The sequence below is a fragment of the Helianthus annuus genome, chromosome 13, assembly GCF_002127325.2.
Source record: "Helianthus annuus cultivar XRQ/B chromosome 13, HanXRQr2.0-SUNRISE, whole genome shotgun sequence".
NCBI lineage: Eukaryota > Viridiplantae > Streptophyta > Magnoliopsida > Asterales > Asteraceae > Helianthus > Helianthus annuus.
The window spans coordinates 162,796,096-162,868,184 of record NC_035445.2 but is presented as its reverse complement, the minus strand read 5'-3'; the positions used below and the strand labels follow the sequence as shown (position 1 = coordinate 162,868,184).

At 34.3% G+C, this 72,089-nt stretch overlaps 3 protein-coding genes and 1 long non-coding RNA gene across 4 annotated transcripts; 1 reads left to right on the top strand and 3 right to left on the bottom strand.

Moving 5' to 3' along the window:
* Positions 1 to 30,074: 30,074 nt before the first annotated feature.
* LOC110902210 (ATP-dependent DNA helicase PIF1-like) lies at positions 30,075 to 31,133 on the bottom strand. The gene has a single exon (XM_022148923.1). It carries the CDS (start codon positions 31,131 to 31,133, stop codon positions 30,075 to 30,077), a length of 1,059 nt encoding a protein of 352 aa, XP_022004615.1.
* A 72-nt stretch (positions 31,134 to 31,205) lies between these two features.
* Positions 31,206 to 32,042, bottom strand: LOC110902209. Its single transcript, XM_022148922.1, has one exon. The coding sequence runs from the start codon at positions 32,040 to 32,042 to the stop codon at positions 31,206 to 31,208; it is 837 nt and encodes a 278-aa protein (XP_022004614.1).
* A 12,924-nt stretch (positions 32,043 to 44,966) lies between these two features.
* LOC110900123 lies at positions 44,967 to 47,582 on the top strand. The gene is made up of 3 exons (XR_002570785.2): positions 44,967 to 45,300; positions 46,164 to 46,249; positions 47,299 to 47,582. It is a non-coding gene; the product is annotated as an uncharacterized LOC110900123 (long non-coding RNA).
* A 1,285-nt stretch (positions 47,583 to 48,867) lies between these two features.
* LOC110902208 (leucine-rich repeat receptor-like protein kinase PXL1) lies at positions 48,868 to 63,464 on the bottom strand. The gene is made up of 4 exons (XM_022148921.2): positions 63,226 to 63,464; positions 63,068 to 63,131; positions 49,941 to 50,729; positions 48,868 to 48,882 (listed from the first exon to the last, which is right to left on the bottom strand). The coding sequence occupies exons 1-4, from the start codon at positions 63,462 to 63,464 to the stop codon at positions 48,868 to 48,870; spliced, it is 1,107 nt and encodes a 368-aa protein (XP_022004613.2).
* Positions 63,465 to 72,089: the final 8,625 nt, after the last annotated feature.

Genomic DNA, 72,089 nt, shown 5'->3' with positions numbered 1-72,089 from the left:
GTAAAGCTTGTGTCTGGACCTGTACCCGCCACTACATCCTCAAATACCTGTGACTGGTATATGATGTTAAGGTCGTTGAGCGAACCAGGTAGACCAAAAAAAGCATGCCAGATCCAGAGATCTTGTGACGCAACAACCTCTAGAATAATAGTCGGATGTCCATGATCTCCCCTAGTATATTGACCTTGCCAGGCAACTGGGCAGGTCTGCCACGGCCAGTGCATGCAATCAATGCTCCCGAGCATTCCTGGGAAACCATGTCTCTGTTCGTGTGCTTGATATAACTTTTGAACGTCGTTTGCGTTTGGCTTCCGCAGGTATCGCTTGCTATACAATTTGACAATCCATTCACAAAACTTGTGCAAACATAGACGTGCGGTTCTTTCAGACATCCTTATATACTCGTCTAATGCATCGGGTGCGAAACCGTATGCCAGTTGGCGAATGGCCGACGTACATTTTTGTAAATTACTGAAACCCCTTTGCCCCCTAACGTCGTTTCGCAGTGTAAAAAATGGATCAGACTGGGCTATGTCGCCTGCAATACTTAAAAACAGTGGACGACTCATGCGGAACCGACGTCGAAAAATCTCGGCTGGGTACACGGGTTCGTCGGCAAAATAATCAGCTACTAGTTTAACGTGGGCGGCTATAAATTTAAAACGAAACATAAATGAAATTAATTATAAAATACATTTTAAAATCTATATAAAACATAACGAAAAAAAATACTAAAATACCTTCTTGGTCTCGGTTTAATTTTGCTCGTCTAATTAGCCTTTGGGACGACGCTTCATCACCCGCCATGATGACCTGAGTCGCGTTCATAACCATGTTATGCATAATAGCATCCTCTTCCGAAGTTGAAGAATACCATGTAGATGAAGATGATGAAGAAATAGAAGAAATTGAAGAAATGGAAGAAGGTGAAGCCATGATAATTTTTTAGAGGTAGATGGGGTGGTAGCGGGTAAAAAATGGTGTAAAAATAGATGAGTTTTTATAAAAAGGGAAGAGGGGTTATAAAATGTGAGAGAAATATGAGATTGTAGTGGGTGAAAAATTGTGAAAAAATGTGTAAAAGAGGTGAGTATTTATAAAAGTGGGAGTGAATTGGGTGTTTTTTTGCAATTACCGTTTGAAAAAATAAATTAAATTAGAAATTAATTTTTTTTAAAATAACGGCTACTTTTGGTCTTGGGCCCCACAAAATGTTCCGTCGCCAACGTCTAAGAATCGATGGAAAGGACGGGGGCCGGGGGGGGGGGCGGCGGTTTGGTGTTGCTGGCCTCGCCGGGTGAGAACGGGAGGGGTGACGGACCCATACCACATAGCCTAGGTTTGACCAGTCTCCTCGTAATTAATATTTTGTCGTGTATTTCACAAACAATTATCTTTTTACATATCACAAATCTTTGAACGGAATTATTTTTTTTCCATATCAAATGCCATCTCCTTTTCTATATATGCCCACAATGAGAGTACGTTTACATATCAGCTTTAACTATGAGTCTTTTACTAAAACTTAATTTTTGTGTTTTCTTTGTGTTTCATGTTTTTGGTATTTTGAACGCCCACACCACCCCACCTTCGAGCAAATGGCTTGAACCATATAGAATTACAATTACTAATAGAGAAGTTCCACAAGTTGTGGTGGGATGTGACGATCGTGGAGCTGAGGTGATTCACCCTGGGGAGTCTGTTTCTTGGAAATTCCGTATGGACTTCTACGGAGCAAACAAATATAATTGTCGTTTCTATTGGTTTGAAGGTAACAACAGCGTTACTCCTCGTGAAGAAACCACGTTTCCAGTTTTCGACGATGAAATCAGTAAATTATGTGGTAGGAGTTTGTTTAGCATGAATAGATGCTATTGGAGCATCACCAGGATTGGTTTTTATTTTTCCAAAATCGATGCCGGTTGGCCCAATGATGCTTGGCGTATTATGCATACATGGAGGTTTGGATGATAGTTTAGCTATTATCCTCCATTTTTCATTGTATTAGAAATTCATCAAGCATACATGGAGGTTTGGATGATAGTTTAACTATTATCCTCCATTTTTCATTGTATTAGAAATTCATCAATCAATTTTGTTCTGATTATTAGCATCTACTATCAAAAGTTCCCTTATAATAATTGTTATAGTTGTCAAAGTATGAGAATTATTGTTATCCGTATTATTCCGTTGAGTTATAAATTCCTTAGGCTTAGACGAATCACATCCCACCTTCTACATACTCTTCATCTCTACTTTTTAGAGAAGAATATTTCTAACATCACTAGTTCTCATTCTCTGTAATAGAGAACAAATTAGAGAAAACAAAAGCGAACCTCTATACTTAGAGGCTCAAATCCAAGCATCTATAATTTATTGTGAGTCTATGAAAAAGAGAAACAAATAATAAAATAAGTGTTTGTGAGTAAGATAAAAATATTTATAAAGAACGAGAAATTTGATTTTTATTTTAAAAAAATAAACAAATTTTAGAGAAAAGTCATCATCATCATCATACTCAGTAAATCCCACCAATAGCAAAGCTAATCTAGTGTCTGAGGAGGGTAAGATGTATACAATCTTACTTTTACCCCACAGGATTAGAAAGGCTGCTAGTGAGACTCCCGTCTCCAAAATTTTAGAGAAAAATATGTTTTGTAAGAAACAAGAAACATGGAAGCTTTCAATGAAAACAATGCTGAAAGAGGGAAAAATCAAATGATAATCCAAGTTTTTTAGTTTATATATATATATATATATATATATATATATATATATATATATATATATATATATATATATATATATTTTAATAGCCAACGGAACCTTCATTAATAGAAATACGAAAACAAAAGCAAAACATAGTTCCCAGCCAGGAGCTGGACATTAAACAGTAGAAAACAACTCGAAAAAGGAAAACGAAAAACAAACAAACCAAACCCGTACTACAAATTTACATTAAAATCCCACCATCCCCGCCTCGATATCATACAATATTTTGATCTCTGCTTCATTCCCCGAAAAGAGGCCTCCTTTATGTCTTCCACTACCGTTTGGACCACACCTTGCCTTCCTTTGAAAACCCGTTCATTTCTTGTCTTCCACAATATCCACATCGTTTGAATTGCTACAGCATGTATCGCTTTCCTTACATTCCGACTTCTTTGTGTCTCGGACATCTCCATCAACAGCTCCGCAATGTTCCACTCCGTGCTGACCATCGGGATTTTTAACCATGTAGTAATCGCCTCCCAGACTCTTTTAGCGAAACTACAACCGACGAGTATGTGACCTTCAGTTTCATCCGCTGCCCCACATGTTTTACAGGTTACGTCAGGCAGGTTCATGCCTCTTCCTCTTAGTGCCACTGCCGAAGGGACTTACCAAAAGAAAACTTACCAAAAAACTTAGCGAACCGTTGCAATGAAAGCATGATGTAACCAAGCTTCAGGTGATTTGAAGCCCTAGAAAACAAACTAATAACATTCTTACCTTATTACACAAAGTTCATAATAATAAGAATATATAAGCAAACCCTAGAAAAAAATGAGCCGGTCGTCGTGGTCGTACAACTTTTCGATGTCTTTGGAGTCGTCGGAAGCATTGAGGTTGTTACGCCAGTAGGTGGTGGCGTCGCTGGGTACGGTGGTGTCATCATGGCAGTGGCATGTCATTCAAACCCACCGCCAAACAAAGTGGTTGCTCCTCTCACTGAAACCCTAGTCTCGATACGAATCGTACTTCAACATATCGCATTAACACTACTAGAGGTCACCATGATTCCATCTATTTGCGTTAAACTCCGACGCCAATATGCAGTGTGGCAAAAACAAAAAGGGGAAGCACTGGCCAAGGTCTTGACTACGATGCGCCGCCGTCATGGTCACCTGTTTTATCTCTCAGCCGCCGCTCTCTATCTATCTATATGTGTGTGTATGTGTTTGGGGTCAAATGAGGGGGTGGTGTCGCGTTGTAAAAAAAGAGTCATACCAGATTCAAACCGGAGCCAGATAGGAGAAAACGCAACAGATTTACCACTACACCAGAGCGACAATCATGTTAGGACTCCAATCCAAAACCTATATATGCAATACCATAATGATATGTATGGGAGCCAGTGGTGTTCTGTTCTGACATTTGGCCAAAACACTTAATATAAAATATGTAGGGCTGCAAACGAACCGAACGAACACGAACAAGACTATGTTCATGTTCGTTTGTTAAGAAATATATGTGTTCGCGAACCGTTCACGAACACTTATCGAACGAGATTTCATGTTCGTGTTCGTTTGTTAAGGAAATGAACTTGTTTGTGTTTGTTTGTTAATTTTAGGCAGCGAACGTTGACGAACACAAAGGAGCACAAACTAATGTTCATGAACACAAATGGAAACAAACAGACACAAACAATCGTTCATGAATAGAATATATAATACATCTGACACTTATTATATATTTAATTTGACAGAATTTTGAAGTACTTAAATAAATATAAAAACTAAAAACACCAATGACCTATCGAACACAAACGAACACATACCGCTGTTCATGTTTGTTCATTTAACTAAACAAACGGAATTTCTTGTTCGTGTCTGTTTGTTTTATAAACGAACGAACACAAACGAACTTCCCGCAGAACGGCTCACGAATTGTTCACCGAACGTTAGATTCGTTTACAGCCCTAAAAATATGTATATTATTATAATATTCATTGGATTCTATTATTAATGTATATATAATATGTAGATAGAGATGAAGAATGAGATGTGAAAGCACTCATAGTAGGAGAACTATATCTTTCTCCGTCTCTAAAATTGAAGGCAACTGCTAAAACCCTTCTTTTCAACCCACATTAGCCTCCCTGTTTACTTTCTTTATCCCTCAAATTATTATTATTATTATTATTATTATTATTATTATTATTATTATTATTGTTGTTATTATTTTTATTATTATTATTATTATTATTATTATTATTATTATTATTATTATTGAAGAAGTTGTTAGCTGATGTGAAAATTATATTGATATATAGGTGATTCATAAACATAATCTTATCCAACCATGTGAAATGTGATGTCATCTCAGTAATTAATACATATTTTAGATGAAAAATCTAAATTAATTGTAATCGTCATGACTTCTATATTTATTTAATTAATTATATTTTTTGAGGTTACTTCCTTATTTTATAATTAAAATTAAATTAAATTGAATAATAAATAGAATTAATTTTTATGAAGTCATACGAGTTTAATATTTTTGTTCTGTGTAAATTTACTAGAAGTCTATAATTAATTGAGTTCGATTTGAAACAGTTCATGAGATCCAATCATGATTAATAAATACAAAATTGCGGTAAGATGTGGATTTAACCGCATTAATACACCATGAGTTCCAATTACAATTGATTTCTCAAACAACTTTGGAAGTGTCTAAAGGGTTGAAAATATGATCGCTTATTATTTTCTCTTCAAAGACAATTGAAAAAAAAATATATATATTCGTACGCTCAAATCTCCTTAAAAAAACTCTCCCCATCCCTCTGCAACTTGGAGAATCAGTTCTAGTTTAAAAAAAAATCGTAACATGAGCCCCTAAATTTTGGGCTCCACAATTCATTCTTAAAGTTATATTTTGTTATTGTTTTAGTTTAAAATATTATATAGGATATCACTCAAGTTCTTATAAATTATATATATATATATATATATATATATATATATATATATATATATATATATATATATATATATATATATATATATATGGAGCCGCTAAAATGAAAACTACCTCCAGTTGTAAGAACCATGAGAACCAGTCTCAACCAATCAGATTTTGCCAACAATAAGGGTATATTGGTCATTTACCCCATATGTCAAATCTATCCTCTCTCTCCACATTTATTATAACATGTCAGATTCCCTTTTTTATTTCTTTCATTTTATCTCTCCCCATCCCAATTTTAAACACATCTTCTCCACTGAGATGACAATTATAATATGATTTCATCCATTGATATGTTTCGAAAATATAAAAGGGATTTCTCACTGATGTTGGTGGCAATTATAAAAGCTTTCCTCCATTGATATGTATCGAAAATAAAAAGTGATTTGCCACGTCTTCCGATCTCCGATGCCTCCTCCGCCACCGCCACCGCCTCCGCCACTGATACATCGTCTCCATTCCAGATCTGTTAGTGGATCTGTCCAGTTAGCATATCTCTACTCGTCTCCATTCCAGATCTGTTAGTGGATCACATAGTTTTTCTTTAAATCTTCCTTTTCTTTTTGTTTTTCCGATGATTAATGGGGTCGAAGACGATGATGTTAATGAAGATGGCAACCGGCGCCGGAGTTACCAGTGACAGCCGTGGTGGTTGTCTTGTTCACGGCGGTGCGTGGTGGCGCGTGGTTTGAGTTTGAGCAGTGACAGCCGTGGTGGTTGTCTTGTTCACGACGGCGGTAACAGGCAGTGGAAGGTGGTTCAAGCTTCAGTTTGGTACATGTTCAGGCTCGGGATTATGTTTGGCTCAACCGGATCAAGTTCTGTAGACTATGTGGGTTTGATGGTTTGATTTTTTGGTTGGGTTTCTTTGATTTTTTTGCCCGTGTTCTTGTTTTTCTGGAAATTTTGATCAGTGGACTTTTGTGGGTTTGATATGTTGGATGTGGGCGGCGATGATGAAAAAAAACGCCGATTTTCATGACGATGGCGCGGCAAGGACGGCGGAGGGTAGGTTTTTTAAACCTACAACCCCTCTTTTGCAGCCTTTTTTGATTTATCCGTTAATCTGAGCCAAACCCCGTTTTTTTTTCGAGATAGACTTTTGTTTCGATGTACTTGGTTTTTAATTCCCCCCCCCCCTAGTCGATGATGATAACGATATATCTGAGACATCTCCCTAGTTTGCGATTTCTGGGTGCGTTCGTTTTTGCGTAAAAAAAATTTTGTAAAAAAAAAAATTAAACCGTAAACTTTTTTAACCTAAAACGTAAAAACGTGAAGTGTAAAACATAAAAAGTTTTACGTAAAATGTAAAACGTAAAAAGTTTAACGTAAACTTTTAAACGTAAAATGTAAACTTTTTAACGTTAAAAGGTTTACGCAACACGTAAAAAGTTTTTTGGCGATCGTAAAACGTAAAAAAGGTTTACCTAAAACATAAAACGCAAAAAGTTTACATAAAACGTATAAACTGTTACGTAAAAAAACGAGTAAAACACGGCGTTAAAAAACGTAAATTACGTTAACGTAAAAACGGCGCGTTGAAAAAACGGCGTTAATAAACGGCGCGTAAAAAACGGCGTTAAAAAATTGGCGCGTAAAAATCGGCGTTAGAAAACGGCGCATAAAAAACGGGGTTAAAAATTGACACGTAAAAAACGGCGTTAAAAAATTGGCGCGTAAAAAACGGAGTTAAAAAGTTTGCGCGTAAAAAACGGGGCGTTGAAAAAACGGCATTAAAAACGGCGCGTAAAACACCGGCGTTAAAAAAATGGCGCGTAAAAAACAACGACGCTTGAAAAACCCCGGCGTGTCAAAAAACGTAAAACTTAAAAAGTTTAACGTAAAACTTGAATTGTAAAAAGTATAAAAAAACCTTATAAAGTTGTAATCAAATGTTTAAGCGTCGTTAAAAAAACGGCGTTAAAAAAACGGGCAACAAAAAATGGGCGTTAAAAACGGCGCGTGGTAAAAAACAGTGCGTGGAAAAAAACGGCATTTAAAAAAAACGGGCAAAAAATGGTGCGTTAAAAAAACGACGTTAACAAAACGGGCAAAAAGTTTTACGTAAAACGTAAAAAGTTTTACGTAAAACGTAAAAAGTTTAACATAAAACGTAAAAAGATTAAATTTTTAACGCAAAACGTAAAAAGTGTACAAAAAAGGGCGCGTTATAAAAAGTGAAAAAAACGGCGCGTTTAAAACGGCGCGTTAAAAACGTGGAGAAACGGCGCGTTTTAAAAAAACGACGCTTGAAAAAACGGCGCGTAAAAACGCGTAAAAAACGGCGCGATAAAAAACTTCGGAAAAACGGCGCGTTAAAAAACTTCAAAAAAACGGCGCATTAAAAAACTTCGGAAAAACGGCGCGTTAAAACGGCGTGTAAAAAGCGTGTAAAAAATTTGGCACATTAAAAAACGTGAAAAAACGGCGCGTTTAAAAAAACGACGCTTGAAAAAAACGGCGCGTAAAAACGCGTAAAAAACGGCGCGTTTAAAAACTTCGGAAAAACGGCGCGTAAAAAATGTGTGAAAAACGGTACGTTAAAAAAACGCCGATTGAGAAAAACGACGCCTTAAAAAAATGGCGCGTAAAAACGGCGGGTAAAAAACGGCGCGTAAAAAACGGCGTTAAAAAACGGCGCATTAAAAAAACGCCGATTGAGAAAAACGACACCTTAAAAAACGGCGCGTTAAAAAAACGCCGATTGAGAAAAACGACGCCTTAAAAAAACGGGGCGTTAAAACGGCGCGTAAAAAACGGCGCGTGAAAAACGGCGCGTAAAAAACGGCGCGTAAAAAACGGAGCGTTAAAAAACGACGTTAAAAAACAGCGTTAAAACGGCGCGTTACGCTTGAAAAACGGCGCGTTAAAAAACGGCGTTAAAAACGGCGCGCCAAATAAACGTAAAAAGTTCAACACAAAACTTAAATTGTAAAAAGTATAAAAATCTTTTAAAAAAAATCTGAATTTAAAAATGTTTTTAATAAAAAAATTATGTTTAAAAAATAAAAGTAATAAAAAGTAATTAATGAATAGGAAAAAAAGTAATTTAAAATTAATATATATAAAAAGACAAAATAGAGTTATTTTACTTAAATACTCTTTTGGATTATAATATTAAAGAGATAAAAGACAAAAAGCTTTTAATATTAATATTAACTACTTTTAATCACATCCATCCATCTAGTTGATCTAAGGGCCATAAAGTGGTTCTCACGGTTTTACAAATAGAGTTGGTTTTCATTTTAGCGATCCCCTGTATATATATATATATATATATATATATATATATATATATATATATATATATATATATATATATATATATATATATATAGTGGAGGGTTCAAATGAGAAAAATTCTTTGTAAGAATAAAAAAGAAGAAATTTCAACCAATAGAAATGCTTCATTAGATTTCATTTAATATTTGTACTTCATGTAACTATAAGGGTATATTAGTAAATTTAGATACATCATTAATTGGTAGTTTCATCTTTAATATCTAAATATATTAAATTTGTAACTTATTTTTAAGATATATATTTTTCACAAAAAATAAAAATAAAAATTCATTTATAGTGTAGGATAAATACGAGGCGTGTAGGATAAATTACGAGTTGTGTAGGATAAATTTCAGTATGTGTATGATAAATTTCGAAATGTGTATGATAACTTTTTATGTGTGTAGGCAAAAATGTTTAGTGTGGAGGATTATAGTCTTAATGACTAATTAATTAGTCAAACATAATAATAAGTGAGATAAGAAAAAAACTATTTAATGTTTTACAATTGTACCCTTTTATTCTTTTTCTTCTCAATAAATTTTTCTTCTCAAATGAACCTTCCCATATATATCTATATATATATATATATATATATATATATAATAGTTAATCTTGTTATTGAAAGAAAACGAAAAAAATAATAAAAACCGAATATAGAGATATGAATGGAGAACGAGATGTAGGAGATTTTTTGAAAGTGAATTATATTTAAAAAAAATATATAATTTTTAGTTAAATTGCAGGGTCGGAGATAGTCCCCTACTGTTAATGCTCTGGGTGTTCTTATGGATTGATAAAAAGCTTAAATGGTAGCACCTTGGGTTTTAGTGGAGGTCCGATTTAGTTTTCTTATTACAGTTCCGCTGCGTTTAGGATTCATAAAATATTTAAACATATTGAAGCTCTGTGAATTATATTTAAACATCTTTGTACCGGGTATAATAACATATCTAGTTGCAACAAGTGGATATAGGATTCATAACGAATCCAAACCACAAAAAAAAATGTTTTGTTCTTCTTGTTTTTATTTTTGGTTCTTTCTGTTTTATTCGTTTCGGCTTTGTGTGCAGGTTCCGCTACGTTGAAACTTAACATATTGAAGCTTGTAAAAAAGATTAAGGATTATAAAATAGAGAAGACAAAATCGATTTGGTGCGATAGATGGACAAATTTCACTTTCTTTCTATATATACTAGTGATATTTTCTCCGCGCCGCCAGTCGGAAATTCGATCGGTTTCTATTTGATTCGTTACGGTATTGGCACTCGCTATAGTTATCGAAAAAACATATAGCGATTGAAAAAAATAAAAACAAATATTGGTACCGATGTTTTTCAATTGATATCGGTTTAGTTGATTGGCGTTCTATGCTTATTTTTTAAACATTGTCGTACCAAATTCACACCGACTGAGTTGTTCGGTATCGTTATTTATTTTTATATTTTATATTTTATTTTGCTTTCGATAAGCTAACATATCACCGCTACCATAACGTACCAAACCGAACAACATCGGTACATAACCAAACGAACATCATCGATTCGGTACCGATATTTATTTTTACTGACTTTTACGAACTTTTATTTCGATAAATTGACATCACATAGCTTGCGTACCGGACATAAAAATATTTGTACTGATACCTGTATACATTTTATGGTTTTCCCTTTCAATTTTTTCATTTATACAACTCTGTCTATAATGATAAGTAAACATTGGTACCAGTACCGTGACAATTTAAAAAGAACGATACCGTTCGAACAATATCGGGAACAGTATCGGTGTCAATACCTGTATTTGTTTTTATCATTTTCGGTCGATGTAAAACATGTATTGACTTCTATACCGAGTGCATGAATCGTACCAGTACTGTAATGAACAAAACCAATACCAAATTGATTGCTAAATAAAATCCTACCAATACCATAAAGAATTATTAGTTACTTTTTGATTCCTTACGGTATAGGCACTCACTATAGTTATCCAAAGAAAAAACATATAACGATTGAAAAAAAAAATAAAAACGGATATCGGTACCGATGTTTTTCAATTGATATCGGTTTAGTTGGTTGGCGTTCTATACTTATTTTTTAAACATTGTCGTACGAAATTGACACCGACTGATTTGTTCGGTACCGTTATTTATTTTTATATTTTATTTTGCTTTCGATAAGCTAACATCACATCGCTACCATACCGTACCAAACCGAACAACATCGGTACATAACCAAACGAACAACATCGATTCGGTACCGATATTTATTTTTACTGACTTTTATTTTGATAAACTGACATCACACAGCTTGCGTACCGTACATAAAATCATTTGTACTAATACCTGTATACATTTTATGGTTTTCCCTTTCAATTTTTTCATTTATACAACTCTGTCTATAATGATAAATAACCATTGGTACCAGTACCGTGACAATTTAAACAGAACGATACCGTTCGAACAATATCGGCGTCGGTACCTGTATTTGTTTTTATCATTTTCGGTCGATGTAAAACATGTATTGACTTCTATACCGAGTGCATGAATCGTACCAGTACTGTAATGAACAAAACCAATACCAAATTGATTGCTAAATAAAATCTTACCAATATCATAAAGAATTATTAGTTACTTTTTGATTCGTTACGGTATCGGCACTCGCTATAGTTATCCAAAGAAAACACATATAGCGATTGAAAAAAATAAAAAATGAATATCGGTACCGATGTTTTTCAATTGATATCGGTTTAGTTGGTTGGCGTTCTATGCTTATTTTTTAAACATTGTCGTACCAAATTGACACCGACTGAGTTGTTCGGTACCGTTATTTATTTTTATATTTTATTTTGCTTTCGATAAGCTAACATCACATCGCTACCATACCGTACCAAACCGAATAACATCGGTACATAACCAAACGAACAACATCAATTTGGTACCGATATTTATTTTTACTATTGACATCATATAGCTTGCGTACCATACATAAAAATACCTGTATACATTTTATGGTTTTCCCTTTTAATTTTTTCATTTATACAACTTTGTCTATAATGATAAATAAACATTGGTACCAGTATCGTATCATGACAATTTAAACAGAACGATACCGTTCGAACAATATCGGTGTCTTACCTGTATTTGTTTTATCATTTTCGGTCGATGTAAAACATGTATTGACTTCTATACCGAGTGCATGAATCGTACCACTAATGTAATGAACAAAACCAATACCAAATTGATTGCTAAATAAAATCCTACCAATACCACAAAAAGTTCTTAGTTACTTACTAAAAAATCAAACAAAAACAAATAAAATATTAAAAAATGAAAATACTTGAAATATTACAATTACTCTTCATCATAATTATGTATAATGTCAAGAAGAAAAAGTTTAAATACAAATACTTATTCAACTTTTAATAAAAACCTATAAAAATAAAAGTTGATAAAAATACAACTATTTAATAGTATTAATAAAATAATATCAATAATTAATTTAATATAATATACTAAACATTTATCCTTATTATTGATAGTAACTATCAAATGTTCATCACCTAATATAAGAAAAAAAATCAAAATACCATTAAATATACATCCCTTAATACGATAATAAAAAAATTTCAAAATACTATTCATGAGAAGTTTATGTTAATATATATAATATAATACTTTAGACAGTAAAAAGTTTTATTAACATGGTTATATTTTATCCATTGGGAATAGCTCAATGGTGTTGATGAGTTAAATAAGGTGTAGAATAGGTGGAGGTCATGGGTTCAATCCCCATGACATACAAGTTTAGCCATTCAAAAAAAAAAAAATGGTTATATTTTTAATATTATTTTTGTGTTTCTGTAAGCAGTTTATTCTTTCAAGATATTTATTTAATCAATGCATTTATAATTTCTTCAATGTTGTAATCTTCAAATCTCTTAACTTTTAATAAATAATTTCAATTAATGTCATGTAGCATAATCTCTTTGGAACTCATAATTTTACTTATATTTTATTTTCATATACTTTTCTAATAATAAATAATAAATCTTTTTTTGGTTTTTACTAGTGTTTAAAAATAAAAATAAAAATAAAAAGTTATATTTGTAGAATTTATGTCATTAAATATTATATTCATTAAATATCATGTAACTAAATATTATGTTTGTTAAATATTTAATTAATATTACACAACGGATAAAATGGTAAATGAAAATTTGTTTAGGCATCAAAACTTGTAGCAAATGCATTATATTTTTTTTTTAATGTCGTAGGATTGAAGTTAAATTACATGGCTACTCATAAGAGTTCTTTTTATATAGTGCTATAAATACAGATAAACCCTAACATAATTATAATAGATAGAACTTAAGCTAATATTATAGTTATAGGAAGGAAACATTTTTTTTTATGAAACAATTACGAAAATAGTAAATAAGATTCTTTATGCAATAACGCTATTAGCACAATAATTTAAATAATTAATTTTAGCATGTGTCATATTTTCATTAGACAAAACGTACAAATAAGAACATTCATTTTCATCAATTTCATATCACTTACTTCTATTTTTGCAACCTCATAGTAGATTTATTTTAACATGCATGCATTGGAGCCTTATGTTCCAATAACTCTCCTTTTAATTAATACTTTGTCGTGTATTTAACAAACAATTATCTTTTAACGTATCAAAAATCCTTTGAACGGAATTAATTTTTTCTATATCGAATGCCATCTCCTTTCCTATTTATACCCACAATGAGAAAACGTTTACATATCAACTTTAACTATGAGTCTTTTACTAAAACTTAGGGGCTGTTTGGTATCCTCTTAATGACCATTCAGATGTTATCTCTTAATGGTTTAAAACCTCTGAATAAATAAGAGGTAACATCAAGTCTGAATGGTTAAGAGATAACATCTGAATGGTAAATCATCACATGTCACATTCTTCTACCTTCTCATTAGTAAAATTCTTAATTGTTCTATTAAAAGGTAACCTCTAAATGACCATTCAGAGGCTACCAAACCGCCCCTTAATTTTTGTGTTTTCTTTGTGTTCCATGTTTTTGGTATTTTGAACCCCCACACCACCCCACATTCGAGCAAATGGCTTGAACCATATAGAATTACAATTACTAATAGTGAAGTTGCAGAAGTTGTGGTGGGATGTGACGATCGTGGAGCTGAGGTGATTCACCCTGGGGATTCAGTTTCTTGGAAATTCCGTATGGACTTCTTTGGAGCAAACAAATATAATAGTTGTTTCTATTGGTTTGAAGGTAACAACAGCGTTACTCCTCGTGAAGAAACCACGCTTCCAGTTTTCGACGATGAAATCATTAAATTATGTGGTAATAGTTTGTTTAGCATGAATAGATGCTATTGGAGCATCACTAGGATTGGTTTTTATTTTTCTAAAATCAATGCCGGTTGGCCCAATTATGCTTGGCGTATTATGCATACATGGAGATTTGAAGGATAGTTTAGCTATTGCCCTTCATTTTTCATTGTATTGCCCTTCGTTTTTCATTGTATTAGAAATTCATCAAGCATATATGGAGCCTCCATGTATGCTTGATGAATTTCTAATACAATGAAAAACGAAGGGTAATAACTAAACTATCATCCAAACCTCCATCTACATGATGGAGGTTTGGATGATAGTTTAGCTATTATTCTCCATCTTCCTTCTCATGGAGGTTTGGATGATAGTTTAGCTATTATTCTCTATTTTTCATTGTATTAGAAATTCATCAATCAATTTTGTTTAGATTATTAGCATCTACTATCAATTCTGTTGTGTTATTTAGGCTTAGAGGATTCACATCTCACCTTCTACATACTCTTCCTCTCTACTTTTTAGAGAATATTTCTAACACCACTAGTTCTCATTCTCTATAGTAGAGAACAAAGTAGAGAAAAGAAAAGCAAATCTCTATACTTAGAGGCTCAAATCCAAGCATCTATAATTTATTGTGAGTCTATAAGAAAGAGAAACAAATAATAAAATAAGTATTTGTGAGTAAGATAAAAATATATATAAAGAATGAGAAATTTAAGGTTTTAAAAAAAAAATAAACAAATTTGAGAGATAAGTATGTTTTCTAATTAAATTATGTAGATAGAGATGAAAAATAGGATGTGAAAGCACTCATTGGAGAAGAGCTATATCTTTCTCCATTTTTAAAATTGAAGGCAACCACTAAAAACCCTTATTTTCAATCCACATGAGCCTCTCTGTCTACTTTCTTTATCCCTCAAATTATGATTATTATTACTATATATAATTGAAGAAGTTGTTAGCTACGGTGAAAATTATATTGACATGTAAGTGACTCATAAACATAATCTTATCCAACCATGTGATGTCATCTCATTAAAGAATACATATTTTACATGAAAAATCTAAATTAATATTGTTGTAATCTTCATGACTTCTATATTTATTTAATTAATTATATTTTTTAAGGTTACATCCTTATTTAATAATTAAAATTAATTAAATTAAATTGAATAATAAATAGAATTAACTTTTATAAAGTCATATGAGTTTAGTATTTGTGTCGTGTGTATATTTACTAGAAGTCTATAATTAATTGAGTTCGATTTGAAACAGTCCATGAGATCCAATCACGATTAATAAATACAAAATTGCGATAAGATGCGGGTTTAACCGCATTAATACACCAAGAGTTCCGACTACAATTGATTTCTCAAAAAACTTTGTAAGAATCTATAGGGTGTAAAATATGATAGCTCATTATTTTCTCTTCAAAGACAATTGCAAAAAGAATATATATTCGTATGCTCAAATCACATTAAAAAAACACCCCCTGGTCCCTCCACTGTCACACCCCAACCTACAGCAGAATGGTAGAGGGCATGATAATTGCTCAAAGCTTATAACAACTATTTAAAAGTTGAAGTATTTAAACCATCAATATTAAATTGTCACACATCACATAACATAAAATTCAAATATTAATACCAAGTTACAAATTCAAAATAAATTAAAGCAACATATCATAGCCGGTTTATTACTATGACAGTCCTACATGTCTTCAACTCAAAATTCGCCACCCTTGTGTACTTGTATCACTAGTAAAAAAATTTGGGCCAACAAACATGTTGGTGAATAGATCCGGTTTTTATTTAAAAACTTTTTCGTTTTATTATTTTTAGAAAACCTTATTTTATAACATGCATTATTAAATGTGAAACTAGGTCTTTCAATATAACAAGAATTCAACACATATCTCGTAAGCAACACAAACATAACAATATAAGTAACCATAAACACATAGAGATTCAAACCCCAAATGGCGATTCTGCGAAACAATGATGGCGATACCGAGTTCGACCCATGGCCGTGGGGAACCAGTCAGGCAGGTGGATCCACGCGAATCCTGTGACACAAAGCGTGTAACACATAGATGCACGTATAGAAAAACAATAGAAATTAGCAACAAGGGACACAGAGAAACACATCGAATGGCATGTTATCAATCAAAATAATAAATTTGAAATCAAGCACGAGATAAACCCCAAAAAGACTTAATGGCAAAAGGGGGAAAAAAGTCGAATCTACTCACTAGTTGCGTTCCTGCTTAGTCTTGTGAAACACCGCACGATTTGGGAAATCTCGAACGACGAATAGTAACCCTATATATATATATATATATATATATATATATATATATATATATATATATAGGGGACCGCTAGAATGAGAACCACCTCGAGTTGTAAGAACCGCGAGAACCACACCGTACGGGGCGAGGTGGACCAAATTTTTTTTTCAAAAACGTAGATGCATGTATTATAAACACATTCGTAAAAAAAAATTTAAAAAAATGTCGTGCGTGTAGTTTTTTACACCACAAGTTTGTGGTTTACGAGTCCGTTTTGAAAAAAAAAAATTTGTCCACCTCGCCCTGGATCAAGTAGTTCTCGCGGTTCTTACAACTCGAGGTGGTTCTTATTCTAGCAGCCCCCCTATATATATATATATATATATATATATATATATATATATATATATATATATATATATATATATATATATATATATATATAGGAGATCGCTAAAATGAAAACCACATCTAGTTGTAAGAACCATGGGAACCACTTTCTAGCCCTTTGATCAAGTAGATGGATAGATAATATTAAAAGTAGTTAATATTAATATTAAAAGCTTTTTGTCTTATTATGTTTTTAATATTTTATTGTTAAAGGGTATTTAGATAAAATTGCTTTTTTTGTCTTTTTATATATATTATTTTTAAATGTCTTTTTTGTCCCATTCATTTATTACTTTTTATTAAAAAACAGATTTTTATATTAAAACAATATTTTAATTCAGATTTTAATGATAATTTTTTTAATGATTAAAAAACAGATTTTTATATTACGTTTTTTACGCCCCTTTTTTTACGAGTGTTATTTTACGGAACGTTTTACGCCTTGTTTTTTTACGCCCCGTTTTTTTACGAGCGTTTTTTTACGGAACGTAAAAAGTTTTTACGTTAATGTTTTTTACGTTTTACGCGCCGGTTTTTTTACGTTTTACGTCCCGTTTTTTTACGTGCCCTTTTACCGTCCCGTTTACGCGCCGTTTTTACGCCCCATTTTTTACGTCCCGTTTTTTACGCGCCGTTTTTACGCCCCATTTTTACGCCCCCGTTTTTTTCACGCCGTTTTGCGACCGTTTTTGCCCCGTTTTTACGTCCCGTTTTTTACGCGCCATTTTTTCGAAGTTTTTTTACACGCCGTTTTAACGCGCCGTTTTTTTCACTTTTTTAACGCGCCCTTTTTGTACACTTTTTTCGTTTTACATTAAAAATTTTAAACTTTTTACGTTTTAAGTTTTACGTTAAACTTTTTACGTTTTACGTAAAAGTTTTTACGTTTTACGTTAAAATTTTTACGTTTTACGTAAAACTTTTTACGTTTTACGTTTTACGTAAAAAAATTTACGTTTTACGTTTTTACGTTAAAAAGTTTACGGTTTACGTTAAAAAGTTTACGGTTTAACTTTTTTTTTAACAAAAACTTTTTTACGCAAAACGAACACGCCCAGAAATCGCATACTCGGGTAGGTGTCTCAGATATATCGTTATCATCATCGACTAGAGGGGAAAAAATACAAAAACATCAAAACAAAAGTGTATCTCGAAAATAAAACGGGGTTTGGCTCAGATTAACGGATAATCAAAAGGCTGCAAAAGAGGGGTTGCAGGTTTAAAAAACCTACCCTCCGTCGTCCTTGCCGCGCCATCGTCCGTTTTTTTTATCATCACCGCCGATTCAAAAAGGAACCAGTAACAACAAAATGACAGTAACAACAAACCCAAAAATGGCAGTAGCAACAAAATGACAGTAACAACAAACCCAAAATGGCATTAGCAACAAAATGACAGTAACAACAAACCCAAAAAGAACATCATTCAAACACAGATCTAACACCCACATAGTTCACCGGTTCAAACACAGATCTAACACCCACATAGTTAACAAACCCAAAAATGGCAGTAGCAACAAAACCAGAGACACAAGATCCGAACCCAAAAGGGTGTGGTGTTTGGGGGTAGCCGACAACCGAGACGGCCTAATTTACAAGACCAGAACCATAAATTTACAGTTCAACAAAAACCCCTAAACAAAATGAATGTTCTAGGGCCGTTAGAACATACCGTTAAAACCCGTTTTCCAGATCGACAAAGAACATCATCAGTGAAACCGCCTCCCCTTTTCTGCCAAGATCCTCCACAAACGTGAAACCACCTCCAACACTAGCACCGCCGACCAAACACCTCCTACCACCGTCTTCCGCCGTCGACCAACCACCTCCTCTCCACCGATCAAACATCTTTTGGGTTCCTGGGAGGAGATTAGAGATGGGTTGCAGGTCTGAGGGGTCGCCGGAGAAATGAGCGGTCACAGTAACATCATCACCCACCGCTGCTCACACATGAGTGAAACCCCCATGTGCGGCGGCGGCACCCACCGAAGACGGAGAAGGAGGGGGGTACAACGGGGAGTAGGTGCGGCTGCAGTTTTAGGTCGGAGGGGTGGATCGGAGTCGATGAGGGTGGGTGACCGGAGGCGATGGAGGGTCAGGGGGGAGATCCGGCGGGGGGGAGGTTCCCCTTCTCTCTCAAGAAGATGAAGCTGGTGAGTTTGAGGCAAATGAAGAAAAAATGGATTTTAAAAAAGGAAGAGAGAGACTCTGATAGTTAAATAAAGAGAGAGAAAGAATTAAATAAAGAGAGAAAAAGATGTGATTTAAATGAAGAGAGAGGGTGAGATTAGACATTTGGGGTAAATGACCAAACTACCCTTTTCGTTGGCGAAATATGATTGGTGGAGAGTGGTTCTCATGGTTTTTACAACTGGAGGTGGTTTTCATTTTAGCGGCTCCCTATATATATACTAAATATCACCATAGAATAATGACTTAGGTAACGTGTAGCATAATGTATTGTTATTTACAGATTACTATGTTCTTATACTATTTCAACATCTTAAAATTCAACAATTTTGTCTTACTAACATTTGTGATATATAAAATGAAGATACAAATAAATTCCTAAGTCTATAACCAATTTTTATACCGTGATAAAACTAACCTAAACAGGACAATTTACCCAATAACAATCACATGAGTTTATATCAAATGAGAACCAAATATTAAGTTTTAAGATGTGATGGTAAAAATTGTGTATATATATTTTTTTGTAAGTTAGGTAATATCAATTTTATATAAAACAATCCATCATAAAAAAGATAGTTTAGTCAAAAGTTATATTTTTAATATAAGCACCGTTTATTTATTAAAAGACAAATTTTATGATAATTATTTTATTTACTCAGTAACAAAACAATTATAATCATGGATCGTAAAATCTACGAAATTACTAAATCTTGAGCCTATGATGAAATTCATGATATCCAGTTTAGTTGTTTTCTTATTTTATTTATAATTTCTTTTTATATATTTTTGCAATAAAAATTCATAACATAATCAAACGAATCCTAAAAATTCCCAAACTTTCACTAACCTAATCTAACATGATGAGGAACAAAACCCTATGATAAATTTAATCAAAATGTAACCCAAAGATTAAAAGCCCCAATTTTTATCATCTAAGAACCCTAGAAATGGGGATTTAAAATTCGTGCAGATTAAGCCCTCTATCATAGAAAGTTATGGAGGGGTTTTGTAAAGCTCGAAAAACTATGGGGATTAGGCTTTTGAATTACCTGAATAGGTGTTCGTATGAAGAAGATATGTTAAGAACAAGTTACGAGCCCTAGAAATGATCTTTGATTAAATAGATTTGTAGGCTTTCGAGAGTTGATACAATTGAGAAATGGTAATAGTGCATGAATGGAACCAAGTTTTATGTTCAAAATGGTCGAATTAACCAAGACCCTTCAAGTTCATGAAGGTACAATAATGGTGAATTGATTTTTTTTTTTTTATAAATTTGGTTAATTAAAGATGAAAGGAATGAATTAAATGATAGGGATTTAATTGTTTAACAAAACCAATTCCTTTGGGTATTCTAAAGGGAGTCAAAGAGTCGTGGTCGGGCAGGTGGTTTGGGAATTCATGGTCGGTGAACTCCCAGAGAAGAAGATGACATAGCTGGTTTGCGATGTGGTCTGTTTAAAAGTCTGTTTGTTTCGGGTTATAGCACAAAGGTTGTTGTGGTATAGTTGTTCATTTGATGTTTAAGGTTTGGGCCGGCTAGATGCATGGGTTTGATACCCGGCCAGCGCGTCCCCAATATATATTTTTTTGAGTAAATTACAAAAATCGTCGTTTATGTATGTCACTTATTGCAAACTGTGCCCTTTGTCTTCAATAATTACAGAAAACGTACTTGATGTTTGCAAACCCTTGCAAGTTATATCCTTTAGCCCTAACTCAGTTAAATTTTGTGGTTAAATATGACCAAATGGACCTCACATGAGGGTATTTTTGTGGTTAAATCTGAAAAATGGACCTCACATGAGAGTAAAATGACCAAAATACCATCATGTGGGGTTCATTTGGTCAAATTTAACCACAAAAAAATAACTGAGTTAGGGTTAAAGGACATAACTTGCAAGGGTTTGCAAACATCAAGTATGTTTTCTGTGATCATCGAAGACAAAGGACACAATTTGCAATAAGTGACATACATAAAGGACGAATTTTGTAATTTACACTATTTTTTGTACAATTAACATTTGTATGTAATCGTTAAAGGCTAGGCTAAATAGCCCAGTTGGTTTGTGCGCGCGGTAATAAAGAGGAGAACCCGGGTTCGAACCCGTCCTCCACCAGTTTTTTGTTTCTTTAATTAATAAAAGTTCAAATGTTACAAACTGGCCCCTGTCCTTTCAACTTTGTGATATAAGGCACCTTTATTCTTTATTACTTGGTTTAATCAAATATCCAACTTAGTTAGATAAATAACTAACTTGATTTATAAGTATAAATAACTTAGTTTAGTTATATATATTTTATTTATTTATTATATATTTTTTAACTAACATGATTTATTACTAGTTATACTATTTCTTTTAAAATCTATTCTAACCTAGTTTTAAAATGATTTTTTCATTTAATAACTAACCGCATATAGTTATAAACTTACAACATTAACGTTTTGGATCCGAACATAATTAAATGAATTAAATAAACGCACCACACAATATAACTAATAAACAAATATAAATATTATAAAAAAAATTCACATTCATTTATTTTATTAGGTGTAGGATCCAGTTTACAGTATGAATCGGGTTTTGGGGATCCGTTTTTGACGGATGTTACCGTCTCCTCTACTTTGGAAAATTTCTTTCCGAAATTTAGAGAAACCGTTCGTGTAGAAAGGTGTGTAGTGTTTTTAATGGGTGGGTGATACTAGTTAGATTTAGGAATTGCACTAAGAACTCTCATCTTAGATTCGTTCAACGTGAGGTGATGAGTGTTAAACACATGTATTAAGGATGCTAAAAGTACACTCATGCTAAGATTTATCGGGAGTAGGGTTTAGATCCGTTTGAGGTGGTAACGTTCCTAGTAAGGATTGAATACCCAGTTAAGGAATCTATTTTTTAGTGTCGGAGATGCGGGAGTGAAAAACATGCATAATTAGGTATGAGATAGCCTATCTTAAGCGATGTGAGTATCACATCGTGAAGCCTAAAAACGGCATATTGGGGATTGACTATGATTTAAGGGAAAGTCTACACCATAGAATTAAATCACCAACCACAGAAACCAAAAAGCTAACAAAATCTCCCATGATTAGTCTAACGATGCTTTTGATAATTTGACAGAGGCACTTATATATAGGAAGTAGCAGCGGCGTATCCACCATGACTTTAGCATGAAATGCCTAAGTCAACAATACATTAACGTAATTGTCTAAGTACAAAAGAAAATAACGAAAATTCAAAATGATAACATCAGAACTTCCCATTTTTCTTGAAATCAAAACAGTAAAGAAGTTTTGTTCTTCGGACTTGGACTACACATTTCCAGCGTTGTTGTTAGCCCCTGCTTGATTAGCATTGTTATTGACGACTCTACCCTCTGCTGCCTGGTAGGCTTGATTAACCGGGTTAGCCTGAGCTTGGGCGTTGATGATGTTCACCAATCTTAGGCAGGTGTTTCGAAAATGAGTGGGGTCACCACAATTAAAACATGTTCTAGTTGGAGGAGATTGGGTTGGTAATAGGGCTGGATCATGTTCTGCGAAGGTGGAGCCATGATTTGAGGTTGTTGGTATATGGGTTGGGTGACCAATTGGTTATTAGGGTGAGTTTGGTGTTGGTTAGGTGCTTGTCGCGGAGCAGAGCGACAAACATGAGCCAATGGACCAAGGCGTCCACAATTGGTACACTATTGGCATGGGGTATGGGCTTGGTGGTGGAAATTACAATGGTTACACAATGTGTGAGGGCCGGTATAGGGTTTCTTGTTCGGGCGACCAGTAGGTGCGACTTGGTTCAGTGGGGTGGGTGGCTGGTATAGGAGGGCTTGTAGTAGCCGCATAGTTTATTTCATTACCCTTGCGCTTTTTACTTGTACTAGAGTGAGAGGAAGATTCGGCCTTAGTTTCTTTTGCCTCATTTGATTCTTCAACAGGAGCTTTACCAACAGGAGCTTTGCTAGCTGACCCCTTGCTCCATTCACGATCCAAATACTTCGACTTTATGCGGTTTTCAGCGAGTTGACCAGATAGCCGCATAGCTGCTTCAAGAGTTTCTGGCCTACTACCATCCATCGTGTCTTTGATAACGGCAGGCAAGCCACTTGAGACAATTGATCGAGCTCAGTCTTAGAATGCATTTCGAACATACATTTGTAAATATTGGGTGTAATGTCAAGTGTTGTAATATGTGGATTCTAAATTTGATATTTATAAGTATAAATTCTTTTTGATGGTTATACATAGTCCTTATCGTTTATCAAAATTTTGGATTTGATCCCTAACTTTTTAAAAGTACACGGACGGTCCTAGTGGTTTGCACTTTGTAACACACTTATTCCTCAACTCAGCCAAAAGTCACATGAATGGTCCCCGTGGTTTGCATTTTACAACACAATTAGTTCCTAATTTGGACCTGCTGAAACCTTTGACATGTTGGCTAGAGACTATATGCGTTACAAAGTGCAAACCACATGGACCATTTATGTACTGTTGAAAAACAAATAATCAAATCCAAAATTTTAGTAAATCACAAGGATCACCCGTCTACTTTACTCTTTTATTAATTGGCGTTAGCTAGTTTTTGAATCTGGTCTAGCAGGTCTGATAAGTTTGACCAGTAAACCCAGTAAGACACACAGTTTAACCACTTGCCCCATTACAAAAACCTGCCCCAATTATACCAATTAAGAGAAAGACAAATTACTAATATAATTTATTCCTAGAAGGCAATGAACCTGACCTTATAGACTAAATGTATTATGTATGCATGTATAATAGATTTATTTTAACATGCATGTATTGGAGCCTTATGTTCCAATAACTATCCTCGTAATTAATACTTTGTCGTGTATTTAACAAACAATTATCTTTTTATGTATCACAAATCTTTGAACGGAATTAATATTTTCTATATCAAATGCCATCTCCTTTCCTATATATACCCACAATGAGAATACGTTTACATATCAGCTTTCACTATGAGTCTTTTACTAAAACTTAATTTTTGTGTTTTCTTTGTGTTCCATGTTTTTGGTATTTTGAACGCCCACAACACCCCACCTTCGAGCAAATGGCTTGAACCATATAGAATTACAATTACTAATAGAGAAGTTCCACAAGTTGTGGTGGGATGTGACGATCGTGGAGCTGAGGTGATTCACCCTGGGGAGTCTGTTTCTTGGAAATTCCGTATGGACTTCTACGGAGCAAACAAATATAATTGTCGTTTCTATTGGTTTGATGGTAACAACAGCGTTACTCCTCGTGAAGAAACCACGTTTCCAGTTTTCGACGATGAAATCAGTAAATTATGTGGTAGGAGTTTGTTTAGCATGAATAGATGCTATTGGAGCATCACCAGGATTGGTTTTTATTTTTCCAAAATCGATGCCGGTTGGCCCAATGATGCTTGGCGTATTATGCATACATGGAGGTTTGGATGATAGTTTAGCTATTATCCTCCATTTTTCATTGTATTAGAAATTCATCAAGCATACATGGAGGTTTGGATGATAGTTTAGCTATTATCCTCCATTTTTCATTGTATTAGAAATTCATCAATCAATTTTGTTCTGATTATTAGCATCTACTATCAAAAGTTCCCTTATAATAATTGTTATAGTTGTCAAAGTATGAGAATTATTGTTATCCGTATTATTCTGTTGAGTTATAAATTCCTTAGGCTTAGACGAATCACATCCCACCTTCTACATACTCTTCATCTCTACTTTTTAGAGAAGAATATTTCTAACATCACTAGTTCTCATTCTCTGTAATAGAGAACAAATTAGAGAAAACAAAAGCGAACCTCTATACTTAGAGGCTCAAATCCAAGCATCTATAATTTATTGTAAGTCTATGAAAAAGAGAAACAAATAATAAAATAAGTGTTTGTGAGTAAGATAAAAATATTTATAAAGAACGAGAAATGTGATTTTTATTTTAAAAAAAATAAACAAATTTTAGAGAAAAGTCATCATCATCATCATCATACTCAGTAAATCCCACCAATAGCAAAGCTAATCTAGGGTCTGAGGAGGGTAAGATGTATACAATCTTACCTTTACCCCACAGGATTAGAAAGGCTGCTAGTGAGACTCCCGTCTCCAAAATTTTAGAGAAAAATATGTTTTGTAAGAAACAAGAAACATGGAAGCTTTCAATGAAAACAATGCTGAAAGAGGGAAAAATCAAATAATAATCCAAGTTTTTTAGTTTATATATATATATATATATATATATATATATATATATATATATATATATATATATATTTTAATAGCCAACGGAACCTTCATTAATAGAAATACGAAAACAAAAACAAAACATAGTTCCCAGCCAGGAGCTGGACATTAAACAGTAGAAAACAACTCGAAAAAGGAAAACGAAAAACAAACAAACCAAACCCGTACTAAAAATTTACATTAAAATCCCACCATCCCCGCCTCGATATCGTACAATATTTTGATCTCTGCTTCATTCCCCGAAAAGAGGCCTCCTTTATGTCTTCCACTACCGTTTGGACCACACCTTGTCTTCCTTTGAAAACCCGTTCATTTCTTGTCTTCCACAATATCCACATCGTTTGAATTGCTACAGCATGTATCGCTTTCCTTACATTCCGACTTCTTTGTGTCTCGGACATCTCCATCAACAGCTCCGCAATGTTCCACTCCGTGCTGACCATCGGGATTTTTAACCATGTAGTAATCGCCTCCCAGACTCTTTTAGCGAAACTACAACCGACGAGTATGTGACCTTCAGTTTCATCCGCTGCCCCACATATTTTACAGGTTACGTCAGGTTACGTCAGGTAGGTTCATGCCTCTTCCTCTTAGTGCCACTGCCGAAGGGACTTACCAAAAGAAAACTTACCAAAAAACTTAGCGAACCGTTGCAATGAAAGCATGATGTAACCAAGCTTCAGGTGATTTGAAGCCCTAGAAAACAAACTAATAACATTCTTACCTTATTACACAAAGTTCATAATAATAAGAATATATAAGCAAACCCTAGAAAAAAATGAGCCGGTCGTCGTGGTCGTACAACTTTTCGATGTCTTTGGAGTCGTCGGAAGCATTGAGGTTGTTACGCCAGTAGGTGGTGGCGTCGCTGGGTACGGTGGTGTCATCATGGCAGTGGCATGTCATTCAAACCCACCGCCAAACAAAGTGGTTGCTCCTCTCACTGAAACCCTAGTCTCGATACGAATCGTACTTCAACATATCGCATTAACACTACTAGAGGTCACCATGATTCCATCTATTTGCGTTAAACTCCGACGCCAATATGCAGTGTGGCAAAAACAAAAAGGGGAAGCACTGGCCAAGGTCTTGACTACGACGCGCCGCCGTCATGGTCACTTGTTTTATCTCTCGGCCGCCGCTCTCTATCTATCTATCTATATGTGTGTGTATATGTTTGGGGTCAAATGAGGGGGTGGTGTCGCGTTGTAAAAAAAGAGTCATACCAGATTCAAACCGGAGCCAGATAGGAGAAAACGCAACAGATTTACCACTACACCAGAGCGACAATCATGTTAGGACTCCAATCCAAAACCTATATATGCAATACCATAATGATATGTATGGGAGCCAGTGGTGTTCTGTTCTGACATTTGGCCAAAACACTTAATATAAAATATGTAGGGCTGCAAACGAACCGAACGAACACGAACAAGGCTATGTTCATGTTCGTTTGTTAAGACATATATGTGTTCGCGAACCGTTCACGAACACTTATCGAACGAGATTTCATGTTCGTGTTCGTTTGTTAAGGAAATGAACTTGTTTGTGTTTGTTTGTTAATTTTAGGCAGCGAACGTTGACGAACACAAAGGAGCACAAACTAATGTTCATGAACACAAATGGAAACAAACAGACACAAACAATCGTTCATGAATAGAATATATAATACATCTGACACTTATTATATATTTAATTTGTCAGAATTTTGAAGTACTTAAATAAATATAAAAACTAAAAACACCAATGACCTATCGAACACAAACGAACACATACCGCTGTTCATGTATGTTCATTTAACTAAACAAACGGAATTTCTTGTTCGTGTTTGTTTGTTTTATAAACGAACGAACACAAACGAACTTCCCGCAGAACGGCTCACGAATTGTTCGCCGAACATTAGATTCGTTTACAGCCCTAAAAATATGTATATTATTATAATATTAAAAATAATATTCATTATATTCTATTATTAATGTATATATAATATGTAGATAGAGATGAAGAATGAGATGTGAAAGCACTCATAGTAGGAGAACTATATCTTTCTCCGTCTCTAAAATTTATCCCTCAAATTATTATTATTATTATTATTATTATTATTATTATTATTATTATTATTATTATTATTATTGAAGAAGTTGTTAGCTGATGTGAAAATTATATTGACATATAGGTGACTCATAAACATAATCTTATCCAACCATGTGAAATGTGATGTCATCTCAGTAATTAATACATATTTTAGATGAAAAATCTAAATTAATTGTAATCGTCATGACTTCTATATTTTTTTAATTAATTATATTTTTTGAGGTTACTTCCTTATTTTATAATTAAAATTAAATTAAATTGAATAATAAATAGAATTAATTTTTATGAAGTCATACGAGTTTAATATTTTTGTTCTGTGTAAATTTACTAGAAGTCTATAATTAATTGAGTTCGATTTGAAACAGTTCATGAGATCCAATCGTGATTAATAAATACAAAATTGCGGTAAGATGTGGATTTAACCGCATTAATACACCATGAGTTCCAACTACAATTGATTTCTCAAACAACTTTGGAAGTGTCTAAAGGGTTGAAAATATGATCGCTTATTATTTTCTCTTCAAAGACAATTGAAAAAAAAAATATATATATTCGTACGCTCAAATCTCCTTAAAAAAACTCTCCCCATCCCTCCGCAACTTGGAGAATCAGTTCTAGTTTAAAAAAAATCGTAACATGAGCCCCTAAATTTTGGGCTCCACAATTCATTCTTAAAGTTATATTTTGTTATTGTTTTAGTTTAAAATATTATATAGGATATCACTCAAGTTCTTATACATTATATATATATATATATATATATATATATATATATATATATATATATAGGACAAAGATCCGTTAGGAACCACCTCTTATTGCGAGAACCGCGAGAACCAGTGTGAACACAAACAGTAATTCCTAAAAAAATCTAAAAAACACCCAAAAAATTTTTTTTTTATTTTTTTACTATTTTTTTTGAAAAAATCGCTATATTTTGTTAATAAAAAAAATTAAAAAAAAATTTCAAAAAAAAAAAAAAATTTCGAGTAACAGTTATCCATGCACATGTGCATATGTGTCGTTTCTTTGTCAAATTCCGTAATTCATTACAAATAATAGTCAATTGCACTTTCATTTACACTACTACGTGTAATACACTATCTTTTACATTACCAATGTTAGAAATGCACATGTGCATCTATATGTATCAACAGGAAATAAGGTGTTTTGGTACACTACTTTCTCTTTCATCTATCATTCCATCCATAATACACAAGCATGCATATGTGCATTTCTGTCATTTCTTTGACAAATTCCGTAATTCATTACATATATTAGACAATTGCACTTTCATTTACACTACCATATGTAATACACTACTTTTTACATTACCAATATTAGAAATGCACATGTGCATTATATGTATCAACATGAAATAAGGTGTTTTGGTACACCACTTTGAATACACTTTCCCTTTCATCTATCATACCATCCATAATACACTACCATTACCTCCTACCATCCATAATACAATACCATTACCTCCTACCATCCATAATACAATACCATTAACAATATTTTCACTTTATTACATGTATGTAAACACCATTTATACCATCCAATCAACATATTACATAAAAAATTGACAACTATAACCAAACCATCAACCACTAGATATAACTAACCAAAAAACATGTATATGGGTCTACTTCTCCATTCAAAATAACAAACTTTTTGTTCCAAAACACGTTATATCATGGTTATACCTAATTATGCACATGTGCATTTTGAATATTGGTAATGTAAAAAGTAGTGTATTACTAATGGTATTGTAAATTAAAATGCAATTGTCTATTCCTGATAATGTATTACCGAATTTGTTGAAGTAATGATACATATGCACATGTGCATGGATAACTGTTACTCGAAAAAAAAAAGTTTTTTTTTTTTTTTTTTTTTTTATGGAACGAAATATAGCGATTTTTGGTTAAAAAATATTAAAAAAAATAAAAAAAAATTTTTGAGTGCTTTTTTGATTTTTTTTAGATTTTATTTTGTGTTCACATTGGTTCTCGCGGTTCTCGCAATAAGGGTGGTTCTCGCATGAACCTTACCCTATATATATATATATACTAGTCACTTACCCGCGCGATGCGGCGGGAGTGGCAATTTACAATAGGATACTCGTTTACCATTAGTTTATCCGTTGTCTCGTGATATATCGTATAGTACTTAAGTTAGTTTTCTTATTCGTGATCTTCTACAAGAATAGTACAAAACAAGGAAGTAGATGTAATTAAAAACAAGAAGAGTTCAAAACAGTCAAGTAGCTGGACAAAACAATAAAAACAAAATGCGGGGAGTCTCTTGTATCTCTTCATGTTTTACCAATACATCCGTTCGCTTATGACTTTCTTGTATCTTCTCCTGTCCTGTACCAGATTTCGACACATAAAAAAATGTTACACGCTTACAGGTGCTTTAAAATAGTAATTAAAAAGTAATTTCTGGAAGCAAATAAGGCACAAAATCACTAACTTACCTTCGTTTTGATACGGATGCGATTAATTAATCACGCAACACTTCCTGGTAGTCAACATTTGATGTGTAAACTCCGCGTTGTTTGAATTCTTTGGCGAGATGTACCAACACCTTCGTACTTTGTCTTGAAATCCCTCTTGATAACGCGACATAAAGTTGTCCATGTGAAAATACAGAATCCGGTAGATAAATACCAACATTCGGAATTGTTTGACCTTGAGCTTTATTAATCGTCATGGAAAAGCTAAGTCGAATTGGAAATTGTTTTCTTTTCAGCTTGAATGGGAACATGTCATCTTCAGAAAGGGTTAGAGGGATTCTTGGCAAAAAAACTCTTTTTTCGGCATGTTGACCGACTGCAATTTCCGCATCAATAACATTTCGCATGAAACCCTTACATATCAACCGCGTGCCATTACACAGGCCATGTGATGGATCGATATTACGTAACAATATTATTGGACATCCAATTTTTAAACGAAGCTTATGAGGCGGCAAACCACTAACATTTAGCGAATTTAAGAACTCGACCGGATAGAAGTTGCGCTGATCGTCTTCAGCTTCATCAAAACTGTAATAAACTTTTTCCTCCCCTTGAAAAATTTCAATCATTTGATTATTAATCTCGTCAACACTATCATTTTTAGTGGACAATATTGCTCTAGAGATTATATAATCTGAAGAATATACATTATCTTCAATTGATGGAAAGATGGCATGGATCAATTCTTTTATAGCGTTTTCTCTGTTGTTGCACTGAATTGTCATGTCATCGGGTATGCGGATATAGTTTCCTTCGATTGGTTCTTCAGTTCCATCGCTGACTCTTAAAAGAAATTTAGAAAACCATGGATCTTTTAGCGCTCTCATATTTATGGTCAACCGCATCTTCTTAGTCAAAGACCAAAGAGGTGACATTCGTACGCTGGAGTCTACAATCTGTGCTCGAGTGCCACGTTTAATAACCGGCAACACTTGTCTGAAGTCACCTCCCATAACCATTATCTTTCCACCAAATGGGAGACTAACACCTATAATGTCTTGGAATGTACGATCGACTGCCTCTATCGCCTGTCGTTTAGCCATCGACGCTTCATCCCATATGATTATTTTGGCATACCGAATCAGTTTAGCGGCCCCACTCTGTTTTTTGATATTTCACATTGAATTATTTTCAAGATTAAGAGGAATCTTGAATCTCGAGTGAGCCGTTCTACCTCCTGGCATATTATTAGCCGCTGCACCTGATGAAGCTGTTGCGAGGGCAATAAGACCACGTGACCGAATTTCAGTTAGCAAGGCAATGTTCAAAAATGTTTTTCCAGTTCCACCTGGACCATCAATAAAGAACACGCCTGGAAGATCATTATCAACATGCATCATGATCTCATCAAACACGTTTTTTTGGTCCGAATTAAGTGAATCTTTGGCACTCAAGTGTTCAGGTTCCAAAACAATCCCATACTCTTCTTGTAACTCACGATAACCTGCATCTTGTAAGTTAACATTGTCTGTTATCTTAGGAAGGTCGAACTCATTGAAATTTTTACCCATGGATTGTACCAAGACACTAATTTCGGTAAGAACCATATTTTGAACTTGTTCTATACTTTGACAGTGTAACCGATGATCTTCAGACAATGAATCAAAGTGGTCATTCCATAACTTTCGAATATCTCCAGGTTGGCAAAAAATCATTATGGTCGCAAATAACCTTCTAAGAGCATTGGGAAACTGAAACGTAGAGGCTTCTTCGAGACATTGTGATAGATATTCATCGTCTTCTATTAAGCCTAACTCAAGAGCTGCTTTTCGAAATGTCGCACACTGTTGACCATTAACTGTGCAAAGATGTTCAAAAGAAGTAGGCCCTCTGACATTTGACAAAAGTAGGCGTAAGTAGTACCTTTCTCCTTCGGCTGGATTAGCGGAAACGATACGACCGCTTTTGAAATTCAATGACATAGACGTATGCCTTAACTTCCCCGAGGACATGTTTCTTGAAGAGTTGATCCTTAAGATCTTCTAATTTAGCCCGGAACACTCTTGAAACAAGGTCTGGACGATCTGTAGCAGTTTGACCAACATGTAAGTTATCACATATCTCAGGCCAGTTTGGAATCCTTGAAAATTATACTAATCTTCATTATGTTATGTTTTTTAACATGTTAGACATTTAGATAACTGGTGTTATGGCTCTAGAGGTAAACAAATTTTCCTTTAATTGGGTTTATTTGTGCTATGTTTTCCCATATAGTACCTTCATTCACCATAATTCAATAGCTTGAGACTTTTTTCATCACAGGTGCAAAGTTAATTCTCAAAAGCATTTGAGAAGGGAATTCATGAATCCAACTCTGTATCATCTGATAGTTATATTTGTTGCTGATTTCATAAATCCAAGGAGAACGGACATCTATTCACACACCTTGACACTAGACTACAAAAGCCCGTTGGTACTGCTCATTGACTCTTAGGATAGTGAAACCAAACATTAGACAATCTTGTTATATGTTAGTCTGTGAAGCAGAGGTGGTGGAGAGTGTCATTACTCAAATACTGCTCATTGACATCATATTTTATATTGTAGATTTTGTGTTTTATATTTCAAAAAGTTGTAGAATATGATATATGCTAAATGAAATTCATACATATAAGATATGGTTAATGTATTTATATTAAAAACATTCTTTTAAGAATATTAAATATTATGGTTAATCTTATACTTTTAATGTTTATTTGGATAAATATTTCGTGAAAAATAAGTTGATATATAAAGTATCATCTAATACATGTGTTTCTGAGTAAATGATAATGATGAACATCTAGCCTCACAATTATATCATTTCATGGGTTAGGAAATTAATAAGTGTTCATTTCAACACGTAATATATATTAGTTTAAAAAAAGAAAGAAATAAATTATTAAATAAATAATATAAAGATATTGATGGGAATAAGATGCCGAGAGTGAGAGTTAAGTTATAAAGATATAACATTTTTGTTAAATTACAGGGCGGTAGATACAGAGTTTAATGTGATTTATCTAATTTGTTAAAAGATACACATGATTGAAGGTAGGCTTAGATATATTTTCTTTTTATAAAGCAAATCCACCCTAAATAATACCCAAATAAGCACAAAAAAGAAAATAAAAATTTAGAGAAAAAAGTGGTAACATGTTGACCTGGTAATTACACATTATTAAAACACTAAATAATAGTTTAGTTATTTTAGAGAGACAAAAAAAGTTTGAATGATTTAATTAAAACAGTTCACAAAGTTGATTACATTTCTGTGATATTTTCCCAAAAAGATATAACAAGATAAAACAGTTCACAGGATTTTAACCCTTTCAATTAAATAAAAAACAAAGAGGTAGTTAAACAATACATCTGGATTCAACAACAAACACTAATGAATAAAAAAAAACAAAGAGGCAGTTAAATAATACAGATCCAAAAACCACAGTTAAAAGTTACAAAAAAACCAAGAAATTTAGAAGAACTTACAACAATGCAAGAGGCAGAATTTTGTTACAGACGACAAAAAATGTGAAACCTTGATGTGAGAGCCGAGAAACAACGCAAGATCCAGATGCAAAGAGTCAATATATTCTGAAATCGAAGTATAATAGAAGTTGTTAGGTTGATGTTTTGAAGATTTAATTGATGCAAGATTTAAAAGTAGGATTTAGTTCAACTGAGATAAACTTACAATTTGAAAGTTTAATTCGACTCAGTTGAGTGTTTGTAGAGTGTTGAGCTTGATGAAGTATTTGTAGAGACTGAAGCAAGCAAGCATGCTCTCTTTCAGACAACAGTAGATGTAAAAGCACTAAGTCAGTTGAGTGTAGTTGAGGGTTTGTAGAGTGTTGAGCTTCATGAAGTACTTACAGAGACTGAAGCAAGCAAGAGAGAACAGTAAACTCTGTTCTTTTACAGCTGTAGATGTAAAGAAGTACAAGGTAAGTAGTAAACAAAACAAAAAGGACAAAAGTCAAACAAAATATCCTGACATTACTTTGTTTCTGAAAAAGTTGAGATATACTAAAAGATATTTCTATACTAAAGACAATATGAAAAAAGTCTTTGGATTATAACTTGAAGTTGGATTCTAACTAAAACATTTGGGAAATTCATATCAGGATCAGACTTAAATATAAATTTAATCTTATTGGTTAATATAAATTTAAGCATTATTTTAATAATAAATTTATAAAAAATGACGCTTCAAAAATTGTCAATTGGGAAATTCATATCAGGATCAGACTTCAAATATTGTTTGGCTCTATTCAAAACTGGAAATTAATGTGAAATTTATAGGTTCGAAGTCGTTTTAAAAGCCGAACTTGGAATTCAATTCATATAAACACAGTTCTTTTTATTTTCTTAACCAACACAACATATAACTTTTATATGATAAACAGACCTTTTAAAAAGCCCACAGACGCTATATCTTGATAACATTCGCAGACATATCTTGATCCTCAGACGCAAATCCTGAACCAAAATAAACAAATACTTTATAAAGTTTCACACTTGCACAATCGAATCGAATTCTTGAAACCGTTTAACCGAACTTACTCTTGAGATTAGCAAACAGATTCTCGTTAACGAATCTTGACGTCTCCGGTCCACCATGTCCCTCATAGACAACATTCAAATAAATATAAATATTAATAAAAAATTTAAATAACATTCAAATAATTTTTTCAACAACTAAACCAGTAACACTAGTTTGGACTTATCCAACTAAAAAACATTTTTAATGAACTCCCTAACAATCACAGACAAAACATCCAAACCAGTAACCAAAAAAAATAAACCACAGTCAAATAAACCCTAGTAAATAAACAAAAAATTTAAACAAAAAAAATAAACCCTGGTTAATAAACAAAAAATTTAAACAAAAAAAATAAACCCTCGTTAACCACAGTCAAATTCTATAAATTTAAACAAAAAATAAGAAATCTTGTAAATAAACCGTAGACTTGTAATTTTAACCGAGAAATCTACTTACAAAGAACAGATGCACTACAAATAACCCATAGATCTTGCCAGATCTTCCACCCACAAGCACCATCGTTGACGAACCCACAACCAAAAGGAAGATATGAAACATTACCCATTGAAGATTCAAATAACAAAAAAATAAATAAGATATGAAACGAAATTTTTTGATGCGCTTGTAAGTAAACATGCTGACATGTCAGTAGAGATCCAAAAAAAGCAAATAAAAGAAAAAAATCAAGTAGTTACCACTTACCAGCTTTTTGTAAACCCTCAGATAAGCCACCACAACCAGCAAAAATATTCAACGTGGCTAGACGATTATGTGACTCTTCACTGTAATACACCTGGAAATCCAATTAAAAATTATCATCAAAACACATTCAAGTGAACTAATGTAGGGTAAAAATTAACATCAAAATTATCATTAAAAATTTCCTCTATTTGCACATGAAGTTGAAGGGTAAATTATTTACCGTAAATATGTACATCATCCTCGTTATAAACAAATGTAGAGATTTTGGCCAGAGATTGTACGATTAAAGCTGAATGGCTTAACATGACCCCCTTTGGCTACCCAGTAGTCCCTAAAAGCGAAATACGTTAAATCGGTTTGTACATGTGAGACATAATGAAAACCATTATCCAAAACCGAGTAGTCGAGTACCTGAAGTGAAGCACACTATGGCTATTCCACTGCGATTTGAAGTGTACTTGAATGAATGGGGTCTCGGAGAAGGCCTTTTAAGCATACTGGTGGTTGTAACTATAAAAAAGATAACATGATATAAGTATATAGGTATCTAAAGTTTTTTTATGGGCAGAATTCGTATAATATTGTCTAGTGACATACTGTTTTCTGTGGAGCTGTATCCTTTATTTGTATCCATGAGTACATGCCATGTTAGAGAAGGAATAGAATGAATGTCGAAATCTGAATGCCAATTTGGCGTATATTCATTATCGGTAACCAACATGATTGGTTTCACATCTTGCATTGCTAATAAAGCTTCCTCCAAGCTCTAACATGTGAGATAGGTATTGATTTAGGCAAAATTATACAGAAAAGACTAAACAAAAGGAAACCAGTTGATGTGTTTTAGTCATTAAATAAAACAAGTCATGGAGTCTGATTAATTTTACTTACCCATCTGTAGTTAAGGGCTGCAGCTATTGCCCCAACATATGTGATGGCCAATAACCACTCCAAATATAGATCACTAAATGACTAAAACAATTATAATTATATAAGCATTTACACAGGACTTGTTCAATAAATTAAAATAATAATATATAATACCGATTATGAATAGTAACATTATTATATATCATTATTGTTTTTTTAACACAAATTCTACATATTAACACCTGGTTATGTCAAACTGAATACAATTATTATATATCATTATTATTAGAATGGACAGGTGAAACTACCTGCTTGAGAGATCCCTTATCGGGATCATAAAGCCGTTCACAGAAAAACACATGATCAACTATGTAAGTGCTGTCCAAAGATGAAAGGTCATTCTTCCTTCTAACTTCACACTTTCCTCTATTGCTGACACTGAAAACTTATGTGTCTCTTCACTGTAATACACCTGGAAATCCAATTAAAAATTATCATCAAAACACATTCAAGTGAACTAACATTATAAGTGCATTTAAACCCTACCTCTTGAATGTCAGACCGGATACGCTTTGTCTGCAGAATCATGGTCAACCCATTTTGAAGTCTTGGGAGATTCGATCTGCAACAACTGAAAAACGACAAACGCTTGACTTCAAATATTGTTTGGCTCTATTCAAAACTGGAAATTAATGTGAAATTTATAGGTTCGAAGTCGTTTTAAAAGACTTGTTACATTATTAGACATAGAATGGACAGGTGAAACTACCTGCTTGAGAGATCCCTTATCGGGATCATAAAGCCGTTCACAGAAAAACACATGATCAACTATGTAAGTGCTGTCCAAAGAGGAAAGGTCATTCTTCCTTCTAACTTCACACTTTCCTCTATTGCTGACACTGAAAACTTATGTGTCTCTTCACTGTAATACACCTGGAAATCCAATTAAAAATTATCATCAAAACACATTCAAGTGAACTAATATTATAAGTGCATTTAAACCCTACCTCTTGAATGTCAGACCGGTTACGCTTTGTCTGCAGAATCAGGGTCAACCCATTTTGAAGTCTTGAGATTAGCAAACAGATTCTCGTTAACGAATCTTGACGTCTCCGGTCCACCATGTCCCTCATAGACAACATTCAAATAAATATAAATATTAATAAAAAAAATTTTCAACAACTAAGCCAGTAACCCTAGTTTGGACTTATCCAACTAAAAAATATTTTTAATGAACTCCCTAACAATCACAGACAAAATATCCAAACCAGTAACCAAAAAAATTAAACCACAGTCAAATAAACCCTAGTAAATAAACAAAAAATTTAAACAAAAAAAATAAACCCTGGTTAATAAACAAAAAAAAATAAACCCTCGTTAACCACAGTCAAATTCTATAAATTTAAACAAAAAATCAAGAACAGATCTACTTACAAAGAACAGATCTACTACAAAAAACAGATCTACTACAAAGAACAGATCTACTACAAAAAATTTAAACAAAAAAAATAAACCCTCGTTAACCCTCGTTAACCACAGTCAAATTCGTTAACCGAGAACAGATCTACTACAAAGAACAGATCTACTACAAATAACAGATCTACTACAAAGAACAGATCTACTACAAAGAACAGATCTACTACAAATAACCCTCGTTAACCCTCGTTAACCACAGTCAAATTCGTTAACCGAGAACAGATCTACTACAAAGAACAGATCTACTACAAATAACAGATCTACCACAAGCACCATAGTTGACGAACCCACAACCAAAAGAAAGATCTGAAACATTACCCATTAAAGATTCAAATAACAAAAAAATAAATAAGATATGGTAACAATAAAGGTACCCTACAGTCAAACCAGAAGATCTGGTGTCGGATCTACTGAAATAGTGTCGGATCTCTTGAGATAGTGTTGGATCTTGTAAAGCCACCGGGAAAGAAGCCATAGAAATCGATGTTGTGTCAGATCTGGTGTCGGATCTGGTGTCGGATCTGATGTCGTCAACGATGGAGGAGTCGTGGAGGAGCGGTGGAGGAGCGGTGGAGGAGCGGTGGATGAAATGAAGGTTAGGGTTAGGGTTTGTAGAGAAACGGGGAGTGTCTGGATGGATGAAACGAAATTGTGGATAGATAGATTGAATGAAACTTTATATAGGATCCATTAAACTAAAAACGGGTCAAGTTAACCATTACATGATCCGCGTGGGTACCAGGTGGAAAACAAGTTTTCAACACTTATGCTTAACAGGTTTGTACATTGGGCTTTAAAGAGTTGTAAAGTGGCAAAAGACCATTCTATCCTTCCTATATGCTTTATAAAGTAGTATAGATATATATATATATATATATATATATATATATATATATATATATATATATATATATATATATATATATATATATATGGAGCCGCTAAAATGAAAACTACCTCCAGTTGTAAGAACCATGAGAACCAGTCTCAACCAATCAGATTTTGCCAACAATAAGGGTATATTGGTCATTTACCCCATATGTCAAATCTATCCTCTCTCTCCACATTTATTATAACATGTCAGATTCCCTTTTTTATTTCTTTCATTTTATCTCTCCCCATCCCCATTTTAAACACATCTTCTCCACTGAGATGACAATTATAATATGATTTCATCCATTGATATGTTTCGAAAATATAAAAGGGATTTCTCATTGATGTTGGTGGCAATTATAAAAGCTTTCCTCCATTGATATGTTTCGAAAATAAAAAGGGATTTGCCACGTCTTCCGATCTCCGACGCCTCCACCGCCACCACCACCGCCTCTGCCACCGCCACCGCCACCGCCTCCGCCACTGATACATCGTCTCCATTCCAGATCTGTTAGTGGATCTGTCCAGTTAGCATATCTCTACTCGTCTCCATTCCAGATCTGTTAGTGGATCAGATAGTTTTTCTTTAAATCTTCCTTTTCTTTTTGTTTTTCCGATGATTAATGGGGTCGAAGACGATGATGTTAATGAAGATGGCAACCGGCGCCGGAGTTACCAGTGACAGCCGTGGTGGTTGTGTTGTTCACGGCGGTGCGTGGTGGCGCGTGGTTTGAGTTTGAGCAGTGACAGCCGTGGTGGTTGTCTTGTTCACGGCGGCGGTAACAGGCAGTGGAAGGTGGTTCAAGCTTCAGTTTGGTAGATGTTCAGGCTCGGGATTATGTTTGGCTCAACCGGATCAAGTTCTGTCGACTATGTGGGTTTGATGGTTTGATTTTTTGGTTGGGTTTCTTTGATTTTTTTGTCTGTGTTCTTGTTTTTCTGGAAATTTTGATCAGTGGACTTTTGTGGGTTTGATATGTTGGATGTGGGCGGCGATGATGAAAAAAACGCCGATTTTCATGACGATGGCGGGGCAAGGACGGCGGAGGGTAGGTTTTTTAAACCTGCAACCCCTCTTTTGCAGCCTTTTTTGATTTATCCGTTAATCTGAGCCAAACCCCGTTTTTTTTTCGAGATAGACTTTTGTTTTGATGTACTTGGTTTTTAATTCCCCCCTCCCCCTAGTCGATGATGATAACGATATATCTGAGACATCTCCCTAGTTTGCGATTTCTGGGTGCGTTCGTTTTTGCGTAAAAAAAAATTTGTAAAAAAAAAATTAAACCGTAAACTCTTTTAACCTAAAACGTAAAAACGTGAAGTGTAAAACATAAAAAGTTTTACGTAAAATGTAAAACGTAAAAAGGTTAACGTAAACTTTTAAACGTAAAATGTAAACTTTTTAACGTTAAAAGGTTTACGCAACACGTAAAAAGTTTTTTGGCGATCGTAAAACGTAAAAAAGGTTTACCTAAAACGTAAAAACGCAAAAAGTTTACATAAAATGTAAAAAATGTTACGTAAAAAAACGAGTAAAACACGGCGTTAAAAACGTAAATTACGTTAACGTAAAAACGGCGCGTTGAAAAAACGGCGTTAATAAACGGCGCGTAAAAAACGGCGTTAAAAAATTGGCGCGTAAAAATCGGCGTTAAAAAACGGCGCATAAAAAACGGGGTTAAAAAATTGACACGTAAAGAACGGCGTTAAAAAATTGGCGCGTAAAAAACGGAGTTAAAAAGTTTGCGTGTAAAAAACGGGGCGTTGAAAAAACGGCGCGTAAAACACCGGCGTTAAAAAAATGGCGCGTAAAAAACAACGACGCTTGAAAAACCCCGGCGTGTCAAAAAACGTAAAACTTAAAAAGTTTAACGTAAAACTTGAATTGTAAAAAGTATAAAAAAACCTTATAAAGTTGTAATCAAATGTTTAAGCGTCGTTAAAAAAAACGGCGTTAAAAAAACGGGCAACAAAAAATGGGCGTTAAAAACGGCGCGTGGTAAAAAACAGTGCGTGGAAAAAAACGGCGTTTAAAAAAACGGCCAAAAAACGGTGCGTTAAAAAAACGACGTTAACAAAACGGGCAAAAAGTTTTACGTAAAACGTAAAAAGTTTTACGTAAAACGTAAAAAGTTTTACGTAAAACGTAAAAACTTTTACGTAAAAGTAAAAAGTTTAAATTTTTAACGCAAAACGTAAAAAGTGTACAAAAAAGGGCGCGTTATAAAAAGTGAAAAAAATGCGCGTTTAAAACGGCGTGTAAAAAAACGGCGCGTTAAAAAACGTGGAGAAACGGCGCGTTTTAAAAAAACGACGCTTGAAAAAACGGCGCGTAAAAACGCGTAAATAAACGGCGCGATAAAAAACTTCGGAAAAACGGCGCGTTAAAAAACTTCAAAAAAACGGCGCATTAAAAAACTTCGAAAAACGGCGCGTTAAAACGGCGTGTAAAAAGCGTGTAAAAAATTTGGTGCGATAAAAAACGTGAAAAAAACGGCGCGTTTAAAAAAACGGCGCTTGAAAAAAACGGCGCGTAAAAACGCGTAAAAAACGGCGCGTTTAAAACCTTCGGAAAAACGGCGCGTAAAAAACGTGTAAAAAATGGTGCGTTAAAAAAACGCCGATTGAGAAAAACGACGCCTTAAAAAAACGGCGCGTAAAAACGGCGGGTAAAAAACGGCGCGTAAAAAACGGCGTTAAAAAACGGCGCGTTAAAAAAACGCCGATTGAGAAAAACGACACCTTAAAAAACGGCGCGTTAAAAAATTGCCGATTAAGAAAAACGACGCCTTAAAAAAACGGGGCGTTAAAACGGCGCGTAAAAAACGGCGCGTGAAAAACGGCGCGTGAAAAACGGCGCGTTAAAAAACGGCGTTAAAAAACGGCGCGTTAAAACGGCGCGTTACGCTTGAAAAACGGCGCGTAAAAAAACGGCGCGTTAAAAAACGGCGTTAAAAACGGCGCGTCAAAAAAACGTAAAAAGTTCAACACAAAACTTAAATTGTAAAAAGTATAAAAATCTTTTAAAAAAATCTGAATTTAAAAATGTTTTTAATAAAGAAATTATGTTTAAAAAATAAAAGTAATTAATGAATAGGACAAAAAAGGTAATTTAAAATTAATATATATAAAAAGATAAAATAGAGTTATTTTACTTAAATACCCTTTTGGATTATAATATTAAAAACATAATAAGACAAAAATCTTTTAATATTAATATTAACTACTTTTAATCACATCCATCCATCTAGTTGATCTAAGGGCCATAAAGTGGTTCTCATGGTTTTTACAAATAGAGTTGGTTTTTCATTTTAGCGATCCCCTATATATATATATATAGAGAGAGAGAGAAAGGTTAACGTACAAAACTGCTTAACGTACGTTAACGTACGCGACAAAAAACAACATGCGTGATTAAGTTTATAACGTGCGTGATTATATATTTGATCAAAATCCCATGCGTGATTACACACATGTATGCGTGATTATATCCAAGTTGCTGAAAACGTGATTAGGTTTTATCAGTTTTGTACGTGCGTGATTTTCATATTAACGTGCGTAAATTTGTCGCGTACGTTAACGTACGTTAAGCCGTGAAGTACATTATACTTATTCTATATATATATATATATATAGGACAAAGATCCGTTAGGAACCACCCTTTATTGCGAGAACCGCGAGAACCAGTGTGAACACAAACAGTAATAGCTAAAAAAATCTAAAAAATACCCAAAAATTTTTTTTTTTATTTTTTTACTATTTTTTATATAAAAATCGCTACTTTTAGTATCCAAAAAAAAAAATTTTTTTTTTTTTAAAAAAAAAAAATTTTTTTTTTTTTGGCTACAAAAAGTAGCGATTTGAACATAAAAAATAGTAAAAAAATAAAAAAAAAAATTTTAGATTTTTTTTTGATTTTTTTAGATTTTTTAGGTTTTTTGGGGGTTTAGTTTTTAGCATTTTAGCTTGGGGGGGGTGGGGGGGTGGGGGGGGGGTTTAGGTTTTTGGGGGTGGGGGAGGGGGGTTTAGGTTTTTTTGGGGGGGGGGTGGGGTGGGGGGGGGGGTTAGGTTTTTGGGGGGGGGGGGGTGGGGGGTTTAGGTTTTTGGGGGGTGGGGGGTGGGGGTTAGGTTTTTTGAGGGTTTTAGTTTTTAGCATTTAGCTTGGAGGGGGGGGGGTTAGGTTTTTTTGGGGGGGGGGGGTTAGGTTTTTTTTGGGGGGGGGGGTGGGGGGTTTAGGTTTTTGGGGGGTGGGGGGGTGGGGGTTAGGTTTTTTTAGGGTTTTTTTAGGTTTTTTTAGCTATTTTAGCTTGTGTTCACATTGGTTCTCGCGGTTCTCGCAATAAAGGTGGTTCTCGCATGAACCTTACCCTATATATATATATATATATAAAATAGTTAATCTTGTTATTGAAAGAAAAAGAAAAAAATAATAAAAACCGAATATAGAGATATGAATGGAGAACGAGATGTAGGAGATTTTTTGAAAGTGAATTATATTTAAAAAAAAATATAATTTTTAGTTAAATTGCAGGGTCGGAGATAGTCCCCTACTGTTAATGCTCTGGGTGTTCTTATGGATTTGATAAAAAGCTTAAATGGTGGCACCTTGGGTTTTAGTGGAGGTCCGATTTAGTTTTCTTATTACAGTTCCGCTGCGTTTAGGATTCATAAAATATTTAAACATATTGAAGCTCTGTGAATTATATTTAAACATCTTTGTACCGAGTATAATAACATATCTAGTTGCAACAAGTGGATATAGGATTCATAACGAATCCAAACCACAAAAAAAAATGTTTTGTTCTTCTTGTTTTTATTTTTGGTTCTTTGTGTTTTATTCGTTTCGGCTTTGTGTGCAGGTTCCGCTGCGTTGAAACTTAACATATTGAAGCTTGTAAAAAACATTAAGGATTATAAAATAGAGAAGACAAAATCGATTTGGTGCGATAGATGGACAAATTTCACTTTCTTTCTATATATACTAGTGATATTTTCTCCGCGCTTCGCGGCAAAAATTCGATCGGTTTCTATTTGATTCGTTACGGTATTGACACTCGCTATAGTTATCGAAAAAACATATAGCGATTGAAAAAAATAAAAACAAATATTGGTACCGATGTTTTTCAATTGATATCGGTTTAGTTGATTGGCGTTCTATGCTTATTTTTTAAACATTGTCGTACCAAATTCACACCGACTGAGTTGTTCGGTATCGTTATTTATTTTTATATTTTATATTTTATTTTGCTTTCGATAAGCTAACATATCACCGCTACCATAACGTACCAAACCGAACAACATCGGTACATAACCAAACGAACATCATCGATTCGGTACCGATATTTATTTTTACTGACTTTTACGAACTTTTATTTCGATAAATTGACATCACATAGCTTGCGTACCGGACATAAAAACATTTGTACTGATACCTGTATATATTTTATGGTTTTCCCTTTCAATTTTTTCATTTATACAACTCTGTCTATAATGATAAGTAAACATTGGTACCAGTACCGTGACAATTTAAAAAGAACGATACCGTTCGAACAGTATCGGGAACAGTATCGGTGTCGGTACCTGTATTTGTTTTTATCATTTTCAGTCGATGTAAAACATGTATTGACTTCTATACCGAGTGCATGAATCGTACCAGTACTGTAATGAACAAAACCAATACCAAATTGATTGCTAAATAAAATCCTACCAATACCATAAAGAATTATTAGTTACTTTTTGATTCGTTACGGTATAGGCACTCACTATAGTTATCCAAAGAAAAAACATATAGCGATTGAAAAAAAAAATAAAAACGAATATCGGTACCGATGTTTTTCAATTGATATCGGTTTAGTTGGTTGGCGTTCTATACTTATTTTTTAAACATTGTCGTACGAAATTGACACCGACTGATTTGTTCGGTACCGATATTTATTTTTATATTTTATTTTGCTTTCGATAAGCTAACATCACATCGCTACCATACCGTACCAAACCGAACAACATCGGTACATAACCAAACGAACAACATCGATTCGGTACCGATATTTATTTTTACTGACTTTTATTTTGATAAATTGACATCACATAGCTTGCGTACCGTACATAAAATCATTTGTACTAATACCTGTATACATTTTATGGTTTTCCCTTTCAATTTTTTCATTTATACAACTCTGTCTATAATGATAAATAACCATTGGTACCAGTACCGTGACAATTTAAACAGAACGATACCGTTCGAACAATATCGGCGTCGGTACCTGTATTTGTTTTTATCATTTTCGGTCGATGTAAAACATGTATTGACTTCTATACCGAGTGCATGAATCGTACCAGTACTGTAATGAACAAAACCAATACCAAATTATATAATACTCTAATTTACAACAATTCCTTGCAACAGAGGTTGTACATTTTGCTTCCAATTTTGTACGGTTGTTTTGAGAAAACCCTCTGCTGCTGGGCTGTTTGTGTTTTGCTTCTCTATCATCACTTCACCCTCATCACCACTCAGACACCACCCCTTCACCCCACATCAGCCAAAACACTCGTCCCTTCCCTTCCTCCTCAACGATCTCTTGTCTGCCATACAAAACACCGGCGATGGAGAGAGAGAACCGTGTTTGAAGAGACAGGCGCCGCGAGAGTAGATATAGAAAGAGGGAGCCAGTGATCAACGATTAAGAAGGTCACAACGGTGGTTCTGTGTTTTGGCGATGGCGGTATTAAGGTTCAAGCGACACTCCGGCTACCCCTTTTACACTGTAAGTTTGACTTTTTTTGAAGGTTGAAGGACATTCTTCGTAATACAACTCCAACTCCGTTTAGATCCTTAACTCCGCACATTCATCTCCACACATTTGCATTAGGCCTTTTTTCTATCCATAACCCTAACTATGTTAGATATTATTCTGATTTGGTTAACATTTAAAAAAATTGGAAATTAATTATTTAAATAAAAGTCTCATTAACGCAATAATGTGCTTGAAGCTGTATATTATTGATTGGAAATTTGGAATCAATTTCACAGAATCATTTTTTTCATGTAGGCTGCATATTTATTTCATATGCATTTAAATTAATTGGGTTGGTATTGAAGAAATTATAAAATGGTGTTAAGTTGTCTTTGATTGGGCTGCCAAGAGAAACCAAAACACAATAAATTAGGCAGTGTTTTGGACGGCAAAAGGTATTCGAACTTCGAAGGCAGCAGCCGTTGGCTGCTGTGGTGTGAATCGAGTACGAGACGGAAAAGATTAAAACTATTTATTTGTTTTTTGTTTTCGTTGTAGGATCGGTATAAGCGCTATGTCTATGAGACGGAAAAGATTAAAACTATTTATTTATTTTTCGTTTTCGGTGGCTGTTGTGCTGTGAATCGAGTACGAGACGGAAAAGATTAAAACTATTTATTTATCGTGTTTAACCGAGTTACAAAGCTACTTATATTACAATGTTTCCAAAAATTGGTAATGTAGGAAACTAAGTGCTGCAAGTAGCATATGATATTTCCTTGATATGGCAGTAACTGTTGTTTTGAATTGATATTATTGAGGCATATGATATTTCCTTGAGATATGCCTCTCGCTTTAGATTATAACATTGTTCCTTCTACTTGATGTTCTAGATACCTTAACAAATTGAGCCGTTCTTCTATGCTTTTTGGAGGTGTTTAATCGTGTTTTCATCTCGCCTTTGTGCTCGACTACTCATGTAAGTTTTCGATTTTTTTTCGTTTTCATAATTATGCAGTTTTACATTTTGGTCGCTGTACACCAACTGTTTGGTTTTATTTCTCAGAAACTGATACAAAAGATTTAAGTGTTCCGAGGTTTAATTTGTGATTTGAGTTATGATTTTTCCGTTTTTGTATATGTCATTTAGTTCTAAATTTTGGTATAACATCAATTGCAGGTTTATTCCCGATTTGCAATACTATATAAGCTTAAGTTATTACATGAGGTTATTGGGTTTTTACTTGGTTGAGATAGATTTGAGTTTACTTTTGATGATCTTGAGCTTTAAATGTTTTAGTGTAAACCCACTTAGAGCGTGACACACTTTCCGTTATCTTATTTATATATAAATAGCGAATGTAAGTTATGATTAGAAAAACAATACTACTACAGTAGTTGATGAATGTTGCTGATGATAGCATATCATGCTGCTGTAGTTAGTCAGATGTAGCAAGTCTTGACTTATAAAAGTGGGCAATACAAAACAAAGCAAAAGTCACTTTCACAGTCATCTCGGGTTTACCGGCCAAGAGTTGATCTCTACTACTAAGAAATCCATGCCCGACAGGTTACAATTTTCTTTTCTAGCTTACCTTTCATTAAAACCACTTTCACATGTTTTTATTTGTAGCATTTGCTTTGCAACTTGGACTAGAAATGAGGGTTTTTTTTGTATTTTTCTTGCTCAGTAATTTGGTATGTTTTTGGATACTGGATTGGGTACGAGTCGCTATAAAGATGAGATGCTATCAATATAACACAAGGGTTTTCGCTTTTCACGTAACCAGTGCAAATTCTGTAATTGTAATCTACTGGGCTGCTCATTCTGCTGAGGGTTACTGGGAAATATTTGATAATGTTTTGTTATTTAATTTTCATGTTTAGCGGAAGGTAAACATAGTTATCACATATGTTTGCTGGAAGATTGAACAATATGGTGAAGGGTCCTCGCGTTTTTAGTTGTAAGTATGTGAAAATTGTGTAACTTTTACTAATTTGTTATAACCAGGTTTGATTCTGTTTCAGTTGGGCAACTAGAAAAGCCGCAGGACGAGGACGACTGGCTCAACGATGCTAACGACTCAACGATGCTAGCGGCATGAATCCTCTACGACTTTCGAAGATTTCCATAAATAAGTGTGTAGGCACACTAATGTTAGTCACGCAACTTGCAACCAAAACATTTGTATAAAACCTAGATACTAACTTTTTGCTCTATGTGATTAACCATATCGATGTAACTTGATGATAACTAGCTGGATGTAAATATAAATCTAGCCCCCGCCGCATCGCGGCGGGTTACATTTCTAGTTGATTGCTAAATAAAATCTTACCAATATAATAAAGAATTATTAGTTACTTTTTGATTCGTTACGGTATCGGCACTCGCTATAGTTATCCAAAGAAAACACATATAGCGATTGAAAAAAATAAAAAATGAATATCGGTACCGATGTTTTTCAATTGATATCGGTTTAGTTGGTTGGCGTTCTATGCTTATTTTTTAAACATTGTCGTACCAAATTGACACCGATTGAGTTGTTCGGTACCGTTATTTATTTTTATATTTTATTTTGCTTTCGATAAGCTAACATCACATCACTACCATACCGTACCAAACCGAATAACATCGGTACATAACCAAACGAACAACATCAATTTGGTACCGATATTTATTTTTACTGACTTTTATTTCGATAAATTGACATCATATAGCTTGCGTACCATACATAAAAACATTTGTACTGATACCTGTATACATTTTATGGTTTTCCCTTTCAATTTTTTCATTTATACAACTCTGTCTATAATGATAAATAAACATTGGTACCAGTATCGTGACAATTTAAACAGAACGATACCGTTCGAACAATATCGGTGTCGTACCTGTATTTGTTTTATCATTTTCGGTCGATGTAAAACATGTATTGACTTCTATACCGAGTACATGAATCGTACCAGTAATGTAATGAACAAAACCAATACCAAATTGATTGCTAAATAAAATCCTACCAATACCACAAAAAGTTCTTAGTTACTTACTAAAAAATCAAACAAAAACAAATAAAATATTAAAAAATGAAAATACTTAAAATATTACAATTACTCTTCATCATAATTATGTATAATGTCAAGAAGAAAAAGTTTAAATACAAATACTTATTCAACTTTTAATAAAAACCTATAAGAATAAAAGTTGATAAAAATACAACTATTTAATAGTATTAATAAAATAATATCAATAATTAATTTAATATAATATACTAAACATTTATCCTTATTATTGATAGTAACTATCAAATGTTCATCACCTAATATAAGAAAAAAAATCAAAATACCATTAAATATTCATCCCTTAATACGATAATAAAAAAATTTCAAAACATGTTAATATATATAATTACTCTTCATCATAATTATGTATAATGTCAAGAAGAAAAAGTTTAAATACAAATAGTTATTCAACTTTTAATAAAAACCTATAAGAATAAAAGTTGATAAAAATACAACTATTTAATAGTATTAATAAAATAATATCAATAATTAATTTAATATAATATACTAAACATTTATCCTTATTATTGATAGTAACTATCAAATGTTCATCACCTAATATAAGAAAAAAAAATCAAAATACCATTAAATATACATCCCTTAATACGATAATAAAAAAATTTCAACATACTATTCATGAGAAGTTTATGTTAATATATATAATATAATATAATACTTTAGACAGTAAAAAGTTTTATTAACATGGTTATATTTTTAATATTATTTTTGTGTTTCTGTAAGCAGTTTATTCTTTCAAGATATTTATTTAATCAATGCATTTATAATTTCTTCAATGTTGTAATCTTCAAATCTCTTAACTTTTAATAAATAATTTCAATTAATGTCATGTAGCATAATCTCTTTGGAACTCATAATTTTACTTATATTTTATTTTCATATACTTTTCTAATAATAATAATAAATCTTTTTTTGGTTTATACTAGTGTTTAAAAATAAAAATAAAAATAAAAAGTTATATTTGTAGAATTTATGTCATTAAATATTATATTCATTAAATATCATGTAACTAAATATTATGTTTGTTAAATATTTAATTAATATTACACAACGGATAAAATGGTAAATGAAAATTTGTTTAGGCATCAAAACTTGTAGCAAATGCATTATATTTTTTTTTTAATGTCGTAGGATTGAAGTTAAATTACATGGCTACTCATAAGAGTTCTTTTTATATAGTGCTATAAATACAGATAAAGCCTAACATAATTATAATAGATAGAACTTAAGCTAATATTATAGTTATAGGAAGGAAACATTTTTTTTAGAGAAAAATGCCCGGATAGTCCTTGTGGTTTCGCATTTTTTCACCTATAGTCCCCAACTTTCTAAAATTACCTGAATAGTCCTCAACTTTTCATTTTTTGTTCTCGGATAGTCCTTGGGTCTAACTTCAGTTTGTTTTCTCTGTTAAGTGGGTGTCAAATGACCAATTTACCCTTTCCTTTAAAAGGCCAAACCACAAGGACTATCCGGGCATTTAATAAATAAAAAATAAAAATCTAATTAATAACTCAAATTTCAAGTGGGCCCACAACCTACCCCACCCTCACCCTAGCTCTGTCATCATCTTCTTCTCAAAATCTATTACCCACCTGCAAGTTTTGATGATGAAATTGTAATTCATAAAGAAACCATCTTTGATACAACCACCGCCCCGTGAACGCTGCGATCCCGAACGTTAAAATCACACAAACCCCGAAAAGGAAACCGAAAACGATGTGACGGACGTGAACCTTCTTTCGGGCGGAACTGCTGGCTCGAACATTTGAACACGGCTTGAGCACGCCCCCGCATAGCCCGTCATTTCCGACTAAATCATTTGCGTTTATCGTCCGTAACATCCCATTATCCGGGAACGGTCCTTCTAACTGGTTGTACGAAAGATTGACCGTTTCTAAAGCCGGTGAGCTTCCGAAACTGTCCGGAATCTTTCCGACGAATGAGTTATTCGACAGATCAAGAACCGATAACATCGACATTCTTGCTACGGATTTCGGGATTTCTCCCGTCAACTGTTTGTGACTTAGATTCAAATTCACAAGCTTCTGGCATGAAGCTATGCTCTCCGGTAGTTCACCGGAGAAACTATTGAACGATAAATCTAGCACCGATAACGCCGGCGAATCCAGAAACCGAGTCGGGATATCGCCGGAGAAATCGTTGTTGGAAACAACTAATGTTTGCAGATTTGGCATTGAAAATATATCAAACGACAGATTTGAAACAAGATGATTCGAAGAAACATCAATGAACGAAAGCGAACTCGACAAAGTGAGATCATGAGGAATTTTGCCACTTAAATTGTTATGTGACAATTCTAACCGTTGCAGATCCGGCAAGCTTCCGAGCCCACCCGGAATTTGACCCGAAATTCGGTTATTCTGGAAACGAACTCGAACTAATGAAGAACAAGTTGAAAGACCAATGGGGATAGAACCCGAAAACGAATTGTTGAACAGAATCAAAACTTCCAGGTGGGTGATAGATTTTGAGAAGAAGATGTTGACAGAGGTAGGGTGAGGGTGGGGTAGGTTGTGGGCCCACTTGAAATTTGAGTTATTAATTAGATTTTTATTTTTTTTATTTATTAAATGCCCGGATAGTCCCTGTAGTTTGGCCTTTTAAAAGAAAGGGTATATTGGTCATTTCACACCCACTTAACAGAGAAAAAAAACTGAAGTTAGACCCAAGGACTATCCGGGAACAAAAAATGAAAAGTTGGGGACTATTCAGGTAATTTTAGAAAGTTGGGGACTATAGGTGAAAAAATGCGAAACCACAGGGACTATCCGGGCATTTTTCTCTTTTTTTTTATGAAACAATTACGAAAATAGTAAATAAGATTCTTTATGCAATAACGCTATTAGCACAATAATTTAAATAATTAATTTTAGCATGTGTCATATTTTCATTAGACAAAACGTACAAATAAGAACATTCATTTTCATCAATTTCATATCACTTACTTCTATTTTTGCAACCTCATAGTAGATTTATTTTAACATGCATGCATTGGAGCCTTATGTTCCAATAACTCTCCTTTTAATTAATACTTTGTCGTGTATTTAACAAACAATTATCTTTTAACGTATCACAAATCCTTTGAACGGCATTAATTTTTTCTATATCGAATGCCACCTCCTTTCCTATTTATACCCACAATGAGAAAACGTTTACATATCAACTTTAACTATGAGTCTTTTACTAAAACTTAGGGGTTGTTTGGTATCCTCTTAATGACCATTCAGATGCTATCTCTGTAACAACTCTCATTAAAATTAATAATTAGAATGTTAATTATCTATTAAGAAAACCCTAATTGAGACACCCAAGTGATTCTACACAAACCCTAAAATTTTCAGAACAATCGAAATCAGGATCAGGGCCCCTAAAACTCAGGGGGGGGGGGGGGTAATAGTATTATCCAAACTGTTTTCGATAGAAATTGAATTTTAACAAACCGTCGACTCACCCAAGCTACTGAGACGCGTGGCAACACCATATTAAAAGTGACCTCTCGCGCCACGCGCCAGGACCAGGTTTCCTTGTCGTGACACGCGAGCGCGCCGTTTTTCCAGTATAAATAGAGGAGTTTGGCACTTGATTTCCTGCGTTGGTTCGACGGTAAAATTCAATTTGTACACCCAGATATCGTCGAAATACTACAAAAACCCACATAATCTCGAAATTCTGCCACGATAACAGGGTAATAACTCGATCGCTATTACGATTCATTTCCGGGATCAATATATCCAAAGAATGTCTAAGTGCCGCCCACATTGGGTTATGCTTTGTCGTTTGTCGATAATTCGATAAATGAGTTGAAGCATTATACTTTGTCGTTTGTCGATAATTCGATAAATGAGTTGAAGTATTATACTTTGTCGTTTGTCGTTAATACGATAAATGAGTTGAAGTATTGCACTTTGTCATTCATTGTGAGAATTTGATCTTGTGAGTTATCGTAACTGCTGTATTGATCACTAACCCTGTTTTGTGTGCATTATTGTTAAATTAGGAATAATCAAGGCTAATCAGTAGGGCTTATACACTGCTCGTTAAATCTGCAATGTGAGTCATTCTCTTTTTCTCAAACTGTTTTACAATACCTCAAAGTATTTTCAAAAGTTATAATTACAGGGACTAAGTCGTGGATATCTTGATTTATTGGTTAGTGGGGTATTGTGCACATTACTATTTCTCCCAGTTAGGTTCATTGACCTACTAGGGAGAAACGTCACTATTAGAGTTCATTAACCTAATAAGTGGTATGACCATCGTCACCATTGTGACTTGTCACCATTGTGGCAGAAAGCCAGATAAAGATAAGATGTGAACCATTGTAATCGCTCTTATGCTGTAATTTATAACTATGGGTCATTTCCTAAAAACTGAATGAACTCACTCAGTATTTCCCCGCTGACAAAACCTTTTTCAAACATGTTTCAGGTAATCTGTTATGAGCAAAGAAAAGTGCCAGGAAGCACTACCAGCTTAGAAAAGTGGCTCAGTGTAAATAAATAAAGGAACATGTTTTAAAAATAAAGATTTCCATGGAAATCACATTATTGTAAATTACTGGGTTTTATCCCTAAATTATGTAACGAGCAGTTTTAATACTAAAGATCCTGTTTTAAAAGACTTCCGCTGTCGCCTAAATTAAATACCACGGGATTTCTGTCCCGCGGCTCCTGAAACGGGTCAAACCGGGTCGGGGGCCGTGACAGAAATAAGGTGGTATCAGAGCCACTTCTCAAGCCACTGATTTAAGCCAATTAAGTATTTAGAAAATACTTAATTTTTATTAATTGCTATTTTGTGATTATGTGTTCTATTATCTGAATAATTTTGTACAGTATGAGCAGATCTTTATATGCTAGTCAATGTAGTAAGTAATGCAAATTCTTAAATAATTTGACTCAAGTATTAGTACCTTTATTATCTACAGTCTAGAAGTCTTATTAAGAAAATCATAAAATTTTCAAATAAAACCTCGTATAATGTAAATTTCAATAGTACCCAGTAGGAACTAATATTTAAAAAAGTTTTCTATAAATTTTATGAATTCTGACTATATCTATTTTACTAAACAGCATGAGTAACTTGTCTGAGGCCCTTCAAAATTTAAATCTCTATCCAGTAAGAATAGAAGTTTCCAGAGATTTCAATAGATATATACCAAACATAGAGGAACCTATAGAATTCGATGCTTTACCTCTCGAGAAACCCAAGCCCAAGGAAATAGAAATCGGGGAAAGTTCTAGGCAAATTGAAAAGTTACCATCTCAGGAAGAGTTAGATTCTATAATGGCAAGCCATAATACTATTAAGCCTGTTAATGAAAATATTTTTAATCGCTCTCTTGAAACACCACTACCAATGAACTTAGAACCAGCTATTCCAAACCCTTCAATCCACTCGCAAATAGACGAATGGTTGATTAACGAAATACAGTTACAAAACCATCACTATAAGCTTTTTCCTCAGTTCAATCTAGAACCTTTACCAAATCCACCAATGAGTAACAAGAATACGGCTGAACTTCGCTTTGGTGAAGAACTAATGGATACTGGGAATAGGATCCAAGAGATTGGGGGACAGATCTCCTGGAACTACGATAAGAGGGAACACAGTTACTAGAATATCGTTGACAAAAAGAATAGGGGATTTATGAAACTGTTATTGTGTAATAGTAATAGTAAAATCAGTATGTGTAAGATAAATAATAAAACGGTTGTATATAGAAGCATGAAATTTTAGAAAATTTACAAATTTTGTTCGTATACGTGATTATGTGCAATTAAGTGTGATATTGAATTATTTCTTGTATACTAATTATTTATCTATAACTTAGTTGTCAAATGGAAAACGCTAATAATGAACCAGTTAATGAGGTTAATCAATCTGAGCAACAACCGGGGAATCAATATATGACTAGGCAGGATATAGAAAATATCGTTGCTCAAGGGATAGCCAACACTATTCCAACAATGATAGCTCAAGGGATAGCCAATGCTATTCCAGCAATCGTTGCTGCTGTTAAAAATCCAATAGAACCACAACAACTCGTTCCTAGCAAACGTATTTCTGAAGATAACTTCAGTAATAGCGTAAACGGAGGCAATGATCATGTTAATCATGACAATGAACCACAACAAGCGCCGCTCCCTAAGAAAATGAAAGTTGCAACGCCTGGTTGCACTTACAAGGAATTTCTTGCTTGTAAACCATCTGAGTTTGCAGGCAACGAAGGAGCGACTGCGGCACTACGTTGGTTAGAGAAAACTGAGGCAGTAATTGCCATAAGTAAATGTGCTCAGGATGATCAGGTCATGTACGCGTCAAATCTTTTCAAAGAAGGAGCGCTAGAATGGTGGAATACGGTGTTACAATCAAAAGGAAGAAGGATGGCGTATGCTATGAACTGGGAAGAATTTAAGAGCTTGGTAGAAAGAAAATTCTGTCCCGAATATGAAAAGGAACAAATGACAAACAAATTTTTAACCCACCGAATGATGGATGTAGATTGTCGAAAATATACTACGACATTCTTCGAGTATGCTCGAGTAGTACCAACCCTGGCTTCGCCAGAGCCAGTACTTATTTCTCGATATATTTGGGGATTGATTTCTGAAATCCGTAACATAGTCAAGGCTGCGAAACCTCGCACGATTGATGATGCGGTGGATTTAGCCAATACTCTGACTGACGAACTAGTACGGACAAGAGAAGAAAATAGAAGGAAGGAAGTAGCCCAAAAGATTACCCAGGTAATCCGTTCGGATAACCATAACGATTTCAAGAAAGGAGGGAATGGGCAATCTTCCACTAGTCCATTTTGCAATTTTTGCAAAAGAAAACATTTTGGAAGATGCAAAGGATACTGCAATTTTTGCAAAATTCCGGGGCATCAGGAAGAAGACTGCAGGAGGAAGAAATTTTCAGCTTGTTACAACTGTGGAGAAACTGGACATCTTAGGCCAAATTGTCCAAAACTAAACAAACCATCTGACACTAAAGCCAAACCTGCAGAAGAAGCAAAAAGGAATGCAAGAGCCTTTCAATTGACTACTCAGGAAGCAGAGCTCATTCCAGATGTAATAGCCGGTACGTCCTAGGTTACAACGTTTACACAAAAAGTATTAACTGACTCTGATGCACACCAAAGTTTTATAAATACTTCATTCTGTCAAACTCTTAACTTAGACAAATCTTTACAGTCAAAACAGGCAAAAAGGAAAATATAGAACTCTCAGGTCATATAATTCTTCGCTAACCTAATTCCTATGAAATTAGCCGAGTTTGATGTTGTATTAGAAATAGATTGGTTAGTAGCCAACCCTACTCGAATTCTCTGTGATAAGAACTTTATAGAAAATCCAGGTAACCGCCGGAGAAGTATTTATGATTATAGGAAATAAACCACGTAAGGTCACATGATGAATCATGAAGGTATTCACCTAGATCCTGCTAAGATAGCAATGGAAGAGTTCGCAATCTTTAAATGGAAATTAGGAATTTTGTAAATTTAGCCGGATACTATAGGCAGTTTATTAAGGATTCTTTTAGATAGATATATCCTTAACTAAGTTAACACAGTTAATTCTAAATAAGAACCCAAACAAAAAGAAGCCTCTAGCTAGCTTTACCAGAAGGAACAGAAGATTTTAAAGTATACGGTAATGCTTCAAAGTTAGAATTTGGATGTATGGTAATGCGACACAAAAAGGTAATTGTGTATGCATCAAGGCAATTGCAAAAGCACGAAGAAAGCCTTACCACTTGTAAGCTTAAAAATTAGAAACCACAAGTTACCCTTAAGATTAGGAAACATTATCTAAGCAAGCTTACTATCCATATGGGTCATAAGAATTTAAGATACATATTTGAGCAACAAGAATTAAACATGAGGAAAAGGAAATCCTCGGTGATTACGACTGTGATATTTAGTATCACGAAGGAAAGGCTGAAGACGGTTAGAAGAACTATACAAATAATAAACAAAAGCCGTCGAAGTTCGAGTTGGAGACAAAATGCTATTGAAAGTATTTCCTTGGAAAGGAATTTATAAATTCGGTAAGAGAAGAAGCTAAGTCTCTGATACGTAGGACCATTTCCAGTAATCCAACGCATAGGACCAGTAGCTTATCATTTACAACTACCAGAAGAATTAGCTAGAGTACATGATGTGTTTCATATATCCAATCTCAAGAAATGTCTATCAGACGAATCCCTGGTAAGTACCTCTTCAAGATATAGAGGTAAATGAAAAGCTAAAATTCATAGAGAAACCCCTACAAATAGAAGATCGGAAGATTAAATTTCTCAAACACAAACGACTAGTGCTAGTAAAAGTCAAATAGGAATCCAAGAGAGGACCAGAATACACTTGGGAACTGGAATCAAAGATGAAGTGAAAGCACCCTCATCTATTTCAGTGAATCTCGAGGACGAGATTTTTCTTAAGGTGGGGAGGATGTAACAACTCTCATTAAAATTAATAATTAGAATGTTAATTATCTATTAAGAAAACCCTAATTGAGACACCCAAGTGATTCTACACAAACCCTAAAATTTTCAGAACAATCGAAATCAGGATCAGGGCCCCTAAAACTCAGGGGGGGGGGGGGTAATAGTATTATCCAAACTGTTTTCGATAGAAATTGAATTTTAACAAACCGTCGACTCACCCAAGCTACTGAGACGCGTGGCAACACCATATTAAAAGTGACCTCTCGCGCCACGCGCCAGGACCAGGTTTCCTTGTCGTGACACGCGAGCGCGCCGTTTTTCCAGTATAAATAGAGGAGTTTGGCACTTGATTTCCTGCGTTGGTTCGACGGTAAAATTCAATTTGTACACCCAGATATCGTCGAAATACTACAAAAACCCACATAATCTCGAAATTCTGCCACGATAACAGGGTAATAACTCGATCGCTATTACGATTCATTTCCGGGATCAATATATCCAAAGAATGTCTAAGTGCCGCCCACATTGGGTTATGCTTTGTCGTTTGTCGATAATTCGATAAATGAGTTGAAGCATTATACTTTGTCGTTTGTCGATAATTCGATAAATGAGTTGAAGTATTATACTTTGTCGTTTGTCGTTAATACGATAAATGAGTTGAAGTATTGCACTTTGTCATTCATTGTGAGAATTTGATCTTGTGAGTTATCGTAACTGCTGTATTGATCACTAACCCTGTTTTGTGTGCATTATTGTTAAATTAGGAATAATCAAGGCTAATCAGTAGGGCTTATACACTGCTCGTTAAATCTGCAATGTGAGTCATTCTCTTTTTCTCAAACTGTTTTACAATACCTCAAAGTATTTTCAAAAGTTATAATTACAGGGACTAAGTCGTGGATATCTTGATTTATTGGTTAGTGGGGTATTGTGCACATTACTATTTCTCCCAGTTAGGTTCATTGACCTACTAGGGAGAAACGTCACTATTAGAGTTCATTAACCTAATAAGTGGTATGACCATCGTCACCATTGTGACTTGTCACCATTGTGGCAGAAAGCCAGATAAAGATAAGATGTGAACCATTGTAATCGCTCTTATGCTGTAATTTATAACTATGGGTCATTTCCTAAAAACTGAATGAACTCACTCAGTATTTCCCCGCTGACAAAACCTTTTTCAAACATGTTTCAGGTAATCTGTTATGAGCAAAGAAAAGTGCCAGGAAGCACTACCAGCTTAGAAAAGTGGCTCAGTGTAAATAAATAAAGGAACATGTTTTAAAAATAAAGATTTCCATGGAAATCACATTATTGTAAATTACTGGGTTTTATCCCTAAATTATGTAACGAGCAGTTTTAATACTAAAGATCCTGTTTTAAAAGACTTCCGCTGTCGCCTAAATTAAATACCACGGGATTTCTGTCCCGCGGCTCCTGAAACGGGTCAAACCGGGTCGGGGGCCGTGACAATCTCTTAATGGTTTAAAACCTCTGAATAAATAAGAGGTAACCTCAAGTCTGAATGGTTAAGAGGTAACATCTGAATGGTAAATCATCACATGTCATATTCTTCTACCTTCTCATTAGTAAAATTCTTAATGGTTCTATTAAAAGGTAACCTCTAAATGACCATTCAGAGACTACCAAACCGCCCCTTAATTTTTGTGTTTTCTTTGTGTTCCATGTTTTTGGTATTTTGAACCCCCACACCACCCCACATTCGAGCAAATGGCTTGAACCATATAGAATTACAATTACTAATAGTGAAGTTCCAGAAGTTGTGGTGGGATGTGACGATCGTGGAGCTGAGGTGATTCACCCTGGGGATTCAGTTTCTTGGAAATTCCGTATGGACTTCTTTGGAGCAAACAAATATAATTGTTGTTTCTATTGGTTTGAAGGTAACAACAGCGTTACTCCTCGTGAAGAAACCACGTTTCCAGTTTTCGACGATGAAATCATTAAATTATGTGGTAATAGTTTGTTTAGCATGAATAGATGCTATTGGAGCATCACTAGGATTGGTTTTTATTTTTCTAAAATCGATGCCTGTTGGCCCAATTATGCTTGGCGTATTATGCATACATGGAGATTTGAAGGATAGTTTAGCTATTGCCCTTCATTTTTCATTGTATTGCCCTTCGTTTTTCATTGTATTAGAAATTCATCAAGCATACATGGAGCCTCCATGTATGCTTGATGAATTTCTAATACAATGAAAAATGAAGGGTAATAACTAAACTATTATCCAAACCTCCATCTACATGATGGAGGTTTGGATGATAGTTTAGCTATTATTCTCCATCTTCCTTCTCATGGAGGTTTGGATGATAGTTTAGCTATTATTCTCCATTTTTCATTGTATTAGAAATTCATCAATCAATTTTGTTTAGATTATTAGCATCTTGTGTTATAAATTCCTTAGGCTTAGAGGATTCACATCTCACCTTCTACATACTCTTCCTCTCTACGTTTTAGAGAATATTTCTAACACCACTAGTTCTCATTCTCTATAGTAGAGAACAAAGTAGAGAAAAGAAAAGCAAATCTCTATACTTAGAGGCTCAAATCCAAGCATCTATAATTTATTGTGAGTCTATGAGAAAGAGAAACAAATAATAAAATAAGTGTTTGTGAGTAAGATAAAAATATATATAAAGAATGAGAAATTTGAGGTTTAAAAAAAAATAAACAAATTTGAGAGATAAGTATGCTAATTAAATTATGTAGATAGAGATGAAAAATAGGATGTGAAAGCACTCATAGGAGAAGAGCTATATCTTTCTCCATTTTTAAAATTGAAGGCAACCACTAAAAACCCTTATTTTCAATCCACATGAGCCTCTCTGTCTACTTTCTTTATCCCTCAAATTATGATTATTATTACTATATATAATTGAAGAAGTTGTTAGCTACGGTGAAAATTATATTGACATGTAAGTGACTCATAAACATAATCTTATCCAACCATGTGATGTCATCTCATTAAAGAATACATATTTTACATGAAAAATCTAAATTAATATTGTTATAATCTTCATGACTTCTATATTTATTTAATTAATTACATTTTTTAAGGTTACATCCTTATTTAATAATTAAAAGAAATTAAATTAAATTGAATAATAAATAGAATTAACTTTTATAAAGTCATATGAGTTTAGTATTTGTGTCGTGTGTATATTTACTAGAAGTCTATAATTAATTGAGTTCGATTTGAAACAGTCCATGAGATCCAATCACGATTAATAAATACAAAATTGCGATAAGATGTGGGTTTAACCGCATTAATACACCAAGAGTTCCGACTAGAATTGATTTCTCAAAAAACTTTGTAAGAATCTATAGGGTGTAAAATATGATAGCTCATTATTTTCTCTTCAAAGACAATTGCAAAAAGAATATATATTCGTATGCTCAAATCACATTAAAAAAACACCCTCTGGTCCCTCCACTGTCACACCCCAACCTACAGCAGAATGGTAGAGGGCATGATAATTGCTCAAAGCTTATAACAACTATTTAAAAGTTGAAGTATTTAAACCATCAATATTAAATTGTCACACATCACATAACATAAAATTCAAATATTAATACCAAGTTACAAATTCAAAATAAATTAAAGCAACATATCATAGCTGGTTTATTACTATGACAGTCCTATATGTCTTCAACTCAAAATTCGCCACCCTTGTGTACTTGTATCACTAGTAAAAAAATTTGGGCCAACAAACATGTTGGTGAATAGATCCGGTTTTTATTTAAAAACTTTTTCGTTTTATTATTTTTAGAAAACCTTATTTTATAACATGCATCATTAAATGTGAAACTAGGTCTTTCAATATAACAAGAATTCAACACATATCTCATAAGCAACACAAACATAACAATATAAGTAACCATAAACACATAGAGATTCAAACCCCAAATGGCGATTCTGCGAAACAATGATGGCGATACCGAGTTCGACCCATGGCCGTGGGGAACCAGTCAGGTAGGTGGATCCACGCGAATCCTGTGACACAAAGCGTGTAACACATAGATGCACGTATAGAGAAACAATAGAAATTAGCAACAAGGGACACAGAGAAACACATCGAATGGCATGTTATCAATCAAAATAATAAATTTGAAATCAAGCACGAGATAAACCCCAAAAAGACTTAATGGCAAAAGGGGGAAAAGAGTCGAATCTACTCACTAGTTGCGTTCCTGCTTAGTCTTGTGAAACACCGCACGATTTGGGAAATCTCGAACGACGAATAGTAACCCTATATATATATATATATATATATAGGGGACCGCTAGAATGAGAACCACCTCGAGTTGTAAGAACCGCGAGAACCACACCGTACGGGGCGAGGTGGACCAAATTTTTTTTTCAAAAACGTAGATGCATGTATTATAAACACATTCGTAAAAAAAAATTTAAAAAAAATGCCGTGCGTGTAGTTTTTTACACCACAAGTTTGTGGTTTACGAGTCCAGTAAATTTACGGAACTCGTAAACCACAAACATGTGGTGTAAAAAACTACACGCACGGCATTTTTTTTTAAATTTTTTTTACGAATGTGTTTATAATACATGCATCTATGTTTTTGAAAAAAAAAAAATTTGTCCACCTCGCCCTGGATCAAGTAGTTCTCGCGGTTCTTACAACTCGAGGTGGTTCTCAATCTAGCAGCCCCCTATATATATATATATATATATATATATATATATATATATATATATATATATATATATATATATATATATATATATATATATATATATATATATATATATATATATATATAGGGATCGCTAAAATGAAAACCACCTCTAGTTGTAAGAACCATGGGAACCACTTTCTAGCCCTTTGATCAAGTAGATGGATGGATAAGATTAAAAGTAGTTAATATTAATATTAAAAGCTTTTTGTCTTATTATGTTTTTAATATTTTATTGTTAAAGGGTATTTAGGTAAAATTGCTTTTTTTGTCTTTTTATATATATTATTTTTAAATGTCTTTTTTGTCCCATTCATTTATTACTTTTTATTAAAAAACAGATTTTTATATTAAAACAATATTTTAAATTCAGATTTTAATGATAATTTTTTTAATGATTAAAAAACAGATTTTTATATTACGTTTTTTACGCCCCTTTTTTTACGAGTGTTATTTTACGGAACGTTTTACGCCTTGTTTTTTTACGCCCCTTTTTTTACGAGCGTTTTTTTACGGAACGTAAAAAGTTTTTACGTTAATGTTTTTTACGTTTTACGCGCCGGTTTTTTTACGTTTTACGTCCCGTTTTTTTACGTGCCCTTTTACCGTCCCGTTTACGCGCCGTTTTTATGCCCCATTTTTTACGTCCCGTTTTTTACGCGCCGTTTTACGCCCCATTTTTACGCCCCCGTTTTTTTCACGCCGTTTTGCGACCGTTTTTGCCCCGTTTTTACGTCCCGTTTTTTACGCGCCATTTTTTCGAAGTTTTTTTACACGCCGTTTTAACGCGCCGTTTTTTTCACTTTTTTAACGCGCCCTTTTTGTACACTTTTTTCGTTTTACGTTAAAAATTTTAAACTTTTTACGTTTTAAGTTTTACGTTAAACTTTTTACGTTTTACGTAAAAGTTTTTACGTTTTACGTTAAAATTTTTACGTTTTACGTAAAACTTAAAAAAATTTACGTTTTACATTTTTACGTTAAAAAGTTTACGGTTTACGTTAAAAAGTTTACGATTTAACTTTTTTTTTAACAAAATCCTTTTTACGCAAAAACGAACGCGCCCAGAAATCGCATACTCGGGGAGGTGTCTCAGATATATTGTTATCATCATCGACTAGAGGGGAAAAATACAAAAACATCAAAACAAAAGTGTATCTCGAAAATAAAACGGGGTTTGGCTCAGATTAACGGATAATCAAAAGGCTGCAAAAGAGGGGTTGCAGGTTTAAAAAACCTACCCTCCGTCGTCCTTGCCGTGCCATCGTCCGTTTTTTTTATCATCACCGCCGATTCAAAAAGGAACCAGTAACAACAAAATGACAGTAACAACAAACCCAAAAATGGCAGTAGCAACAAAATGACAGTAACAACAAACCAAAAATGGCATTAGCAATAAAATGACAGTAACAACAAACCCAAAAAGAACATCATTCAAACACAGATCTAACACCCACATAGTTCACCGGTTCAAACACAGATCTAACACCCACATAGTTAACAAACCCAAAAATGGCAGTAGCAACAAAACCAGAGACACAAGATCCGAACCCAAAAGGGTGTGGTGTTTGGGGGTAGCCGACAACCGAGGCGGCCTAATTTACAAGACCAGAACCATAAATTTACAGTTCAACAAAAACCCCTAAACAAAATGAATGTTCTAGGGCCGTTAGAACATACCGTTAAAACCCGTTTTCCAGATCGACAAAGAACATCATCAGTGAAACCGCCTCCCCTTTTCTGCCAAGATCCTCCACAAACGTGAAACCACCTCCAACACTAGCACCGCCGACCAAACACCTCCTACCACCGTCTTCCGCCGTCGACCAACCACCTCCTCTCCACCGATCAAACATCTTTTGGGTTCCTGGGAGGAGATTAGAGATGGGTTGCAGGTCTGAGGGGTCGCCGGAGAAATGAGCGGTCATAGTAACATCATCACCCACCGCCGCTCACACATGAGTGAAACCCCCATGTGCGGCGACGGCACCCACCGGAGACGGAGAAGGAGGGGGGTACAACGGGGAGTAGGTGCGGCTGCAGTTTTAGGTCGGAGGGGTGGATCGGAGTCGATGAGGGTGGGTGACCGGAGGCGATGGAGGGTCAGGGGGAGATCCGGCGGGGGGGGGGGGGGGGAGGTTCCTCTTCTCTCTCAAGAAGATGAAGCTGGTGAGTTTGAGGCAAATGAAGAAAAAATGGATTTTAAAAAAGGAAGAGAGAGAGACTCTGATAGTTAAATAAAGAGAGAGAAAGAATTAAATAAAGAGAGAAAAAGATGTGATTTAAATGAAGAGAGAGGGTGAGATTAGACAATTGGGGTAAATGACCAAACTACCCTTTTCGTTGGCAAAATATGATTGGTGGAGAGTGGTTCTCATGGTTTTTACAACTGGAGGTGGTTTTCATTTTAGCGGCTCCCATATATATATATATATATATATATATATATATATATATATATATATAGACATATATTAAAAAATACTAAATATCACCATAGAATAATGACTTAGGTAACGTGTAGCATAATGTATTGTTATTTACAGATTACTATGTTCTTATACTATTTCAACATCTTAAAATTCAACAATTATGTCTTACTAACATTTGTGATATATAAAATGAAGATACAAATAAATTCCTAAGTCTATAACCAATTTTTATACCGTGATAAAACTAACCTAAACAGGACAATTTACCCAATAACAATCTCATGAGTTTATATCAAATGAGAACCAAATATTAAGTTTTAAGATGTGATGGTAAAAATTGTGTATATATATTTTTTTTGTAAGTTAGGTAATATCAATTTTATATAAAACAATCCATCATAAAAAAGATAGTTTAGTCAAAAGTTATATTTTTAATATAAGCACCGTTTATTTATTAAAAGACAAATTTTATGATAATTATTTTATTTACTCAGTAACAAAACAATTATAATCATGGATCGTAAAATCTACGAAATTACTAAATCTTGAGCCTATGATGAAATTCATGATATCCAGTTTAGTTGTTTTCTTATTTTATTTATAATTTCTTTTTATATATTTTTGCAATAAAAATTCATAACATAATCAAACAAATCCTAAAAATTCCCAAACTTTCACTAAACTAATCTAACATGATGAGGAACAAAACCCTATGATAAATTTAATCAAAATGTAACCCAAAGATTAAAAGCCCCAATTTTTATCATCTAAGAACCCTAGAAATGGGGATTTAAAATTCGTGCAGATTAAGCCCTCTATCATAGAAAGTTATAGAGGGGTTTTGTAAAGCTCGAAAAACTATGGGGATTAGGCTTTTGAATTACCTGAATAGGTGTTCGTATGAAGAAGATATGTTAAGAACAAGTTACGAGCCCTAGAAATGATCTTTGATTAAATAGATTTGTAGGCTTTCGAGAGTTGATACAATTGAGAAATGGTAATAGTGCATGAATGGAACCAAGTTTTATGTTCAAAATGGTCGAATTAACCAAGACCCTTCAAGTTCATGAAGGTACAATAATGGTGAATTGATTTTTTTTTTTTTTTTTATAAATTTGGTTAATTAAAGATGAAAGGAATGAATTAAATGATAGGGATTTAATTGTTTAACAAAACCAATTCCTTTGGGTATTCTAAAGGGAGTCAAAGAGTCGTGGTCGGGCAGGTGGTTTGGGAATTTATGGTCGGTGAACTCCCAGAGAAGAAGATGACATAGCTGGTTTGCGATGTGGTCTGTTTAAAAGTCTGTTTGTTTCGGGTTATAGCACAAAGGTTGTTGTGGTATAGTTGTTCATTTGATGTTTAAGGTTTGGGCCGGCTAGATGCATGGGTTTGATACCCGGCCAGCGCGTCCCCAATATATATTTTTTTGAGTAAATTACAAAAATCGTCGTTTATGTATGTCACTTATTGCAAACTGTGCCCTTTGTCTTCAATAATTACAGAAAACGTACTCGATGTTTGCAAACCCTTGCAAGTTATATCCTTTAGCCCTAACTCAGTTAAATTTTGTGGTTAAATATGACCAAATGGACCTCACATGAGGGTATTTTTGTGGTTAAATCTGAAAAATGGACCTCACATGAGAGTAAAATGACCAAAATACCATCATGTGGGGTTCATTTGGTCAAATTTAACCACAAAAAAATAACTGAGTTAGGGTTAAAGGACATAACTTGCAAGGGTTTGCAAACATCAAGTATGTTTTCTGTAATCATCGAAGACAAAGGACACAATTTGCAATAAGTGACATACATAAAGGACGAATTTTGTAATTTACACTATTTTTTTGTACAATTAACATTTGTATGTAATCGTTAAAGGCTGGGCTAAATAGCCCAGTTGGTTTGTGCGCGCGGTAATAAAGAGGAGAACCCGGGTTCGAACCCGTCCTCCACCAGTTTTTTGTTTCTTTAATTAATAAAAGTTCAAATGTTACAAACTGGCCCCTGTCCTTTCAACTTTGTGATATAAGGCACCTTTATTCTTTATTACTTGGTTTAATCAAATATCCAGCTTAGTTAGATAAATAACTAACTTGATTTATAAGTATAAATAACTTAGTTTAGTTATATATATTTTATTTATTTATTATATATTTTTTAACTAACATGATTTATTACTAGTTATACTATTTCTTTTAAAATCTATTCTAACCTAGTTTTAAAATGATTTTTCATTTAATAACTAACTAACCGCATATAGTTATAAACTTACAACATTAACGTTTTGGATCCGAAGATAATTAAATGAATTAAATAAACGCACCACACAATATAACTAATAAACAAATATAAATATTATAAAAAATTTCACATTCATTTATTTTATTAGGTGTAGGATCCAGTTTACAGTATGAATCGGGTTTTGCGGATCCGTTTTTGACGGATGTTACCGTCTCCTCTACTTTGGAAAATTTCTTTCCGAAATTTAGAGAAACCGTTCGTGTAGAAAGGTGTGTAGTGTTTTTAATGGGTGGGTGATACTAGTTAGATTTAGGAATTGCACTAAGAACTCTCATCTTAGATTCGTTCAACGTGAGGTGATGAGTGTTAAACACATGTATTAAGGATGCTAAAAGTACACTCATGCTAAGATTTATCGGGAGTAGGGTTTAGATCCGTTTGAGGTGGTAACGTTCCTAGTAAGGATTGAATACCCAGTTAAGGAATCTATTTTTTAGTGTCGGAGATACGGGAGTGAAAAACATGCATAATTAGGTATGAGATAGCCTATCTTAAGCGATGTGAGTATCACATCGTGAAGCCTAAAAACGGCATATTGGGGATTGACTATGATTTAAGGGAAAGTCTACACCATAGAATTAAATCACCAACCGCAGAAACCAAAAAGCTAACAAAATCTCCCATGATTAGTCTAACGATGCTTTTGATAATTTGACAGAGGCACTTATATATAGGAAGTAGCAGCGGCGTATCCACCATGACTTTAGCATGAAATGCCTAAGTCAACAATACATTAACGTAATTGTCTGAGTACAAAAGAAAATAACGAAAATTCAAAATGATAACATCAGAACTTCCCATTTTTCTTGAAATCAAAACAGTAAAGAAGTTTTGTTCTTCGGACTTGGACTACACATTTCCAGCGTTGTTGTTAGCCCCTGCTTGATTAGCATTGTTATTGACGACTCTACCCTCTGCTGCCTGGTAGGCTTGATTAACCGGTGTAGCCTGAGCTTGGGCGTTGATGATGTTCACCAATCTTAGGCAGGTGTTTCGAAAATGAGTGGGGTCACCACAATTAAAACATGTTCTAGTTGGAGGAGATTGGGTTGGTAATAGGGCTGGATCATGTTCTGCGAAGGTGGAGCCATGATTTGAGGTTGTTGGTATATGGGTTGGGTGACCAATTGGTTATTAGGGTGAGTTTGGTGTTGGTTAGGTGCTTGTCGCGGAGCAGAGCGACAAACATGAGCCAATGGACCAAGGCGTCCACAATTGGTACACTATTGGCATGGGGTATGGGCTTGATGGTGGAAATTACAATGGTTACACAATGTGTGAGGGCCGGTATAGGGTTTCTTATTCGGGCGACCAGTAGGTGCGACTTGGTTCAGTGGGGTGGGTGGCTGGTATAGGAGGGCTTGTAGTAGCCGCATAGTTTATTTCATTACCCTTGCGCTTTTTACTTGTACTAGAGTGAGAGGAAGATTCGGCCTTAGTTTCTTTTGCCTCATTTGATTCTTCAACAGGAGCTTTGCCAACAGGAGCTTTGCCAGCTGACCCCTTGCTCCATTCACGATCCAAATACTTCGACTTTATGCGGTTTTCAGCGAGTTGACCAGATAGCCGCATAGCTGCTTCAAGAGTTTCTGGCCTACTACCATCCATCGTGTCTTTGATAACGGCAGGCAAGCCACTTGAGACAATTGATCGAGCTCAGTCTTAGAATGCATTTCGAACATACATTTGTAAATATTGGGTGTAATGTCAAATGTTGTAATATGTGGATTCTAAATTTGATAGTTATAAGTATAAATTCTTTTTGATGGTTATACATAGTCCTTATCGTTTATCAAAATTTTGGATTTGATCCCTAACTTTTTAAAAGTACACGGACGGTCCTAGTGGTTTGCACTTTGTAACACATTTATTCCTCAACTCAGCCAAAAGTCACATGAATGGTCCCCGTGGTTTGCATTTTACAACACAATTAGTTCCTAATTTGGACCTGCTGAAACCTTTGACATGTTGGCTAGAGACTATATGCGTTACAAAGTGCAAACCACATGGACCATTTATGTACTATTGAAAAACAAATAATCAAATCCAAAATTTTAGTAAATCACAAGGATCACCCGTCTACTTTACTCTTTTATTAATTGGCGTTAGCTAGTTTTTGAATCTGGTCTAGCAGGTCTGATAAGTTTGACCAGTAAACCCAGTAAGACACACAGTTTAACCACATGCCCCATTACAAAAACGTGCCCCAACTACACCAATTTAGAGAAAGATAAATTACTAATATAATTTATTCCTAGATGGCAATGAACCTGACCTTATAGACTAAATGTATGTATGTATAATAGATTTATTTTAACATGCATGTATTGGAGCCTTATGTTCCAATAAGTCTCCTCGTAATTAATATTTTGTCGTGTATTCACAAACAATTATCTTTTTACATATCACAAATCTTTGAACGGAATTAATTTTTTCCATATCAAATGCCATCTCCTTTTCTATATATACCCACAATGAGAATACGTTTACATATCAGCTTTAACTATGAGTCTTTTACTAAAACTTAATTTTTGTGTTTTCTTTGTGTTCCATGTTTTTGGTATTTTGAACGCCCACACCACCCCACCTTCGAGCAAATGGCTTGAACCATATAGAATTACAATTACTAATAGAGAAGTTCCACAAGTTGTGGTGGGATGTGACGATCGTGGAGCTGAGGTGATTCACCCTGGGGAGTCTGTTTCTTGGAAATTCCGTATGGACTTCTTCGGAGCAAACAAATATAATTGTCGTTTCTATTGGTTTGAAGGTAACAATAGCGTTACTCCTCGTGAAGAAACCACGTTTCCAGTTTTCGACGATGAAATCATTAAATTATGTGGTAATAGTTTGTTTAGCATGAATAGATGCTATTGGAGCATCACCAGGATTGGTTTTTATTTTTCCAAAATCGATGCCAGTTGGCCCAATTATGCTTGGCGTATTATGCATACATGGAGATTTGGGAATTAGTTTAGCTATTACCCTTCATTTTTCATTGTATTAGAAATTCATCAAGCATACATGGAGATTTGGATGATAGTTTAACTATTATCCTCCATTTTTCATTGTATTAGAAATTCATCAATCAATTTTGTTAAGATCATTAGCATCTACTATCAAAAGTTACCTTATAATAATTGTAGTTGTCAAAGTATGTGCATTACTGTTTTCAGTATTATTCTAAAACATCACTAGTTCTCATTCTCTATAATAGAGAACAAATTAAAAAAAACAAAAGTAAACCTCTATATCAAGAGACTCAAATCCATGCATTTATAATTTATTGTGAGTGTGTGAGAAAGAGAAACAAATAATAAAATAAGTCCTCGTGAGTAAAATAAAGAATGTGAAATATGAGGTTTTTAAAAAAAAAAAAATAAACAAACTTTAGAGAACTGAACAATTTGGGTTTATAAAAATATAAAAAAAAATTGTGTGTATAGTGATTGTTTGTTGTTCGCTGAACAATTTGGGTTTTATTGTTCGCTGAGCAACTTGGGTTTTATACACATGGGTTTTAAATAACATGAATGTTTTTGTAAAGTGTTTTTGACAATGAGAAAAATCAACACTGAAAAGAGGTAAAAGTTAAATCTTTTAAATATCTATGCTAATATGTCCACCATTCTAAGTGCAATGTACACCAGTCTTTTCTGATCCTAACTGAGTTTGCTAAGCCATACTTAAAGAGCAAAAAGGAGAGAAGAATCATGGACCCACGTATAGCTGTGGCTATGAAAGTTGCTATACTTGCGAAGAAATGCCTCTTTGAAGAATCCACAGACAGACCGACATCTGATGAAGTAGTGCAGGCATTGGAGCAGCTTCAATATGAAGGCAAGACAAGATTATAGGAACTTAAATGGAATGTATATTCAAAATTATCGTGTTCAAACCTGTTAGCATGTTTCACTACCAGAAATCATGCTCCTTCTATGTTGTAATATGTCTATATAAGACATGTACTGTGTAATGTAAATCACTCAATTCCGCAATTTCATTACAGTTTATATGGTATCAAGAGCCAGAATATAAACATGCTTCTGCTGCTCTACGTTTTCGAGATACAAAACTGACCTTCGCTGATCTGTTCGATAAACTTGTTGATTACGAGCACACTCTGCAAGAAACCCAGCCAGCACCCTTGATTGCAACAGTCAATCAAACTCAAAAAGGACATGCAGGCCAATATCACAACAGGCCCAATTACTCTGGGCCCAGGCCCAAGCAAAACTGAAACTTCAATAATAACAAGGAAAAATTACACGTTTTGTCAGTTATCTCAATACCATATTTCAAACGGTGACCTTTTCAACGAATTTTAACAAGTTTTGTCCTTTATAGGGAATGTTGTTGCACGTTTTGTCCTTTGACCCTAACCCTGTTAGTTATTTTTGTTAAATCTAATCAAATAGGGGTAGTTTAGTCTTTGTACCCATTTATTTATAAATCTTTTAATAAATAAAAGAAAAGGAAATTTAAATAACTAATAACATTTTTTCTAAACTAAAAATCTCTTTCTCTCTCTATAAACACACACACAGAACTCTTTCCCTCTCTCTCAACCTTCATCTACCACCACCATCACCATCTCCCACCTCCCACCACCACCACCACAACCATCCACCACCACCTCAGTCTTCACCGATAACTGATCTACACAGAGCTACCACCCTAACCCTAACCAAACACCCAACCACCACGATCCAGCCATCGCCGCCCCAACCCAACCCTAACCAAACACCCAACCATCACCGTCCATCCAACCACTAAAACCAACATCACTAGCAAATTCAATAACATCATCACCAAGATACCACCGCCACCTAGGGATGAGTAAAAATAAGGGGTTATTTAGCAATAATCGGGAAGCACAGTCTCCACATATGATTGAATCGATCATCAACAAATTCTATTCCATTATCACAGAGCACAACCACACCTGTAACCATAATATCATCACCAAGACACCACTGCCACCTAGGGTTCCGTAATCAAACCTGGAAACAATGGCCAATGATAGCGGAAAAAAAGATACAACTGAAATCGGAGCCCTAGGTGCTGCCGGAACATCGACTACTTTCATCACCACCTACAGTTCGGTAGTCAAACCCGACAACGATGGCTGAAGCTAACAGAGGAAGAGGTATAACTGAAATCCAAGGCCTAGGTGTCGCTGCAGGTCCACCGTCGCCGGTGGCTCTATCACCTCATCTCTCCCTCTCTCTAGATGTGTCCGAGGGTATACAAATAAATGACACAGGGTGTAGATTAAGGGCATGTTTGGCTAAGCTTTTTGAAAAAACTTATTGACTTATTGGCTTTTTGAAAAGTCATAAGCTCCAAAATGATGTTTGGCAACCAGGTTGTATGTGAGGGGAAAAGTGAATTTTCCAAAAAGTCACTCAATACTGACTTTTTCAAAAAGCCAATAAGTCAATAAGTTGTTTTCAAAAAGCTTAGCCAAACATGCCCTGCACATGAAACAAAAGTTTGATGGTCAAACTCAAGAGACACCTTAGTCTTCAGAGGGAGAATTGAGGGCTTTGGTGGGGATTAGGTGGAGTTGGGTGGGGACATGGTGGTTGCAGGTGGTGGTGTTAGGAGGAAGAAGAGGTTGAGGGGTGGGGGTGGTGCCTTTATACATACATACATACATAAATATATGTATATATTTATACATATATCAGTATTTACAAAAATTATCCTTTATATGTATAAAGACTAAACTACTCTCATGTGACTTGCACGTGACCGGATTTAACAAGAAAATCTAACTAGGTTAGGATCAAAGGACAAAACGTGCAACAAA

What these genes read in the sequence shown, in the direction of transcription:
- LOC110902208 (XM_022148921.2), bottom strand. Translation starts at nt 63,464, where the DNA reads ATGACCGCTCATTTCTCCGGCGACCCCTCAGACCTGCAACCCATCTCT. An exon ending in TTTGTCGATCTGGAAAACGG is followed by an intron (nt 63,132 to 63,225) that starts GTTTTAACGGTA and finishes CTTGTAAATTAG; the next exon opens with GCCGCCTCGGTTGTCGGCTA. An exon ending in GTTCGGATCTTGTGTCTCTG is followed by an intron (nt 50,730 to 63,067) that starts GTTTTGTTGCTA and finishes GTTCGTTTCCAG; the next exon opens with AATAACCGAATTTCGGGTCA.
- LOC110902209 (XM_022148922.1), bottom strand. Translation starts at nt 32,042, where the DNA reads ATGTCCTCGGGGAAGTTAAGGCATACGTCTATGTCATTGAATTTCAAA.
- LOC110902210 (XM_022148923.1), bottom strand. Translation starts at nt 31,133, where the DNA reads ATGGCTAAACGACAGGCGATAGAGGCAGTCGATCGTACATTCCAAGAC.